This window comes from Pantherophis guttatus, chromosome 1 (assembly GCF_059756535.1).
Source record: "Pantherophis guttatus breed Tessera chromosome 1, ASM5975653v1, whole genome shotgun sequence".
Taxonomy (NCBI): Eukaryota; Metazoa; Chordata; class Lepidosauria; order Squamata; family Colubridae; genus Pantherophis; species Pantherophis guttatus.
The window spans coordinates 170,432,507-170,504,595 of record NC_142063.1 but is presented as its reverse complement, the minus strand read 5'-3'; the positions used below and the strand labels follow the sequence as shown (position 1 = coordinate 170,504,595).

General features: G+C 38.2%; 2 protein-coding genes across 3 annotated transcripts in view; both read right to left on the bottom strand.

The window, feature by feature from the left end:
• CTLA4 (cytotoxic T-lymphocyte associated protein 4) overlaps positions 1 to 626 on the bottom strand; it is a 5,154-nt gene extending 4,528 nt beyond the window's left edge. Inside the window, exons 1-2 of one of the 2 annotated variants that reach the window (XM_034431382.3) lie at positions 356 to 626; positions 29 to 121 (exon numbers count right to left, since the gene is read on the bottom strand). In XM_034431382.3, the coding sequence (XP_034287273.1) occupies positions 29 to 86 (58 nt within the window). In that variant the 5' untranslated portion in view covers positions 87 to 121; positions 356 to 626. Of the gene's footprint in view, positions 1 to 28; positions 305 to 355 lie in introns of those variants that run through there. The other variant, XM_034431375.3, reaches the window with a different exon arrangement.
• A 30,737-nt stretch (positions 627 to 31,363) lies between these two features.
• CD28 (CD28 molecule) lies at positions 31,364 to 41,849 on the bottom strand. Its single transcript, XM_034433297.3, has 4 exons — positions 41,664 to 41,849; positions 34,421 to 34,777; positions 33,865 to 33,977; positions 31,364 to 32,626 (listed from the first exon to the last, which is right to left on the bottom strand). Exons 1-4 carry the CDS (start codon positions 41,743 to 41,745, stop codon positions 32,486 to 32,488), a joined length of 693 nt encoding a protein of 230 aa, XP_034289188.2. The 5' UTR covers positions 41,746 to 41,849; the 3' UTR covers positions 31,364 to 32,485.
• Between the last annotated feature and the right edge of the window lie 30,240 nt (positions 41,850 to 72,089).

The window sequence follows — 72,089 nt, the reverse complement described above, 5'->3', positions numbered from 1 at the left end:
CAAGATTTGACCATTTTCATCTACCCACCTTTCGTGAAGCCAGAAGCTATGTTGTAAACCACAAGGGTGAGCAGAAGTGAAATCATCTCTCAGTCAGATGTTCAATCCAAGTCAATTCAAGCTGGAACAATTCAAGTCTTTATCTAGAATGCCAGGTTACTAGGAAGATACTTTCTCAGAATACAAGATTTTGGTTTAAGAAAAATTTGAGAATTCACACTGTTTATGTATGAAGAAATAAGAAATAGATGCACACACAAGAAAAGAAAGAAAAATACCTGAAAAGATAATCAAAGTTATGTTATGGCTTATTGAAAAGGAAGTTGTGGGTTGGCTCAAGGCGTGCACAACTAACCTCAAACAGCAATGAGCAAAACAAGAATTCATCAAAGAGCAAAATCAGTTAATTTGAAACACGTCATGACCTGAGGCATTGAAAATGTGTGATTATCCAGTAATTCTAGTGTTAATTCATTTCCTTCAATTCCCTATGTAGTTTTCTCCAAGAAAACACAATGTATTTTATATATCAGTTATTACAATCAAATAATGTCTATGATACACATTGCTTGAATTCATTTATAGCTTCAGTCCTTATCATCATCCTTTCCTGAGTGATGGATTCTGGTAATATGAAGCTTGCTCCAGTGAGCCTTATAGACCAAGACTATATTGTTAGGTATTTACATTCTAAATGATGTCAGAATGTTGATCACTCAATAATATAGAGTTGCTATGTGAGAGCAGCTATATAAATGTAATAAATACTACAGATATTTTTCATGTTGTCTATTAACATATTGACACAAAATGCATGTGAATTTGAAAAAGTTATAGTAATTATAGTATGTGTCAAATGGAATATATTTTAGCACACCTTTGAGTTTCAATACTGGGGTTCTTCAAAAGCTTGTAATTAACTTCTTAGCAGTCATTTGGATTTTGAACATTTTGTTACAAGGGCTCCTGAGTTTTCTATTAGAAGGAATGATGGACTTACCCTACTTAAAGAATTTATCATAGTAATCATGGTAAACAGAGTTCAGCCAACATTCTTTTTGTTTTATTTGAAAATCTACTCAAAGAAATCAAATATGTTGCACTTCTCCTGAAATACATAATAAAGGAATGATACTTCAGAGATTACCATCAATGTACTGTGAAAAGTGTGCACATTAACTAAACATATCAATGAAAGTAAAAGACAAACTCTTCTCTTAAATCAGGAGAATGTGTGCCTCTCATCTGCAAGGAAGAAAATGCCACATGGCTTTCTACAACAGAAAGGAAGAGCAGTTTGCAATGAACAGAACTATTTAACCGTTTCATTCTACATTACTGATGAATATTCTAATTAGTAAGTGTCCTTTCAGCTATCAATGCTAGGGATTGATCTTGGAATCTAGTTGGAATACCAACTCTGACCTCTGTCACTGAGGTGGCTCCATCCCATCTCATCCCAATACATCTTGGAAAATCCTTCTTAGGAACATGCCAAGTCAACTTAAGTCTAGACTAATTAAAATTCATTATTACAAATATCTAACCCAACACTGCTTCTTATTGCACACCTACTGTGAAAGTAAGCCAAGGGCTCCTAGCGATGGGATATCGTGCAGCAGAACATTTTTCTAATAGTAAATTTTAATGCTTCACTGTTGTTTTACTTCTAATTTAAACTGTAATTACATGTTCTATACAGATGAAGATCTAACTTTTTTGCCCCATATGTTAAATACAGAATCCGTGTTATTTTTAACATTACTTCCACTTTCATTTTGATTTCCATAATTGATAATCAATGTCTTGTCATTTACTTCAGAAACATCCAGTCATAAATTTAGTAGCCATATTTTGTTTTCATGTCATAATGAAACTCTTAAATGTATTCACATCCCGTGAGTTACTGCCATTGCCACCACATCTTACCTTTCAATTGTTTCAGCACAAAAAAGTGTTAAACAAGCAACTTTTCTTCGTTATGTGCAGAATACTGAGTTCAAGTCGCAAAGGAATCCCAAGGTAAATAGATTACGTTGGTCAGTTAAAATGGAGAAATAAATAGATTTCTCCATTTTAATTGACCAGAATTTACAGATGTTTACAAAATATTTTGGAAAGAACCTTGAAGGTGTGGGGGGGAAATGTAGCAGTACTGCAATGCAGATGGAAGACTCTGAGAACAGTGAAATGCTGTTGGGCAGGAAAGAAAAGAGGAAAGAGAGAGAGAGAAAAAATGTGGCCTGTAAATGGGCATAGGAGCCTGGTCAGGAGGACACTCATATTTTTATTGTGGCTCTTAATTGTTTCCTTTGGAGTCAACTGGGGATTCTCTGATTAGAATGACATCACTGTGGGTTTTACATAATCTTCTGGAGATTTTTTTTAAGCTGGAGTCAATTAACACCATTCATTTTTTTCATCTATAATTGCCTGTCAGTGTAGGTGCATATCTAAAATCTTGTTCACAATATGCCAGGAACTGAATAAGAAAGAGAGGTTACTGTTTCCCATGCCTATAAAACTCAGAATAGTTTCCACCTACCTGGATAGAAATTACCACAGTAATTTATCTTTAGTATAGAAGAATAAATTTGCTTCTATATGGAAAATCCTGTTTCTGCAAGTGAATGAGCGACTACATCCAGATCAAGGACACTCGCATCTAGCAGTTGTCTGAATTTCTGAAACCCTGAGATCTTTATAGTATCAGGTAATCATTCTTCCCCCCAGACGTGACATTTTTGTGGAAAGTGTGATTTTTCAGGATCCTACGACCCCTTGACCAACTGCAGTACAGGTAGTCCTCGATTTACGACCACAATTAAGCCCCAAATTTATGCTGCTAAGTAAGACAGTTGTTAGGTGAATTTTGCCTCATTTTACTACCATTCTTGCCACAGTTGTTAAGTGAATCCCTGAAGTTGTTAAATTAGTAACATGGCTGTTAAGTGAATCTGGCTTCCCCATTGACTTTGCTTGTCAAAAGCTCACAAAAGGTGATCACATGACCCTGGGACTGTAACAGTCATAAATATTGCCAAGGGTCTGAATTTTGACCACATGACCATGGGGATGCTGCAAAGGTTGTAACTGTGAAAAACAGTCATAAGTCACTTTTTTCAGTGCCATTGTAACTTCGAATGGTCATTAAATGAACTGTTGTATCGGCAGTTAGAATTACTCTGCCTCCCCTCTTTGCCTTTGCCTTGCTCTTTTCTAGGACACCGTTAATGCAGAGAAATTACTGGGGAGAACCAGGCAATCCCTATATTCATATCAGAGCAGACGCACATAGCACTCAGCTCAGCTCAGCCAGCAAAATATATATACCTTGATGTTTCTATCTTAAATTTTAGCAAAACATCAGCACAACAGCTCACTGGCAAAACACAGGAAAAAGCAGGAGGAGGGAAACGCAACCAACAGGCAAACTGACATTATCCTGTCTGTGCCAAAAAGCACAAAAGGATTCAGAGCCCCTGGAAAGCATTGTGGGTAATTGGCCTAGACAGTTATTGCTTATTTCAGCCCTAACTCTTTTATGTATATAAAAAGATGGCGATGGAAATTTGGGTGCCAAGCAATCCCTCCTCCATTCTGCATCTTTAAGAAAACACTTTGGTTGGTGTGAATGATGTATTCCACCAATCAGTCTCAGACTCTTCTGCCTTTTGTCCCAAGACTCTCAGAGATTAGGATGTAGCTAGCTAGATCAGTGTTTCTCAACCTTGGCCGCTGGACGATGTGTGGACGATGTGAAGTCCACACATCGTCCAGCGGCCAAGATTGAGAAACACTGAGTTAGATGCTATGCTTTAGCTATCCCTTTAAGGTACAGATAGTCCTCGACTTGCAACAGTTCATTTAGTGACTGTTCAAAGTTACAACCACACTGAAAAAGTGACTTATGGCCATTTTTCACACTTACGACCATTGCACCATTCTCATGCTCACATTACCAAAATTGGGACACTTGGCAACTGATTCATATTTATGACGGTTGCAATGTCCTGGGATCATGTGCTCACCTTTTGTGACTTTCTGACAAGCAAAGTCAATGGGGAAGCTAGATTCATTTAACAACCATGTGACTAACTTAAGACCTGTAGTGATTCACTTAACAACTATGGCAAGAAGAGTCATAAAATGGGGTAAATTCACTTAACAACTGTCTCGCTTAGCAACAAAAACGAGAGAGAGTCCAGTTCGTTAGTTATGTAATCTAGTCCTTCATTTTTGAATAGATGATCTTGCTTAATGAATTTGGATGTATGCAGAGGCAGACTAAAATAATTAATAACTGTAATTAACATTCATTTTTAATGATAATATTTGATAATTAATTTCAGTAGAAAACCTCAGTGCAAAGAATACTTAAGTTGCATTAGCAGGTGGTTTGGATTCTCCTCCAAGGCCAAATAAAGATGCTATTTAGCTGTAAATCAGTAAGTTTTACATACAGTAGCAACAAATTAGTATGTGTGTGTGTGTGTTGAAATTCCATTAAAATATCTAGCATGCTAAGTAGTTTAAAACCCATCAGATATGTATGATAACCCATCAAAGGCATAATAAACTGTCTCTGTTAATGCCTACTTAGGACTAGGAATAGATAATGGCTATTAAGGTAGGTCACAATATATGACTGAGGGGAGCATGTTAACTTTAGAATCCCAGGTTGAGTGATCAGAGTTATAGAAACCACCAGGAAACTTAATTACAGTGCATGCTTTGGGGAGGGTGACGCTTAAGGCATTATGAATTACAAACTGAGAATAACTGTAAAATGGAAATTTGATTTCAATCTCTTCTCTCAAGCTATGTAATGAAGTATTTCTTGTCATTACGGTAAATTAATGTTTTTAAAGCCACCAAGGCCACATAGCCATAGACTACGCTGCTATTGTTACATTTGAGCAGCAAATATTGGTTATAGTTATGGAAATGAAAGCTTCTCTGCCTGTCTTGTTCTTGACTTTAATCCTTATGGAAGCCCGGAAATTCTGAATGCACCAGTAAATTCACTATGTGAAGATGAGAACTGTATTTTAGCCCTTGTTGCTGATTGCCACTTTATAAAATGGACTGTATTCCTCTTCCTTTTTGCTGAGAATGCTTATCATAATATCTGTCTAAACTAATGCACAGGAAAGTATCAATAAGAGTGTGAGAAGCAAAGGTACATTATAGCACAGAAGAGTTTAAGGATGTCTAAGGATGTGAAGAAAGCAGAAGGAGCAGAAGGGAAAGGCAAGCCGTCCTTCTACTAAAAAGCAGCCTATTCCAAACTGATACCCTCCAGATGTGATGGACAAAGGGCGCTAGGTTGAGGAAGGCTCAGTGGACCCTGGGGAGATATTAATGAGGAAATAATTGAGACAGATAAGCAAGAAAATCTGAATTAATTCAATCAGTGGCAACTGCTGCCATGTATTGAGATGATGAATGTCTAGCTGAAACATAAACAAATTGCTGCCTGTTTGTCTGGCAAGGTGAATTTGTGTCAACCTGTCAGCCCAGGGAATAGAAGAAAAGAAGCAGTCATGAAAGCTGTTCCTCAGCTTTGAATGAGCCCTGGTATTTCTCCTTAAAGTCATCTTTCCACACAAGTTGAGTTTTCAAATCGTTAGCTGTTGATTTCTGTCTGCTTTAAATCCAAAATACATCCAGAGGAGTGCTGCTCCTCTGATTCAGTGTGGTTATAACACTTTCTTATTAGTCTCAGTTCTTCACCTCTCATAATTCCATTTCTAAGAATTAAGACTACACTATGAGGAGGCATCCATTGGTCTTATTTTGTGGTTTCCCATGGAATTGAAAAGGAAAGATGAGGGCAACCGCTCAGGCTGTTCTCCCACCGAAGTACAGGTAGAGCTGTGTTATATAGCCACTGCTTTGCCCCCAAATAATATTGCAAGAGCTGTTAACGAGAAGTCATGAGAAAGGGGCCACAATCCACTGAAATTTGACATTTCAAAGCCGTTCTTCTTATTTTTAAAGAAAAGTTATAATTAAGAGTGTGTGGCCTGGCTCAATGTATTATTTAATTTTTAAAATATATTGACTTTTCCATTGTGATGTGCTAAATATTTGCTGGCAGCACCAGCAAATCAATTGCATTCTTTTAGTCAAGAAGGCGCCATGTTTTAAATTAGATGAATGCATGAATACATGTATTGAATTAGTCAGTAAACCAGATGGAACTGATACCAAAAGACAAAACTCCAGATATTCATTTTTAAAATTGGGCTGCTCTTTAACATATTAGGAATGTAACATATTAGGAATGTGAAAGCAATTGTAAAGCATGGGCTGAAGTTAGGAGCTGCATTATTGGGTGGGGGGAGGGAAAGTTATATGTTTCCGAAGTTTTTTTTAATTTTAGATTGCTGTGCAAATAACATTTTACAAATACAGATCAATATATCATTATATCAGAAAGCATAAATATTGTTGATATTGTTGGTATAGATTCAAATTACAGATGTAGGTGATTTGCTAAAGTTTTCATTTTTAGAATGCTTATAAAATTATATAATGCAGAATAACAAATAATTATTAGATAACCTATGACCTACTGGTTCATTATTTTGGAGATATTTCTTTATCAGATTCCATAATGCCTGAAACAATTATGGAACTTTTAATGTACTGCCTATATTGAAAAATTTCTTTAAAATTTAGGGAGATGTTCAAAGATGTATTCATTTGAAAATAACCCAGTCTGAACCGAATAGCACAGTCAAATATCAGCAAATAACCACAGGAAATGTTTTATGACATTTTATATTATGTCACAAAATGTTTTAATATAATTTTAAAGTCATAAAATGTTTTATGATATTTAGCAATGTTCAATTCTACAGGTATCATGGGTTCTGTTTTTGGACATATTTTGTAAGTTACCCTGCGATGCACTATTTCACCCAGTCAAAGATTAAAAACACAAGAGTTTTAGTAGAATAATAGAATATAGATGAGACATTCTTTATTTTTTTCAACTGATTCTAACCTATTTGATTGTTTTTCCCCATTGGCCATACTTATGCTAATCTTTCTTAGGTACCCCTTCTAGCAAAAAATATTATCTAGCAGCCATTAATTAAATATGCCTTACTTTTCAAATGTGTATTCCTACCAGAAAATAGTGACAAAGGCCTAAGTAGTGTCATAAGAAAATACCAATAGGAAACAAAAACAATAACAATAATAATTCTTACTTTAAGACCAGAGGTTTGTTGTTTCTAATAATTTGGAGATAAGAAATGAATAAAAGATATAAAAGACATAATACATAAAACAAGACATTGCAATGGGGTCCAATATCCTAAGAGGATAGCTAAAGCCAAAGGGCCCAGAGCTGATCTCGAACCCTATCTTTCATACTTTTCTTCTAATTGCATAACCCACTCCCTTATTTCTTTTCTTACTGGCCCTCTGTTTCCACATACACCTGTGTACAACTGAAACTTTCAGCCATCCGTTACTTTTAGTTCCTCAATTCTCACGGTTTCATCCTTCTCATGTAACTAGCTCTTTTGCAAAAACATTTCACACAAGTTGCAACCATTTAGGAAAATAACAGATACTTCTATTACTGGATGAGAATATTGGTTCATGCCCGTTTCTTAAGGCCTGTTATATTTATATAGGCCTCATCTACTCTAATAGATCAATCAGCTATATTTTCTTTTTTCACAGTAGAATGTTTTCTCTGCTCTTTTATTAATAATTAATGCAACTTTCTGAAATACTGAACCCCAAATGTTACTAAAGTGTCCTTTGTTCTTGCAATCCTTTCAGGTGATGTTTCTTGTTTTTATTATAATTGGGGGAATATATCAACGATGGAAAGTCTTTAAATATGCATCCTGCAGAATTGTTGATGAGGCATGGAGGAATATTTCTAGGTGAATCTAGTAATCCAACTGGGCGTTTCCGTGAGGTCATTATGACCAAAGCGTGAAAGTATCAAGCTCCATCACCAGCTCCATAGCTTATTTCCCATGTTAACTCTGTTATTAACTTCTAAGCCACCAAGACTCCTAATTGTGCAAAGTTCCCCAATCACATGGGAAATTTTACATTGCATTCAGTAATCAACTCTTTTCATGCTTTCATACTGAATGCATGAAAATCAAGAGTTGAACAAGGCAAGTACTTAGTCCCTGCACACTTACAATCTAGACTATGCACACAGGACCTACATCTTTGAAGACACCATACTATGCAGATGCTCATAAAGTTCATTTGAGAACTAAAGTCCGGAAGGGGACAGAAGGGGGACAGCTCTGGCTTGTGCTCAAGCCTGGAAGCCTCCTTCAAACTGTCTTCTGCCAATCCCATTGGAAGGAAAATTGTAGACCAAACAGACAGGAAATTGGGGGTATTCATTATTTATTTTATTTTATTGAATTTCTATACCGCCCTACTCCCGAAGGACTCAGGGCGGTGCACAGCCATGAAATAAAACACATAGATATACAAAATTTAAAATCGAATAAAATGAATTAAATAAATTTGGCTGAATTTGTACCCATAATTTAAGATACCCATATTTTAAAATACATTAAAAATTTAAAATTTACACTTAAAAGGGAGAAGATTTAGGCGAGGCCAGCTTGATGAAATAAAAGCGTCTTCAACTCGCGGCGGAAGGTGCACAGATCCAGAATCCTCCGTATCTCTGGGGGGAGCTCATTCCAGATCGTCGGTGCCCCCACAGAGAAGGGTCTCCCCCTAGGGGCCGACAGCCAACATTGTTTGGCCGACGGCACCTGGAGGAGCCCCTCTCTGTGGGAGCGTACTGGTCGGTGGGAGGCTGTTGATGGTAGTAGGCGGTCCCGTAAGTAACCAGGTCCTAAGCCATGGAGCGCTTTAAAGGTGGTAACCAGAACCTTGAAGTGCACCCGGAAGACCACCGGGAGCCAGTGCAGCTCGCGCAGGAGAGGTGTTACATGGGAGCTCCATGTTGCTCCCATAACCACCCGCGCGGCTGCACTCTGCGCCAGTTGGAGCCTCCGGGTGCACCTCAAGGGGAGCCCCATGTAGAGAGCATTACAATAGTCCAGACGAGAGGTGACGAGGGCATGATTGACTGTGCATAACCAGTCCCGATCTAGAAAGGGACGCAACTGGCGAATCAGGTGAACCTGATGAAAAATCCTCCCGGTCACGGCTGTCAAGTGCTCTTCTAAAGACAGCCGTGAGTCCAGGAGGATGCCCAAGTTATGAGCCCTTTCTGTGGGGGCCAATGATTCGCCCCCAATAGCCAGCGATGGCGCCAGCTGACTATATCGGGACGTCGGAAACCACAGCCACTCGGTCTTGGATGGGTTGAGCCTGAGCCCGTTTCTCCCCATCCAGATCCGTACGGCCTCCAGGCACTGGGACATCACTTCAAGGGCATCGTTGGGGTGGTCCGGGGTGGAGATGTACAGCTGGGTGTCGTCAGCGTACAGATGGTACTTCACCCCGAAACCACGGATGATCTCGCCCAGCGGCTTTACATAAATGTTGAACAGAAGGGGCGAGAGAACCGATCCCTGCGGCACCCCACATATAAGGGGCCTCAGGGTCGATCTCTGCCCCCCTGTCAACACAGACTGCGACCGGTCAGAGAGAAAGGAGGAGAACCACCGTAGAACGGTGCCTCCCACTCCCAACCCTTCCAGCCGGTGCAGCATGATACCATGGTCGATGGTATCAAAAGCCGCTGAGAGGTCTAACAGGACCAGGACAGAGGAACAGCCCCTGTCCCGAGCCCTCCAGAGATCATCAACCAACGCGACCAATGCCGTTTCCGTGCTGTACCCAGGCCTGAAGCCCGACTGGAACGGATCTAGATACGACGCTTCATCCAGGTACTGGGGTAGTTGTCGCGCAACCACACTCTCAACAACCTTCGCAACGAAGCAAAGGTTGGAGACTGGACGATAATTAGCCAATACTGCCGGGTCCAGGGAAGGCTTCTTGAGGAGAGGCCTTACCACCGCCTCTTTCAAGGCGGCGGGAAAGACACCCTCACCCAACGAAGCATTTATAATCCCCTGGAGCCAGCCTCGCGTCACCTCCCGGGAAGCCAGCACTAACCAGGAGGGACACGGGTCCAACAAACATGTGGTCATGTTCAATCTACCCAGAATCCTGTCCACGTCATCTGGGGTCACAGGATCAAACTCATTCCAGATAACAGTCTCAAGACCTGTCTCCGTCACCCTCGCTGGATCTATCCCATCAGAGTCCAGACCTGCCCGAATCTGAGTGATTTTGTCATACAGATACTGAACAAAATCCTCGGCTCTTCCCTCCAAGGGGTCCTCCCGTGCTTCCTGGTGGAGCAGGGAGCGGGTCACCCTAAACAGGGTGGCCGGGCGATTATCTGATGACGCAATAAGAGCAGTAAAATGAGTACACTTTGCTGCTTTTATCGCCACTAGGTAACTCCTAATATGAGATCTTACCAGTGTTCGGTCAGATTCAGTATATTCTTGTCTTCTCCTTGATACTACCTGTCATTTTAAGTTAGGGTACAAGGATTGGATCAAGATTAATGCTGCAAGAGAAGGAATTGGAAATTGATTTATTGTTTCCTGTGAAATAGTTAATATTTCAGTTTCTTTGAAGGGAATGGACCCTCTAGCAACCAGATACTCTGCTCCAGTATCTATGCTTAGATTACCCATCTTGAAGCCATCATATTGGTATAGAGTGCATGAACAATGTAATGTTGTTATAACTTTTTATCTAAATGACTTGTTTTGAAACATTCTTACCAAACTAAAATTGAACTTTTTCTGACTCCATGAGAGAGAGATTTATGATGCACTCCAAATAACAAAACAAAATTACAGATTTGTTATTTTAAAGCAGAGGTCTTCAAACTTGGCAGCTTTAAGACTTGTGGACTTCAACTCCCAGAATTCTCCAGCCAGCATAGCATAACTGGCTGAAGAATTCTGGGAGTTGAAGTCCACAATTCTTAAAGCTGCCAAGTTTGGAGACCTCTGTCTTAAAGGTTAATGTATCTTGATAGGATCATGGTGATTCTTGCTTGTTGTTGACATAACAGATGAACACCTCCTTTTTCTGATGTGGTAAAGAAAATCATTTTTTTTCAGAGTCAGATTATAGTACCAGGTTAGTTAAAAATTATTTTATTTAAAAAGCCTGATGAAATCTTTCTTAATCTGAATTCTACCTGTTAGATCGGCGCAGGGAAAGAATACGCGAGCAGCGAGTGGTCCGTCCAGCACTTTTATTAGCGAGAATCAGAACAGCCGACTGTGCTGCTGGGCTCGCCTTATAAAGGGAGCCGGCAGGCAAGCTGGCCAATGACAGCTCTTCAAATCTCCCGCCGGTGGACTAGCCAATCCGGCGGGGATGCCCATATATGGACATAACACTACCCTAGCTCCATATTCTGGGAGCTTGAATCTCAAAAGATGTAGAGATCATCCTGTTGAGAACAACTATCCAAAAGACTCATTAGACAATGCCCTTTCCCCCCCTGTGTTTAGGTTTACTGCAGTTAAATTATTCAGAGCTTTGATGAGGTATTTTGTGTGGTTTTCCACAGGCATGTAACCTGAGAATAGACATTTGAAGAGAAAAATATTTATTTGGACAAACTGTATTAGCATCATAATTAAACCAATGGAATCATCTGACTTTTTTTCCTGTAGATTTATAAGACTGGACAGTTGAATATTAATAAGCCTTGACCTCCAGAGCATTAGACCTAAGAAAGAGGAGCATATTAATTTCATAGGGGAGAGATTAGACAAGGCCAGTTTGTGAAGTAATAGAGTAAATATTCAGTCTTTTCCTTTGAATCTGGAAACAATTTCCTTAGGCTGGTCAGTGACTCAAATAAAATATGGGATATTTCTCTGAATGGGTATTCTGGTGTGATTGATTTTACAGACACTGCATTCCTTGAACCTAGGAAATTTATCGATAGACATACATTTATTAATTTTAAGAATTATTAGCATCAAAATATATATTTATAGTTGCATTTAGAGCATATATTTTAATTGTACTCTTTTAAATCTAATCATTTATTATTTAAATAATCATTTATTATTTGATTAATGAGGTTACTTATTCATAGTTTTTTTTCTTAAACATTTCTTCTGGTTTGCTTATCATAAGCATTGACTTGGTTTATAACGAGCAATTCAGATCTCTAGATTTCATTTAGGAATTTAAAAACAGGAAATGTGAAATGTTAACACAATAGTATGCCATTGAAGTTGTAACACACAGTCCTACTTCTGAGTTTCTAAGGAGTAGGTCCTTTAAGAGGAGTGATATTATCACATAAGTGTTCTGGAGAACTGGTAGCAGAAATTTTGAGTAGTTCGGAGAACCGGCAAATACCACCTCTGACTGGCTCCGCCCCATCTATTCTCTGCCTCCCAAGTCCCAGCTGATCAGGAGGAAATGGGGATTTTGCAGTATCCTTCCCCTGCCACACCCACCAAGCCACGCCCACCAAGCCACGCCCACAGAACTGGTAGTAAAAAAAATTTGAATCCTACCACTGGTGTAGAGGGGAATATTCCTAGAATTAATTGCCTGTAAGAAGCTGCTCAATCTGGTTGATTATTGGCTGTCAGAGATGTCTAATTGAGAGTAAGAGTGGCAATTCTTGCTCTCCAGTTCCGGCTAAGAACTTCAGATTTTCTAAGTAAAGTTCTGTGCAGCATATTTCTTCACCTGTGTGATATCTTTCTCACTCCAGAGCATGATGGTTGCTTTTTAATTGTCTTTTTTAGTTATATATCAGTGATCCTGGTCAGTGACAGTAAACATCATTATACGCTGCACACAAAGCTTTAATTCAATAACTTGGACTTGAAGAAAGATCAGGAGGTGAATGTAACTCTAAGATGAGCTTTTGCTGAACATGTGAAAAATTGAATTTGGGTATAATAATAATTGAATTTCATCCAGCCTTCCTTTTTATTGCTACAGCAACTCTGGGATATTACATTCACCTGAGAAAAGAGAAGGTAATTGGTTCAAAATAGTTTCCCCTGATTTCATGCCTAAAATGGAATTCAGAACTGCACCTCTTTAGATAAAGTCCAGTTCCATACTTTCTACTTTCAACATTTCCAATGTAGCTCAATATTATTTTCTGTATTCAGGAATCATTGATATTCATTCCCAGTTACTGAAAGTTCAATAACAATATTCAAACTCTGCATTATCCATTAGAACAAAAAATGAATGGAGCAACATGGCATGAAATAAAAAAAGTAAAAACTTGGTTCCTCAGAAAGATCGCAAAGAATTGAATCAGAAACTTAAAAGACAGTGCATTTGATGGGAAGAAGCATTGTAATCAAAAGGGCGTAACAAAAATTGATTGACTAAAGAACGCAGCCCTTCTATAGTTGCACATGGCTCTCTATTTCACAAAACAATGTCATTTACATCAAGCATTGCCAGTCTTTACCCAAGTATAGAAACACTTGACTGTCCCTCTCTTTCGGACTATAGGCTCTTTCCCATATCATGTCATAGCACATCTACTTTCAAAGACCCGCTCACTTTGCCTTTGATGCTAATGGAGAATATCCCTTGTCCTCTGCCACCCCTTGCCAACTCTTCGGACAGCAAAGAGTTTTGCCCCTCAATTGCTTCCCAGAGAATGAGGAAACTAACAATATGCCAGTGGCACTCTTGGTGTTTCTACTGAATCCCTGAATTTGGTTTAACCCCCTTCTTCAGAGGCTGGCTTGCTGCTCTCATGCATCACAGAGAATGCTATTCCACTACCAACATTTAATTTCCAGTGGTATAGACTCCATGTGAAAAAATAACATAACAGTAAAAAAAAATATTCATCATTTATGACTACAATATCTTTCTACTACTAAGGAAAGAGACATTGAAGGGTGCAATAAAATGTGTGAATAAAAGCAGTGAAAAAATATTTGTGTGACCAGTTGAAACATAAATCCATTAGTTGAGGGTCAAGGAAAGTAACATTCTCACGAAGATGAGTAATGGTAAGAAATGTTTTTCAAAGCACATGTCTTTAAATTTTAAGTATCATAAACCAGTGGATGCCTGATAAATCCAGAATAAAACTTAAACCTGTTTTGATAAGCTCCAGTGGAAAAAGTGCCAGAGATAGGGAGAAATGTCAAGAATGTTTGAAATGCAAGGCACACTTGTTACCAGTAGATGGCAAAGACTGTCTGCATAATACATGTACTCCTTGGTAGTGAGATAATAGCAATACAGTACAGAAGAGTGTAATGAATCCAAATTATCGTATTTGTCAAAGTACTAAATAGAAAACATCCTTTGCTTCAGAGGTTAGGAATTTGCTACATTTCATGAATTCTTCCAGATAGACAGCTCCAATGATCCAAATCCAAAGTTGTTATACAACTATCATTTCCCCTTTCCTAACTGATTCTTTAGTAGTACAAGAAAAGATAGAGAACACCATGGCAAAACAGTGAACCTTCCCATCTGCACCTGTCCTAGCTGCCCCATTTTCTGCCATGTCCCATTGTTTCATCTCATCTTCAACTCATAAATAATACAGGCCGAAGCCATCCTTAACTGCTGGTTAAAGTTACATTTTTCCCCTTACTTGGATGCTGTTCTGGAAGTTTAACGATCGAGGAGTGTAAAACTGATTAGGCTTTGTTACTCATTAACTTGGAGGGAAGGCAGGTGACTGGCAGTGGCTACAAAGGCTATAGGAACAGGATAGGGATTGGCAGAGATAAAAGCAGGTGTCAAGGTTTTCTGCAGGAAAGAGTTCAGCTCAGCAACAGGGAAAGGCTCACAAGAGGATCTTGCAGACATCTTGCAGACATTGAAGTGTTACAGTCAAAAACCACCTCTGAAAGCAACCTTGGAAGCAGGACCCAGGAAATAGTTGGGGCTTTAATATGCATGGAATCTGGTTGTGAGCAATATCTAAGAACTAGTTAATAGATGTGTAAGACAGTGATCTCCACAATATGTAGAAGAGGAAAAGCTGCAGCTGGTGGGAGGGGGCGTTGTCTGAAAAATTCAAGTCTTTTTAATGAGAGCTAGTTTGATGTAGTGATGAAGGCACCAGGCTAGAAACTGGGAGAAGGTGAGTTCTAGTACTGCTTTAGGCACAAGGCCAGATGGATGAGAGAGAGAGAGAGAGAGAGTGGCTAGTCTAGCCATCAAGCTAGCTTTCATTCCTAACATTGCACTAGAACTCCTGATCTCCCAGTTTCTAGAACAACACCTTCACTGCTACACTAAACTGGTTCAACTTTCCAATTTGACCAGTTTTGCTGGAAATTGTGATTATATTTAATGCTATAATCTTTACTGACGTCTTTTTTCAATGATGGAATAAAGATTAGCTGTTTCTCTATTGCTGGATGGACATTTTTAACAGAGTTGTTAAGAAATGTAACATAATCCTATTTTGGAATTTGTATTGGTGACAACTGCAACAAGTTTATGCTACTAACTCTTAATAACTTCAGTGCTACCAAGGAATGTTGTCATTTTAAGGTATCCTGGAATTCTGATTGCATTTCTACCAGGGCTCGGGATAGTTCAACTTTTTCAATGCAATAAAAGATATGAATCAATAGAGTGCCTTCTAAGATGGCCCCAGATATGCTAAAGGCTATAGCAATCTGGACTTCCAGAACCCTTAGAATTTCTTGGCTCTGTTCAGTGGGTTAGTATGCCATTACTTTTAATTCTTAATTAGAATAGACTTTATTGTTGGCAAATAAAACAAATATAGCTTGTATGTCATCCACAAGGTTCCACATGGAGAGTGCTTTCCAAAAACTAAAATTAAAAATGTGTCAAGAGGCAGAGAAAATGTTGAAGAGCAAGTGAAGTGCATAGTGTCAGGGTTCCAACCAAAGCTTGCAAAGGATATTGCCAAGAAGGCCAAAACTTTCAACCCAGGTGAAAAAAATTTTTTTGTTGTATTTTTAACTGTAATGTATTTTTAATCATAAGCTACCTAGACTCATTGACTGAGATGGCTGGCTATAAGAAGGGAGGGAGGAAGAATCACCATGATTCTAGAATATAGTTTTTATTTCCTTCCTTATTTCTATCTGATAGTTACATCCAATATGTTTTAAAACAGTACCAAATGTATACAAATTGCTTTTAAGAGTTTTAAAGATTATAAAATCCATGGAATACCATTATGAGAAAACTGTATTGTCCCCAAAGCATCCATATATTGTTTAAAGCATTGCTAGGTGATTGTTCTTCTCCAAATGAAAGACTTATTGGATAGGACAGAGTTCATTTTATTACTTTTAAGTCTTGTTAATTCTCATTTTCCATTCATGATACAACCATGTAGGTGTAACGTCTCAATGTTTTGGACACAGGTAAACCCAGTTAACTCCTCCCACTAAGATAAAGCTGGCCCCAAATACTCTGAACCAAAGCTAGCTTCCCTCCAAAGACCTTGGCCAACTAGCATAACAGAGAAAGACCCTTAAGAAATGGAAGGTTGCTCTTGGATTAAGTACATATCATGGCAACCATAATTGATTTCTCCACACACATATCTTTTTGCTGTACAGCTTAAACTGTACTCAGTGTTTTACCATTCACCATTAAAATTACATTTGCTGTTTAGTGTAATAACATTCTTTGACAATTTTTTTTAACTTTTTCCAAGTGTCTCTGGATTGATCCAGATGCAAGAAGAAGAAAATCAATATCAGATACTGTGGTCTTATTGGTTGGTTGGTTGGCTTGCTGCCCATCTCACCGCATGGTGACTCTGGGTGGCTTCCAACATTATTGTATATTTTTCCAAAATATGGCAACAACTTTATTACTTTTCAAGATCCCAAACCTTCACTCCAAACTTTTGCATTGATGCCACCAGTGATTTCATCTTTACTGTTTTTTTGGAGATACTTTTTCTTGTGTCACATCTCAGTTAGGATTAGGGTTATATATTCAAGGCAAAAAAAGGCAACAAATGCTCTCATAGTGACAATTTTTTAAAAAAATTTGATTTATATGCCGCCCTTCTCCGGAGACTCAGGGCAGCTTACAATGCGTTAAGCAATAGCCTTCATACTTTTGTATATTTTTACAAAGTCAGCTTATTGCCCCCACAAACTGGGTCCTCAATTTATCTACCTTAGAAAGGATGGAAGGCTGAGTCAACCTTGAGCCTGGCAAGATTCGAACTTACTAATTGCAGACAGCTGGAGTTAAATTACAATGCATTAGTCTGCTGAGCTATCCAGGCTCCAGGCTCAGTACTTGACCTTCTATTTAGAAATTAATATTTCTAAGGTCTTCTAAAATTGAGATCACATCTGAATTAAGCATAATTATAGTTTTCCCAAAGGCATATAAATAAAACTGTTTCAGAGGAAAAAGAGGAGGAGAAGGAGAAGTTATTATTTTTTTTTACTTGAACTGAAAAAAAAAAGGTCACGGAGATGACTTGGTAGATAATGTTTTTTTTTCCAAAACCCATGCAGGAACAAAGTAAGAAGTATTATGCCAAAGTCTTTTTTTTATGCTCAATAAGAACTTAAGTATTGAAACCAATTTATAAGCAATTTTGAAGCCATGCAGGAAAGCACAATTCTGTGCCAGCGGGGCTGCTGTAGGACTCAGGGGAAGCCCTTTATACAGACAGAAGACCAGCTTTTTCACTGCCAAGACAGCGAGAATAAACAACAAAGAACCATCATCTGCTAGCTGATAAATGTCAGCGGAACAATTGAAATAGAATGGCAACAGGGACAGCACAGTGGAATTGCGGACTTATTGTTCTAAACCTCTTCAGTCCATGGTTGCAGCCCATCAGCTGTGCAACCTGACCATGGTTTCAAACTGGGTATAAAGTGCCACTTTGGGGCAAGAGGAAAAGAAAAATAAGAGCTCTGCTCCCTTGTAATTACCTCTCCTATCCTTTTGTCATGACAAAACAGAAGTTATAATATAGCATGGCACTTAGTTCTACAATGCTACCAGTTTACGTGCTGTATAAAAGAAAATCATCATTAATGACAAGGCATGATTGAAGGAGCCATATCTCCTTGCCTCCATTTAATGATAGGAAACCATAGCTGGGCTCAAGTATCATCCTTTCCAGTTTTCTAAGAATGTTTGCCTCATACTAAATCCTCAGGATGTTTGGTGATTATTCTATGAGAGTTTTCATCCCATCTTTTAAGTTGCTTGAAGGAACTTCTTTTTTAAAAAAATTAAAAACAAACATAACCAACTTGGCCCTGTGTCTAGGCCCTGTGTCAATGTGAATTATTTTCATGGCATATTTTATCCAAGGATATGATTTGAAGCTCATGGTGAAAACCTAGGGAAACTCTTTGGAGAACAAACCCATTGTAACGCTTCAAGGAGGTGGGCAGTGAAAGTTGTGTGAACAAGCATTTGATTGGTGGATGGTTCCAAAAACTAATGTTTGTCTGTATAAATCTGGTACTTTGAAAATGTCTTTTCCTATTCTAGAGTTTATAGAGAAGAAAAAATAAACATAGTTGCTTTTTTCAGATACAGTATCATCCTTCTGAAGCGCTTTGAAATTGTGAATCAGCATTTTAATATGTTGTAAACAGAGGTGGGTTTCAGCAGGTTCTGACCAGTTCTGGAGAACCGGTAGTGGAAATTTTGAATAGTCCAGAGAACCGGTAGTAAAAATTCTGACTGGCCCCAACCCCATCTATTCTCTGCCTCCCAAGTCCCAACTGATTGAGAGGAAATGGGGATTTTGCAGTAACCTTCCCCTGGATTGGGGACGGAATGGAGATTTTGCAGTATCCTTCCTCTGCCATGCCCACTAAGCCACACCCACCAAGACATGCCCACAGAACCGGTAGTAAAAAAAATTTGAAACCCACCACTGGTTGTAATGATTTTTGCCTCTCTTCCTGGGCTCAGATATGATCATCACTACACAGGGGCAGCAACACAGAACATTTGGGGTCTAGTCTGACAGGAGTGTCAGATTCTATTGTTAAACTCTTGAGGACAACAAATTTTCAGAATTAGACCCATGTGTTAATGTCTTATGTTCAATGTATCATTTTTGTTCCATCTCCAAGAATATGCAGACCCTCATATATTGCGAAGTTTGACTGGCACTGACACATTCAGATTCTTTGACCCTCCCATAAACATGTCTGGCAAATAGAAAAGAAAATTGTTCCAGTAAACAATTCCGGCGGGCAGGGTCCAGGAGGAGGGCCTTCCCTGCTGTTGCTCCTGCCCTCTGAAAGTTCTTTCCCCCCCCGCCCCCTGATGTGACGTTGGCCCCAAACGAAAGAACCCACCTATTCTTCGTAAGGGCCTAAACACATGGCTTTGCTAGATGGCTTGGGGCCCCAGTGAAGGAACAGCTCAGTGGAGATGTTTGATTGAATAATAACAGATCCCATCTCCATCCTGACTCCGCCCCTGCCCTTCCCATGTGTCTGGTTTTAAGGTTTGATTTTAACTTTTTATGTTTTAACTTAGATGTAAGTATAAACCACCCAGAGTTACAGTAAGCTATGGTAGGATGGACAGCCAATAAATTTTATACATACATACATACATACATACATACATACATACATACATACATGCATACATACTGGTTTGGGAGATTCATTCTGAATATTCTGAGAATACTGAGAATAAATCAGAGAATAAACCAAAATCAACTAAAATAAAAAAAGGTAGAATATGTTTAGTAGCCATCAAATGCTGAGCAAATGAAAGTTTTATACAGATATGTCACTAATAACATGTACAAGATCCAGTTTATGGATGATAGAGGAAATAGTTGTGATGAGTATCAATAGAAATCCAGAACTAATGCTAAATAATATTGAATCTGCAAGAATGACTACATATAAATGATCAATCACGGTTAGTAAATGTCAGAACCAGACAATTTGGAATACAATTTTGCCAAAAAAAACCATATAGAGAACATTTATGAGACAAGGTCCCATTGACTTCAACTTAGTCTTCAAATAAATACTAACAGTCTGACATATTTTATTTGTCTGAGAGAAAAGAAAGAACAATAATATACCATGAAAACTAAACCATTAATTATTTAATTAAGTTGAAACAATACATTCCAAAATGCTTTGGGGAAAAGAATCCTCTTTTAAAACAAAACAAATCACTATATTAGCTCTTCAATCTGCAACATAATTTCTTCCATATTAAACATTAAAAAATAGCCCTGAACAAAACAGGGCTATTGCTTAGTCTCAGAAAGCAGCTTGGAGCAAAATAATGATAAACCATTCCAGCACTGTTGCTGAAAAACAACATGGATATATCACCAGGATCTCTCCTTTCCTCAGCAATTTAACAAGATTACAAATCTTCTTGTCCATTCTAAATGAGGTATTATTTCCCCATCTTCCAGCAAGCTAAATACAGAGTTCTAATATTCATTTGTTGCAGAGATACCCAGTGGTGAAATCCAAATTTTTTTACTACTGGTTCTGTGGGCGTGGCTTGGTGGGCATGGCAAGGGAAGGATACTGCAAAATCTCCATTCCCACCTTACTCCAGGGGAAGGATACTGCAAAATCCCCATTCCCACCTCACTCTGGGGCCAGCCAGAGGTGGTATTTGCCGGTTCTCTGAACTACTCAAACTTTCTGCTACCAGTTCTCCAGAACCTGTTAGAACCTGCTGGATTTTACCCCTGGAGATACCTATTCCTTACTCTGTTTAACAGTAATTACAAACTTCAGTATTTTGTTTCTCAAAAGTGTTTTAATACTGATATTGTGGCCGTTTGTGTTGCTACAATCTTGTTGATGTTGTTGGCATTATTAGATGATGCTCATGTGATTGTGCTTCCTTCCCATGAGTTCATTATTTCAAAAACTATTTCTATTTTAAAATAAAGTAAAAGAAATCCAAGTAATGAAAGGGAAGAATGCCTCAGTGCAATATAGACACTATTCAGATGTTCATATAACATTTAATATATATAAAATATGTATGTATCTATGTATGTATGTATGTGTATATGTGTACATCTATGTCTAAACCTATATCTGTCTGTCTGTCTATTCTTTAGAAACTAGGTTTGTACATAATGAGTCTCCCCTATATCCATACTTCTTGTCTTCTGTGCCTCTAGCTGTTCTAAAATGCATTTACATTTTTAGAGAAAATATATTTAGAGAGATTTGTGCAGATTTGTAGTTATATGTAAGAATTTTTTTAAAAAAATAAGCAAGAATGCAAGTAGTTGTATGGAATGGGCTTGTGCAACTAACACAAAATGGCAATAGACTGACTGATGTATTCTTAACAATGATTTATTAAGTTTATATGCCACCCTACATCCAGCAACTCTGGATGGTACATAATTCTTAATTCATATATTGGTGCTTTCTTCCATGGTTTTATGATAAGGTGCCTACCAGCTTTCCTCAGTTTTCTGTCTATCATTTCTAGGATCATCTGTCAAGAATGTCAATATCCATGCTGGGATGATATGCATTCAAATGCAAACCATTTGAGGAAGACCAATTTACCAATTTTTTATTGAAATCAAAATTTGGCCAACAGACCTTTCAAGTTTGAAACTTGTAAGTTGTTTCACCAAACTTCACTAATATCAACACTGTTCATTTAAACATAATAGTCTCTGTAAACTAGTGATTCTGCTAGGTTAAATTACATTCTGGGGCTAAAAAAGCGTAACCAAAAAAAACAGTTTTACATCCCTTCAGCTACCTTAAACTCATTTTTAGAGAAGGAGAAACAGCAACTTCCTTCAGCAGAGTATAAAAAACTGATAAATGTTGTAAACAGGAGTAGCAGGAAAATGTCGGTTAGCTATAAACAGAACAAGTTCTATTGTTTTCCTACTGTTGTGGCTTTACGTAGTGCTGATGATTTCTGCAGATTATAGGAAGCAACATAAACCTCCGAAGAGATCACTCCTGATACCAACTTCAGTAGTGAAAGGAAATGTGGGTGTTATTTTCAAAAATGTAATAATGTCGAGGTAAGATAAACCAACCCTAAAGCACCATCTTATGTAGGATGGAAAAAAGCAGTTTTATTGATAGGAGCTGATAAGCCTTGAGTCTCCTAAACTGTGCTGGATTCTGCAGCCCCTTAAGAATCACAGAAAATAGTCAGAATAATGAAAGGAAAACATGGCACTTTTGTTTCCTAGCAAAGGAACATAATTCTTATTTTACTTTTTTTTTTTTTTACTGTTTTATTTTATAGCCACCCATATTATAACCAACTCTGGGAAGCTCCCAACCCTTCCTGTGTAGCCACACCTTGAGGAATGACTATTGTCCACTAGCTCTTGACCTTAAATTATTTGACCTCACATGCAGCACTTTACCCTTGCCAGTTCCTAATGCCATGGATGCCACTTGTTACTTCACAAGGCAGATGTTCAAATGTTTAAAAATATTGACCAAGTTCTAGTAACAGTATAACAGAGTTGGAAGATACCTTGCAGGTTTTCTAGTCCAACCCCCTGTTCAAGCAAGAAACCCTATATCATTTCAGACAAACAGTTATCCAATCTCTTCTTAAAACCTCCAGTGTTGGAGCATTTGGCAAGCTGGTCTTTGAAAGCCCATTGATCACTAAGTGATAGCAGAGTACCAGTGTTGAGTCATTAGAATGACAGAATATCTGTGCAAATTTAAACAAAAAAATATAATAAGTGTGTGTGTGTGTGTGTGATAGTTAAAAGCGGGGAGTCGTGTGCATGCATACAAATAAATGTCATTTATTTATTTATTTATTTATTTATTTATTTATGAAGATATTGAATTGGCACCAGAAACATTTCTCCTGGGAATACTAAAAAGGGCCTACGGGAAAAAAAAGAAGTATCTAATAATACATATTACAACAGCTGCCAGACTGATATATGCACAATACTGGAAAGAAAAGGGATTACCACCAGAAGAGCATATAATTAGGAAAGTATTTGAATGCGTGGAGATGAGTAAATTAACTCATGAGATAAACGAGGATGAAAATTCTGACTACTATACTGTATGGGAAGGGTGGTATAAATGGATGGATGATAAAATAAAGGAAGGAGTAAAGGATGGTGTGATTAATAAAAGGAATAAGCAAGTTAAGAGACACCATGTATATATCCTGTATATATGTATAAACACTGCTTATCCGATGCTAGTAATATTAATAGAATTGTAATATTACGTATTTCCATAAAATCAATAAAATTTTGTAACCAAAAAAACCCCAAAAACAAATAAATGTCCCTCAGTTACAATCCTGAATTTTGTGTGGTCCCTATGATGTCCATCTGTGTATTAGAATATTATGTGCCTTTACTTGATTGGACACAAAATGTTGAGATGACAGTTATTTGGCAAAGGCTTTTAAACAAGTAAGCAAAAAACAAAAATGCAAGTGTGCCTTTCAGTGAGATATTGTGATCGCCTGGGTATAAGTCTCACTACACTCAATAGGATTGCTGTAAATTCATTATCCACGTGGGGGAAAAAGACAAAGCAAAGATGGGTCAAAGTTTCAACCCATCATTTAGAAATAGCAAGAGTTTTAAATTATCTATGTCCTGTTTCCTAGTTGATGGTCTTTTCCTTTCCCACTTGAAAGCTTCTGTTCATAGCTGCTGAAACCTCAGTGTGCCTCCCCACCACCATCACTTTGCCTTCATTTCTGAAAATTGCTTAAATCAATGTGTATTGTGGAAGAGTGCACAAGCTAGCAGCTACTGGCATGGTTCACCCCAGAAACCACATGCAAATTGTTCAGAAATCCATTGGTACCCGAGTGAGATTTTAAGAGTTTTTGAACCTCTCCAGGAGGCAGATGGCATTTGGGCTGGACTCTTGAGCATCATTGACACGTTGCAGCATCATTTCAGGAAGGAAAGGATCAATTTAACTGCAATGATGCCCTTAGGGTAATATTAACTAGGTTTCTTGGAAATGAATCTTCTTCACTTTAAAACCATTTTCTGGTTCTCTTGTGAGAGATATGCACACCCACCGAATTCAAGCTCATGCCGAGTCACAATCACCACCTCTCTGGGTTTAATGTGGGAAATCTGTATTTAAGCCCCCTCTATCAGGACTCCAAGGTGAAACTAGTACAATACGTGTTGATGGCATGTCTGATTCAGTTTATCATTTTAAGATGATAAACTGGCTAACATGGCTAACAACAGCCACACAACCTAGGCAAAGGTATAGGTGAATCCCCATTTTTGTCTCTTCAGCAAACCAAAACCAGAGGAAGGATCGCACTGGGTAAAACACAAACTGCAAAACAAAGACGACACCCTCTCTCCAACCTGGTGAGCTTTACCATTTTCTTTCCCCTCTTCTGCATCCATTTCTTTTGCTCTTCTTGCTTCACTTTCTGGCTACCTCTGTCGATATGGAGTAGTCAACCATGTGTATAATATGTGTATAAAAGTAATCGTATAAAACTCCCATTGCCTCTATATATTGAAAAATATGGAGCTTTCCAGAGGGGGTGGGAGACAATGCAGTGTGGGCACATTTGGCCAGTCTGCCACAAGATCAACCAATGTCAGCCCAAACACACTCATGTTATTCTCTACAAGCTGGAATCTCTAACCTTGAGACTGCTTTATAAGCCAACATCTTGTTGCCACATCCCATCAGTTAGGAGATATAGGCAATGTATTGATATACACTTAGGTTGCATATAGCAATAGCACTTAGACTTATATACCACTTTACAGTGCTTTATAGCCCACTCTAAGTAGTTTACAGAGTCAGCATATTGCCCCCAACAATTTGGGTCCTCATTTTACCCACCTCAGAAGGATGGAAGGCTGAGTCGACCTTGAGCCTGGTGAGATTTGAACTGCCAAATTGCAAGTAGCCTGCAGCACTGCACTCTAACCACTGCACCACCTCAGCTTTATAAAGAAATAATTGGAACTATGACCTTTATTTTATACAATTGTTAGCGTGGGGCAGAAACAAACTACTTTCTGTTTAATCATGTTCTTTGATATGAACTTTAGAGTAGTTACCAGTAATTCTTGGGAAAAACAGCTTTACTGTATTAAAGTGCAGTAACACCATATGCTTAACAATAGGTTGCTGTTTTGTGCAAACCTCAGGACAGGTTTCTATATCCAGCCTCACCCTACCATTGAATGGAATGAAGCTGCCACTTTGGAAATGGGCTGGAACTGAAGAATGAGGAGAAGTCACAATAGAAGTCTATTGCTTGCTTTCCTGTTCTTCTCCCTGGAGTAGACTCTACATTTGACTGGTCTCTGGAGTAGCTGCTTCGGAGGAGAGCAGTGGGGTGGCTGCCACAATATGTCACTCTGAGAGTGTCCTGAAACAATGTATTTGGGGCAGGCATGAAACTGACCAGTGAGCTGTATGGTTCCTACCAGGGGAAGAGTCATGAAAGAGAGTACATGGATAGAAGAGTAGATCTACCTCCTATGTTACCATATAGCAGATATCCTAATTCAAAGGTTATATGTCTAAGGCCATTTTTTCCAGACCATTTCCTTCCTTTTCAAGAAGAAGAGACTCAGGATTGCATTTATGTACGTACAATCTGAGTAGAGTCAGGCATAAAGAGCAAATATTGGAGCCTGCGTTGCAAGGAGCAACATGCCAAGGAGAAAATTATTCAAAATCTCCCATAAGTAAAATTCTTGGACAGGGTAAGGCATCTTTATTTCAGAACTCAGTAGGGAGGCAATGGCGTAGAGGCTTAATGACTCTGGATCTGTTGGCCAGAAATGATCAATAATCTGGCTGTTCGAACCCAGCACCATGGGATGGAGTGAGGTCCTGTCACTCATCCCTAGCTCCTACCCACCTAGCAATTCGAAAGCATACCATCTGTGAGTAGATAAACAGGTACTACCAACTTGGTGGTGGGAAATGCTAGCTGTGTTCTGCACCAGGAGCAAAGGTGCTGATCTGGATCTGCTAGATCTGCCTGGCCGTGATCAGCGCAAGACTAGCAGAGGAAAATCTGGATAATCCGACTTCCTCTAGAGTGCTGTTGGCCAGCTGGTGAGGAGCTCGTTTCTTTGCCCCCCCCCCGCCCCCATGGAGCACCAGTATAAGAAAGGACCAGTGATTGACAGTACTTCTACTGTGTGTAAAGATTGTAGACTCACTGGCCTTATATGTCATACTCAGTAGAGGACATAGGGTTTATGTAGATGTCATCTTCAGCCACAACTTTAATTAAAAGAGCCAATACAAACTAGAGAGGATCTGTTGCCACACTCTGGAGGAAAACTAAGAAATTTGTTCCCATAATGATTTATACAAATAAATCAGTTTGAGATATCCCAAATAAACTTGCTTTTCACATGCATGCAAATACGTATTTTTAGAAAAATAACCACAACATGTGTACATTAAGGTAAGATGTTATTCAATTTTGTTAGCAATGCTCAAAGGTTCAGGGTTTAATGTGGGAAAAAAACTTTGCTAAATGTGCAGAAAATTATACTTAAGTGGAGTGTACAATGGGGGAAAATATACATGGACATATTGTACTTATTTTATTATTTCCACAGAATACAGTTGAATAAATTGGTAATTTATACCTGCCAATTCATATAAAATTGTCCATAGGAAACTGTTATATGTGTTTAAAGTTTTTGTATTGCATGCTTTTAACTTTCTTATAACATTGTAGTTATATTATTTTCTACAATTCCTGGCCTTTTTAAGAGAAAAAGAAATAAATGAATAATAAATTAAGTATTAGTAGTAATCTATAGTCTCTGCTTTGTGGTATCAAACAATCAGGTAAATAGGCCAACTGTCAAATTTTGTATAAGGGTATGTTTATATATATGTATGTATGTATTAAAAACATGAAAGACTTCTGTTAGTTTTCAGAAAAAGAGATTTGCCAAGGCAGCAAGTTTTTTTTAAAAAAAAATCTGTGGAGTAATGTTTTGTATGCAGTTTTCTGTTTAGTATATTTTAGTATAATAGTTGTTAATATATTTTAGTATAATGATTGTTAATACCTTCTAGTTTAAAATGTGTGTAGTATATAACTATCTCAGGTTTTTCACTGTTTCCTAAACTGGCAATTAGTTTAGACTGAAGAATTTACCTAGAGTTAACTTTCCTTATTTAATCTCAACCGTTTCTGTAATTTATGTTTTTATAACCAGTTAAACTAAGTACATGTATATGTATGTATATGTGTATTTAATTCGTGTGACTCCTAGTGACTTGCTGGACAAGTCCCTGCAGTTTTCTTCACAAGTTTTTTTGGATTTTCCATTGTTTTCTTCCTTGGCTGAGAGAAAATAACTGATCCAAGGTCACCCAGGTGGTTTTTTGTTTAAGATGGGACTAGAACTCAGAGTCTCCAAATTTCTAGACTTCTACACCAAACTGGCTCTCTGGTAAGTAAAACAACAATATTCTGTAACAGTCTGTAGTTTGCTATCCGTCAAATGTATGTCATAGTTACATTATTCATACAGCAATGATCACTCACCACATACACAAACGAAGGGGGGAAATCCACTAAGGTACCAATGCAACATATATAACGATAGCAACATTTTGAAGTGTATAAAGTAAAGGGCTTGTTTTACCCTACAACTTTTCTCTTTATATCAAAGAGAAAAGAAAAACATTTAATTTTTTTAGTGAAGAAACAATACACTCGTACACTGCAGTAAAACTTTCCTTCAAGCTTAGCTCATCTCATGATAGATAACGTCTTCTTGGCAACAATACGGAAGAAACATGTTATTGTCTTTTTCCAGGATATTTTTTGACTTTCCAGTCCAGTTTTAAAGATCATCCAAGTCTGAACAGAGGCTGCCACTTAGTTGAGCAAATGCAATAACCTTTCTCTACTTTAATGACACTGGCATTGGCATCCTTCAGTCTCAAAAGACTATGGTATCGTTCTCTGGAAAGAGGTTCTAAAACAGCATCTAGTGTGACTAAAAAGGCCAATTCGAGAGTGGCAATCCCTTCCACACTGAGGGCAGACACATTCTGTCCCCTGCCCAGCCCCCAGATTTCGCTGGTTCTGGGACTGCCTCTTTGCCTCAGCCTGCCAAACAAATGACACTACCAAAAGCACATAACAGAACTGCAGGCAGGTCAGAAAAGGAACTGCTACCCATGATATCCACATTCATACCATCATTGTCTAATGTGAACACATTTGGCCAGTACTTGTAGTTTCAAAGTTCTATTTAATCAGAGGCAACATGGATTAGAAACAGAAGTGTGTCAACATGGGAACAATGCCTCCTCAAGCCCGTTCTTTACCTTTCAAATTCAGTTGCCTCTGCTAAATCAGAGATGTTTGATAAAGAGCATGATTGAGTAAGTGTTTAAAGTAAAAAAAAAAAAAAGAAGAATTTGGCTCTCTTGTAAGGCTGATCTCTGAATGAAACCACATGGTTCCCACAGCATCCATGTGGCTTCTATGAAGCATCTTGAGAAAACCTGGAACGAAAGCAGCACTGAAGGAGCTGTGAGATCTTGCTCCTTATAGAGCAAAAGAGGGGATTGCAATGAATGTGCCATTCGTTTTATTAAAAATATTCATAACCTACTTGTCCTCCAGAGTTGTAGATCATTCACATTAGTGCCAGTCCAGAAATATAATACAAGAAAGCAGCAAAGAAACACCTCAATATCAACAGAACATTTGAAACATTACTGTTAAACAACAGCACATAAATATGGCCACAAGATTATTCATTGAAAACAGTCTTAAAAAGCGGTATCTTGATCAACTTCTAGAGAGCTCTTAACAAAGAATGGAGTAGGATGTTTTTAGATGTGAGTTCCGAAATCAAGGTGCAGCCACCTAAAGGTCTTGTCTCAAGAAATTCTTTCAAGAGCTATTAGGACACCAAAGAAGCAGCCAAAAATGATCTCAGGAGACAGCAGGTTCATAGCGGACAAAAGCTGTTCTGAGAAACAAACTTTACATTATGAAAACACAGATACACATGAGAAGCATATGAGAATGTAAATGAGGCAACTATCTGAGACAGTACGTTGTGCAAGTGAGAAGTATGAAAAAAAGATCATGTAAAGTGAAAATTGGGAAATGCAATCTAAAAATGAATTAGATTGTGGGAACACAATTGCCATTAAAAGCTGCTGCTTTCCCCAAAGTGAAAATATTGCATTCTCTCACTTTTCTTTTGCTGTGTAGAAGAAATTACCTTGCAGTGCACACCCTAATGTGCACTTGGGGCGGGTGGCAGGGAGGCAGTGGTGGCAGAGAGGCGGCAGCGACTGGGGCCTTCCCATTTTCATATCCCCCACTACTGCTGTCACCACCCCAGACTCCAAGCCTGGCACAGTTCAGCATCCAAATCAGGGCATTGGTGCAGCTCCGGCACAGATCAGCATCCACGCTGGGCTTGGAGCCTTCATTATCAATGCCGCTGCACCCAGCTAAGAGCATGGCATGGTGGCAGAGGCGGGGATTTGAAAATGTGTAGTCCCTAGCAGTTGCTGCTTCTACTGAGGTGCTCTATGCTCTACCCACCTGCTCACTTGCCCACCATCCCAGCTCTCCCTCTGGCCATCCACAGTGAGTTGATCCTGTGGTGAGTTGGCCGTATGGAGTTGGCCTGCGGCGACCTGATGGCTCTGAGTTGGCAGAGGTGACTTGGCAGTGGTGAGCCGCCTGTGGCTAGTTGTCCTAGGCCCATTCCTCTATGCACTATACAGTACAGGAATGTACAGTTTATGGTCAGGGCCATTAGATTAGGAATGAATTGTCTTATTAAGTACAGAAAGTGCTACTGGCAGTAGGTTTGAAATATAGGACAAGGCAAGCCCATTATGGAAAGATTGCCTAGAGGACACAGATGTGTCTTATTTTTAGCTAACCATTCACTAAGATTCATCCAATTCAAAACAAGCTGATTCAAATTTAGGATGAGACTAGACTTTCTCACTTCACTATTGGTGTCAGCAAGACAGTATTATAATCCAACTCTTTTGCCACATACTTTTAATTGTAGAAAATTTGGAAATGTTACTTCAACAATATCTCATATGCTTTCTATAGCTTTTCTCCTAATTCATATAACTAACTTAGTGAAAAATGTACTTTTTATTGTAGAACTCTACTTTTATTTCCTGATTAATACATGTCCTTGATGTCCTTGTTTTAAATGCAGTGTCACTAATTTGATTTTCTCTTATAAACATAACTTCCAGTGCACAGCCTCCACAACACCATACTTTTTTTCCCCAGACATGAGATTTTGACAGAGATAAATCATGGAGGAGGAAAGCTAGATACCCTTTTTTGATTTTAGCATTCACATTGATACATAAAACAGAGGAGAAGCAAAATCTATTGGCTAAAAAATAGCTCTAGTCTTAACAGAAAGTAGGACAAGGACCTATATTGGGGTTGGGATAAAGCTCTGAAGAGTAGCAGCTCTTACATTGTAGAGGTAGACTCTTCATTGTTGAAGACTATGGATTATTAGAGATTGTTCAGTTTAAACATCTTCAATCAGTTTAGGCCATTTCCAGGTGACCTAATGCCTAATGCCACTTTGGAGTTAGAAACATGATTAGTAACAATGGAGGCCAGAGCAAGGTTATGCTATTTTAATCTTTGGCTAAGCCTGTTTTTTCTTTTGGGCTAATTCCACTAGTTCTAGAAGATTGCTTGAAAGATAGTTTGAAAGAAGCCCTGTAGGGGATAAAAACCCTCTATCATTGTGGTTTTTCGTCAGACGTTGTGTCTATTTTAGATCTAAAGAAGTCCAAGGAAGTGATTAAAGAACAACTTCAAGATTTTGATCTATAAACAGACTCATGTGTCACTGCCCCCAAATATTGCCTCTGTTTAATATTAAGAGCAATTTCGTAGTTTATCATACAGTATATTATCATTTCACAATGACAAAAAAAGTTTATTTGGGGCCAAATTTAATGCTGTTTCAAAAGCAACTTTGGCAAGACAAGTTTTGAAAATCCTGTATGAGTGGAATTTTTGACATTATGTTTGGAAGAGACTGAGTCAGCAAAGCATATACTGGAGCACTGTTCCTTTCATAGAAAAAATATCATCTATTTATATCAAGTCCATTATGAATGTGCTAAGCTGGGATAGAGAATGCATTATATACCTCCTAAGTGACCTTTTGATTGATGTTGCTTAAAGAATAGCCAAACTTAATGCATCAGCCATTTTTCTGAAGGTAACAACAAATCAACTCCTCAGAGGTTTATTTCTGATCTACTAAGTAATTTGTATAACTTAGTAATAAAAATTTGTTATAATTTGTAAAGACAGAATTAAAATAAGCTAAGTATGACAGAAAGATGTTAGGATGTAAGTCATGTTATGTATTTTATTGCTGGCTTATAACAGAAAGGAGGATTTACACATCCATAGGTCTGTAATATATTAAATGTTTACCATGTGCCATTTCTGCTTGAATGACCAAAATATGGTTGCTGATGATGACCCCATCTCCTCAGCCTCAGAGGAAGCAAAAAGTGTGACTTCTAGACACATGTTTTTCACACCTTTCCTACAACAACTTTGTAAGATAGGTTGGGCTGAAACTCACATAAAGCTATCCAGGCATTGAGTATGGGTTTGAACCTATGTTGAGCCCATTTAATTAACATAGGAAATGGAATCCAACAAAGCAATAACACTTTTAATCTTAGCTATAATCATAGAACCCTGTGCATACCAGAATTTTGGTATTCAATTCGTATCTGATATCAAGAAAGAAAAGTACTCCCTTCTTACAATGGGAACTAGAACTATTTGGATAAGTAATATATTACTTAGGCTTTCCCTTCATTATTGTTTGTCCAATTCTTTGTCAGTATCTTGTTGATGTATCAGTGCATAACTGTATATCACTGCAAATATTGGCAGTATTTTCCACTATTCCTTCAAGTCTTCCAGACATGATTTTCAGGTTAATTGTTTTAGCAGAAAGTGTCATCTGTACATTGGGACTGTTCTGCAGAGTATTGCAAACCTTTCCAGCTAATCCATTCATTTTATAACAGAAAAATGTTCTTTACTGCCCCAGTCCCATCAAGCTGGGTGCTTCTTATTTCTTAAGCATATGTTTAATCCCTACATTCAGCATTTTCTCTTTGATATGAACTTTTTTTTCATTCACTCTTTGATTTTTACTTTCACTCTTTGCCAGAATTTGGATATAATCCTTCTAAACCTTCTGTTAAGGCCAAAGTAGAAAGTTCACAAGAGCAGTTGGAATCATCATTTGCTTAAAACTGGGGGAGGGGGGATCTAACATCCCGCTGTTTCTAAGTCTACTATTGCTAATATCCTCTTGCCTATCCAGCTTGAAACATAACTTACAGAGGGCTTTTGTCCTTTGTAGATCTATGAACAACATGATATAACTCAGTCTCATTCTGCTATGGCTAAGCTGTTCTTATTTCTATTGTAGAGAAGACATTATTCATCAGGGTTCCCAATAACGGTATGCAGTATAGTTCCGTGTTGGAACACCATGCTGAGGGGGCCTTTTCCTGGGTCCATTTGATTGCCAGGGTGTCATGTTGAAATAGTCATTCTGAAGGGCCCTATTCTTCTTGCTTTTCATCTGCATGGGGAAAAAAACAGTAAGGAAGAAAGGAGAAAAATTTGGCAGTCAAAGAATGAAAATTTCAGTGAACATCAGTAAAGGCCAAAGGAACATTGATTTGGATGACCTTCTTCTGAATATTCTATGTAAGAGGAAGTAAAATCCCACTTGATGTATCTTCCCACAAGTATGATAAGTCAGGTTTCTCCTTCATGTCATTTCAAATAAATGGAAAGCTAATGTGCATCTCTTCTTCATGCCTGAAGTCTTTTATGAAGGAGAACCTTGTGTAGCTCCTTCTGGGAGCAAGGTTGAATGAAAAGCAAGGATTGTGTTACTGGTTATCAGGCAGTTGAATAAGTAACTCACAGTTTTTCCAGTCTGGCTTCTTTACAGTATATATATAACAGAAGTCAGGAGAGATTGCATGTGTCTTTAAAGATGGGCATACATGAATTTCAGAAAAGTATGCTTTAATATATCAATAATATACTTTTGGTTCCAGCAGAAGGTAGAACCCCCAAAGGACCCTCTGCATCTTCTTAACAAATTAAATGACACTTTCTTGAACTCTCCAAAAGTTGAAACTACTATAATTTTTAATGGGGCTGAGAGGTGACAGTAAAAAGTCAGTAAAAAGACTTTTTTTAAGGAAGCGCATGAGATTACAGGAGGGCAAATGCTGACATAGGAAGAGGAAGGTGTTGGATATGTTTGTCCCTCTTGCCAGGTAAGTATCTCTTGCTTGTTCCTGGTCCCAGCTTATTTTTGGAGGTGGCTCCCAATGCTCAAAAGTCAAGCACAACTCAATCAGCCTCCCAGGAATCTGCAGCCTGCTTTACCAAGGACACTTCATGGGCATCCTTGTTCAATTCCAGTAATAGGATGCCCACAAATGCAGATACATTTGTTACACAATGCTGATTGCCCCGGCTTCAGTTAGAGCCAATTTCCAAACAAGAGAAGAGAAATATGACCATATAAAAGGCAGAGAATGTTTTTTTTTAATTATTTTCTTGCTTATCTATCTATATGTTGAGGGGATTCGATGTAATAGTAATACTTCAAGCATTCAAGCCCATGAAGATAGTCTCCATAAATATAGTTCCAAGGGAAATCCAAAATGTTGGCAGGTGCATTGCTCCATATATAACATGTGTACAGATGTAGAAAAGTTCTACATTCTTTCTGGTGATATTTTTCTCACTGACTACATCTGATTAGTACTAAGGGAAAATAAAAGAATGATTTCTTACCCAACAGTACAAAATGGCTGCTGTGATTACCAGACTGTAGAAAAGAGAAATTCCAAGTGGAATAGCCATTGGCATGTTCACATAATTAAGCTTTTCTTGGTGCGGAGGAAGCTCTGAGGATTGACAGGAACACAATGGAGCTCAGACACCTCAAAACAAAGTATACTTTCATGTTCATTGAAGTATGCCCTCTCCCATGAATGCTAGAAGATAAATTAACTGAATGCACAACTAACTGAAGCTCAAACTACCTGCTTTATTATTAAACTGCTTTCAAACAGTTTGCTCAAAAATGTCAATTAGGTTTTGAAGGAAAAGAGTTTTTGAACTCCTGTCTAGGACCTGCTTCTTACCACCAGTTTCTGGCAAATAATGTTGCAGTGGGGTGGTTGTGGCAGAAAATGGTTCATTGGAGGGGCGTCGATCTAAATCAAGGATCTTTGGCTGTGAAACCAAAGAAACCAGCTTAAGCACACAATTTAAATATGGGCATCCCTATAGTTAATAAAGATTATATGCCTCTCTGACCCATTAGAAACAAATTTCACAATTTTACCTTTCACGTAAATTAAATTGCTCCTGCTTTCGGTTTCATATGGTGGCGGGTCAATCACCTCAATCTTGCACATGTAACTGTCTGTGTGGTTGACCTGCAAGTTCCTCAGGTGAAACACAGCGTGTTTTTCTTCTTTTGTAATATTTATGTCCAGGCTTAATTCAGAACTGTTTTTCTTGATTAAAATTGTGGAATTGTTCCAATTTGCTTCAAAAAGTTGTACTTTTCCGATTCCTTTCAACAAGTAGATATTTAACTTTGTAATGGTTTCTCTGTGAGCTGGAAAGTCACAGGCCAGCTGGGTATTTTGGTGCACTGTTTTGTGTAGGAATCTCTGTTGCTTTGAAATGTTTTCAGCTGTTGGAAGAGAGAAACATTTTAATAAATAGGCTGGCACAGGGAGCAGAAGAACACCTTAATAATTTGGGGAAACAGGCTCCCTTTTACTGTAATTTCACTGTGAAGAGTGTCACCCAGAATCGCCTTATAGGGCAGATGGACAGCAGAAAAAATTATTAAAAATAAAGAAATAAAAATAAATTTTGTCAAAGAAATACACTGCTATATTTCACAAAACAAATTGCTTGTAAACATGATAGAAATTCAGCCTTAATTAATATGATTAGGTCTCTGTTTGACTACAGTGCAGCTTTTGTTTTTCATTGAAGAACTAAAAATGAGAACCACCTCAACTGCAAAATAAAAGCAGGGTGAGTGGAAAAGTTTGTCTGAAATCCTACTTGGCTGTGTTGCAGGTGTGTTTTATACGTATTATGAAAATGCACAATCCATGACAGACAATAGACAATAGCCATATCTGTTATCAGAGTAGCTCTGAAACACTAGTTCACATGAATAAGTCCCTCAGCAAGCTGCCCCCATTCCTGCTCTCATCCCAGGAGACAGAACTGAGTAGATTTCTCCCAACTGTTTCATACCTATAGAGGGCAGAGGGATGACCTTGAAGGATAGGAGGAAAACTCTCTACCATGGCAACCATAAGACAAGTCCAACAGAGCCCATTCCAAGAAAATAATTGAATACATATCTCAAATAGGACCAGGGGTGCTATTCAGCAGGTTCTGACAGGTTCTGGAGAACCAGTAGTGGAAATTTTGAGTAATTCGGAGAACCAGCAAATACCACCTCTGGCTGGTCCCAGAGTGGAGTGGGAATGAAGATTTTTGCAGTATCCTTCCCCTGCCATGCCCACCAAGCCACGCCCACCAAGCCACACCATGCCCACCAAGCCATGCCCACAGAACCAGTAGTAAAAAAATTTGAATTCCACCACTGGATAGGACCCTCCCTAACTCACATGAAGATAAAGTCAGGAAGAGTAGAAGGGCATTCAGGCACGCAAGATTATAGTACTATAACTGGCCCAATAAAAGTAGTACTAGATCTCCATGGCATTGGTTTCTTAGTCTGGACTACTAAATAGGGCTGACAATACCTCTTGAAGGGGAAAGAGAAAGGGTTTGCTTTTCCTGATATCTGGATGCATTTGCCAGGCTAGGTAATGAAGTATCTGCAAAGAGACAACCCAGCTCAAAAAACACCAAGAACACAAGTGTTCAATCCCGAGTTTCATATGTTCTTACTATTGAAGTACTTGCCAGTTTCTGAGATTTCAGTATCTCCAAGGGTTAGGGTTAAGGTTAGGGTTTCAATATTGCTTGTGCTCCTAAAAATCCAGCATATACCCAAAGCAAAGTTGCCCAAATGAAAAAGCCTCCTCTTCATGCATATAAGGATTAACTTTCTATTCACTCTCAGTAAAACATCTATAGCATCTCAAAAGTCTTGACACCAAAATTGGGTGGAGAAAAGTGCTGGAGTTGTGATGTTCAAAATCTTTGCATTAGCAAAGCCCTTAACGGTCATCAAGGTATCTCCAGGAAATCCCCCAATAAGGGCACCAAGGCTTTAGTCGCTTGCTTTCATTCTCTCCCTCCCTCCCCTCTCAACTAGTATTCAGAGATAAATTACCCAGAAGTAGGGTTTTAATTTTTAGTTTAATTTGCAGCCAATGATAGAACCTTCCCATACAAAACTCAGCTAAGTTAAATCCCATTATTACATTGTCCTACAGAAGGATGGCTAGATGCAGCAGACCCTGCAAACAGCCCCAAACAGTTTGGGATCATAGGTTAAAAATTCTTTCATTTACTTAGCCAAATTGGTTGGGTTCCATCATTGCCCTGAAAGAACTGAGGGAAAAACAGTTCATCCCCATCTACAGAACCAAAAGGGGACAAGATTGGGAAACTATATGATTAGGATCTGAAATAATACAAGTCACAGTTTTGGGCAATAGCATTTTTACTAAAAGCGAAAAGCATGTTATAGCTTTCTCCAGTTTTTAGAGTTGTCATATTTTATTTTTATTAGGAGAGCTCGTAAAAAATGGAGTTGCCTGAGCTGTATGAGAAGGCCTATTCATATACAATGTGCAGGTGCTGCGGTGTGTACCATTTCTGTCACAGCAAAAGAAGCAAGAGAATGGGGTGAGAGGCACCATCAACCCAAAGTCCTTGAATGCTTCTTTGTCCTCTGTCTTGGCATAGAAAATGAGGAACAGGGAAGCCAGCCCTTAGAGAAGGAAAGATTAGGGTTACCCACACAACTTCAAGGCACAGTTGCAGCAGCAGAAATTAAAAAGTCAGAAATCAGGAACCTTAGTTCTTAATGACTTGAAACCCTTTTAGGTGAAGTTTGTAGTAAAATGCAGATAAACAGGCATTGGATATAGAACACCATTTATTTATTTATTTATTTATTTAGTTAGTTAGTTAGTTAGTTAGTTAGTTAGTTAGTTAGTTAGTTTCATCATGTTCATATAGGTATCCAACACAGTAAATGTGTCTCTGAATGGCATGTAATAAAAATCACTGCTGCAACATCAAAATAAGAGATCCTTGCAACAGGGAAGAGTTATGTCTTTTCTGCACTTTCTCCCTGCAGTTCAGTGGCACATTTCTGCACTGAGCGCATTGGGTGACAACTTTATGGTGAGAAAGCTCTAGTAGTTGCACAAAAGACTTGGGGGTCATCTACTTTATTACTTACTTACTTACTTACTTACTTACTTACTTACTTACTTACTTACTTACTTGATTATGTGACCGCCCAATTCACACACAGTAAATATTTGATCAGAAGCAAGATAAACATTGCCATACTACAAATTTCAGGCGTATTGTCACTCCATGTCACAACAATAGTCAATTATATTTGAGCCTGTCAGCAATCATTTGGGATATATGCCAAATCATGGAATTTTTGTGGGCCAGCCAGTGATGCCAGGTGATGAGATAGTGACATTACAAACCAGTAATAAAATTATAAAATGCTATGAAGTTATTCATTCTGACTGTTTATAACTGTTTTCAAGAATGTAAACCCATTTGAATCCATTGAGAATTAAATCCTTAAATATTATAAGATGTGAGTTTTATTTAATGATGCACATAATATAAACTCAATTTTTGTGCACTGATTGCACATTAAAATAAGCTCATTTTATGAATAAGCATTAATTAAACATTGCTTCATTACTTTCTTATGTAAGCAAATCTGCAGCAATCATCTTATTCATATATAAAATTATGTTCAAATCAAAATCAGGCTCACAAATATGTTAGTTTTTATTTGTTTTAGGTAGCACTTCTTTTTTAAAAGCGCCATTTTGATCTTTCTTTAATTAAGTTATCAGAGTTCATTCTTTGTGAAAATGTAATACTTTTTCCAATATTAGCGCTGCAGCTTCAGCTAAATAAGCAGTCACTGACATCTAGCTTTTTATTGATAATCTATTAAAGGTTTTTCATAATTTAAGTACTTCAGAGGGAAATAATGCAACTCATATTGTTCTCTAAACCAGGCATAACCAATCTGTAGCCCACCGGCCACATGCGGTCCTGGACAGCTAGTAATGTGGCCCCACAAGTTATAATAAAAATATTTTTAAAAAGAAGTTTATTATTTATTATACATTTATATACTATATGACTATATTATATACTTTGTATGTGGCTGAAGACAGTTCCTCTTGATTCAGTGTGGCCCAGTCGAACCAAAAGATTGGACATGCATGCTCTAAACTAAAAAGTAAGCATAGCCTTTCATATAGTCCTTCTTGCTTAAAGGTCCTAACCTCTGCAGGAACCTCTACTGCACAAGATATATCTGGATAAAGAGGAATGGGGCAACGATTCTGGTTTTGTTCCCCATCAAACCTCTTCCACTAGTTCCATCTCTCAGACATCTGCACATTGAACCAAGGGTCTTGATTTACTTAATCCAAGGAGTTGTCTCTTTGCAGGCATCACCACTGCAATACATTCTATCTAGTGGTTGGGGGCTATTGTGGACCCAGCATCAAGGATGGGATTCACTGATACTGGCAGATAATCTATGAACTGGGAATAGATTAAGCAGTTCTTACTATACCTCTCGCCAGGTTCTTCATGGAGGCATGAAATTTTGGATTGGTTTCCATTTCTTATCATTTCTTGTTCTATTTGATACAGCTTAATTGCAGTGTTTTCTGACCATGACTTGCTGGTTATTCACCTTAGATTCTAGTTAAAAGTTTGAGAGCTGGGCCAGAGGAAATCCTACTTGTCTAAAGTCACATCTTTCACTTGAAGTACATTTTTTTCTTCGCTTTCCAAATATCTTACTAAAGAACAAAAAACAACTCCTCTTCCTCCCTCTCTTTTTTGTGCTTAATTATGTTTACATCGATAATATTTCCACAAATAGTGTGGGAACTAAGCTCTGAAGAAGCTTTGTTTTCTTTTCTCATTTTTTCACTATATTCTACTTTCCACAATAGAGTAGTCATAAGAGGAAAATGGAAGGGAAGCAGCCTAAAGGTAAATGAAGAAATTATATTAGTGTGGGTTAAAATCCTGTTATTGAAGACAGACAGCAATGTTGGTTTATTATACCTGGAATAGGGTATAGTAGAAATGCATTTAATTTGGATTTTTAAAACTATTTATTTCATATACATTTTTGCACATTTTAAAACTTTATTACAAAAGACTAAAACCAGTATGTTTTTAAAAATCATATTAAAAACCATTAGCCAAAAAAAAAAAGAAAAGCCATTAGCCCAACTATTAAAAGCCTAATAAAATAAATGTGTTTTCAATTTCTTGAATAGGCTCCTATACAACTCCAAAGGAAATTAGTTTCATCATCGGGGAACAACAGAGGAGAAGGCTCTCTCCTGCAGGCCAGAAAAGAGGACCTCTAATACAGTGTGCCATCCCTGCTTGGCTTCATTTCTGGATAAGTTCTTAATGGAAACACCAGCCATTAGACCTTTAAGGAAACGGCAATAAAGAAAACCCCTCAAACCTAGTTTAGTTTTTTTGTGACTATGTGACTCATCACTGCAGGGTTTGGAACCACAATGCCATACTTTTTCTTCTTCTTCTTCTTCTTCTTCTTCTTCTTCTTCTTCTTCTTCTTCTTCTTCTTCTTCTTCTTCTTCTTCTTCTTCTTCTTCTTCTTCTTCTTCTTCTTTTTGTATCTAGTGTATAGTAGACAACCAGCACCTACCTTTCAATAGGAACATGGAATCTCAGACCCTCTTACTGGTTAGCAGCCAAATGCCTTCAAATATAAATTTACCTAATTTCACAATTTCAGAAGCCTATACAACCCAAAGTTCATGATCCTTCCAAATGTTCAGTATATGTCCCCAAATACTGTGGTGCCGTTTACAATCATAGTCATCTATATTAAGAAAAATGTACTGTATCTATTAAGAGAGCCAATGTGATATAATGGCTAAGCCATCGAGATAGAAATCAGGACTGTATAAAAAATATTCTTAAAGTAATATGAAATGTAATAAACTGAACTTAAGCATTTATGGGAAACTGAGAGAAACTGAACAGATAACAAATGTTACCCACCCAAATTCGATCTCACATCATTATCCTAGGACACACGAATATTTGCTTTCATTCATGAAATAACAAATTTCCCCATTCCAGCTAAAGCCTAAATTATTTTTAATTGCTATCCAGACAATGAAGTCTTTATCTGACCTGTGCTGTTAATGATCTGCCACATATTTAAGTAAGTGAAAATAGCAGAGGAGTTTCAAAAGTTGATGTCTCCAACTTTATTGTAACAATTCACAACATCATTTATTGTCCAATAAAAAAATTCTCAAAGAGTCATTCCTGGTTTAAAAGCAAGCAAATAACCCTGAGACAGTCAATTGGGTCCTAGAGAGAAGAGGGGAGCTGCAGCAGGTTACTCATAGAGAACTGATGTTCCAAGGAAGATCATGACTTGTAAGTGCTGATAAGGTCTCAATTGAACTATTATTAATTATTGATTATCATTACAACTGACTACTGAATGGGGATGTGGTAGGTAATTTTTGAAACCAAGTCATTTCCCTACTTGAAATTGTTCTTCAAATTTTCCATTTGCCCAGTTAAGAAAAAGATTACAGCACCATAGGAAGCTTGCTTGTTTTCTCCAGCAAGACAAATGCCAGCTTGGTGGAGGGCAATTCAGATTTAACAGATGGTATAGTAGGGGTGTCTAACTGCCCTTTCCCTGAACTACACTGAGCAACTGGTGCTGGGGACATACCACAATTCATTTCTCTTGCCAAATGCTGGTTGCATCCTACCCCCAATCAATTTTGAAAGTACGTCAGCCAAGTAGATAGACCTTGATTTGACCCATAAAGAAAAATATTCTTCATGAGATTTACCTTCCACCTAACTTTCTTTTTTGTAAAAGAGATATCCAAAGATTAATGAAAGGTCAGTTCAGTTTTGCAATCAGAAAAAGTAAAAACATGGCTAGCTACTAATATTTACTGACATGCATTATGTTACAGTGGATCTGGTTCGGTCAGCATCATCAGTAAAAGCCGTCACTCTTGTTTTTTATAGCCTTCTCCAGTCTGGTAGTTTTCCAGAGTACTTATTACATGAGAGCCACATTGGTGCATCCAACAGACTAGAGAAGGCTAATTTACCATTATGAACATCATTTTGTGATAAGCAAGCTGGTTAATGTTAATGTTAATGTTAATGTTAATGTTCTTTAATGTTATTGTTAAATTTTACGTTCAAATAGTACTGTGTTTGCTCCAAGCTTCCTTTAACAATTGCCTGACAGATTTTCCACACAAGAATCTAAAAGATGGAGCGAGGGGTGAGAGGAAAAAGAGGCAGAAAGAGAGAGAGATTATTACCTGCTGAACTGGTGTCCTGAATAATATGAAACACAGTAAGAACAATCCAGGCGATTATGCTGGTAAAAGGTATAATGGACATCTTGACCTCATACAGAATAGAATTGCAGTTGTATCGGTTTAACTCCGCACTTCAGGTCGAACAGGTATCTCAGAGATTTTATTCTCATCTTTTCCTCTCAGAAGCATATAAAATGCAGAAATATCAAACCACTCTGCTGCAAACAGGAAATGGCTCTTTGATGACTTTGCCATTTTATCTGTGTTTATTCATGCTTTTTTCTATACTTTGCTCTACTCTCAGAAACACTGCACTATTATCCCCCTGACGTTCACCGGAAAGAAATGCCAACCCTCGCCCACTGAAAATGAGAATGGGAACCTGGATCAATACCCAGTCTGAAACTTTCATTGCTGCCAGGTGAGAATAAAATGCCACTGAGATTCAGCCAGTCATTTATGCACCAGGCTTTTTTCCTCATCTGCCTTCCTCTGAAGAATCTGCATCATGGAAACAGAGCTGCTGTTACCGCCATAAAAACAGGCAAAGCAGCAGCTCTACTACCTCAATTCCTTTAAAAAAGTCCCACGTTAGAAATGAACTTATCCAGAAATGTCTGTGGAGATTCTCAGTCATTCCAGGTCTTAGTTTGCTCAAAGGTGCTTTTTTTCAAAAGGCAACCAGGCTGGTTCTCCCCACCCCCCACCCCACTTTATGGAAGAAGAAAATGTTTCACTTCTCATCCAGTTCTGGCAGGATGGTGGGGGTAATGGAAGGATTAGTTCTGGCAGGACAGAGGGTGGGGGTGGGGAGAGGATCATCCAGAAATGGTTCCATGTCTGTCTTACCATGGCACATTTCCAAAGTTTGATAAAAGTTATGAAGGGTCTAGAGGCCATTCATAAAAATGTAGGTATTATCAAGGCAAAAATGTGTATGATCTTCAATATTAATTATTATGGAATAAATACAAATATAAGCCAATAGGTTCAAATATTTGACACCGGCTGGAACTAAATTCTCCCAAGCGGTCGAAATAATGGCATGAAAGCCTTGGCTGCTAGACCAACAGACTTTCATATATTCTGTGGCCATCACCACTCTTTTTTTCTCCTCCTTAAAACTGATTTCTTTTTTCTCAAATGAGCTATATGGTTCAAAATAAAGGGAGAGAATCTGGCTTGCCACTGTGAAGCTTTGGGGAAGATGAAAAGGCATTTAATTAAACACCTACTCCAAACTATTTATAAAGTTTATCATAAATAGTCAATGTCTGGTTTCTAATGAAACAGGAAAAATGTTTCTAGATAGCTTTAAATCTGGGAGGAAACTGCATATCGATCAATAATGTTTAGATATAAATGACAAATACTTTAAGGGCCCACACATAAGCCTGGGCTTCAGGGAGCTCTATGAATTTCCCATCCATTATTTAAATCAGGAGTAAGCAGTGCCTGAGATTAGCGTTCCAATTACCCCCACACTTCTGGCCATTCTGGTTCATCAGAGGAGAATATTAATCCTAAACATCAAAAAAGGATAGGATTGCTTGGCCCTGGTTTAAACTAAAAAAAAAAGCCTAAATCATTAGTTCCAGGAATTCTATGCCACTGCTGTTCCCAGAAGATCTTCAGGTTCTAGTCAAGTATTTGGAGAAATCTGCAGAAATGCTGACTTCATTTTAGTAGGCCTTTAGTAGGCCTTTCTATCAATAGTAGGATAATCAGCCTAAATCCAAGCCTAAAGGACTTATCCAGGATACAATCTTTAAAGATTCAGGAATGAGTCTTTTTATCTAAATTGTAATTCAGTGCCAAGTTCTTGTCTCCTGAATCCGTTTTCTTCAGCAGCCCAAAGGCATTACCTGCTTCCTCAATTAGCCTACGATTCTCTCTAGGAGACTTCAGGAATTCCATTTTTCCTCAGTAGTGCATGCTAGTAATTTTTCATATATTACATAATTTGTGATTACACATTCATGAATCCGGAGTATCATCTTTAGTTTCTAATGTAACTCCATGAGGTTCATTAACAGTTATACCACCAATTATAGAAGTTATAGAATCCACAAGGACTTTTTCAGATCCCTCCTATTTTTAGTAAGTCTAGTAAGTGTCTGTGAACCCAAGCATCTCCACAGAAGCGATGATCTTACAAAAAACAAACAAAAACAGAGCTATGCAGTTATTCAGAATTCAGGACTGCATCTTTCAAAATAATAATGCCAGACAACTATCTCGGTATATTAAAAAAAAGAGGGGGAAATGGTGGAGAAAAATCAATCTGCAAATGCTTTTATCCCATTCAGATCAAATGTGCAAATAGATGACCTGATTCTACAGTTTCATTGTTCAACGATATATTTAAACATTGGGTTGAGAAACTTTCTCTCAATTGTTTTTAAGTTTCTGCCTCCCTTTTATATTTGGGAGGAGGAAAGCTTACTTTTCTGTACATTTAGTGCAATAAAAGAATGATGGGGAAAAGTGTTTGGGGAAGGCAGATTGCATTTCTGCTTCTTGGATAAGATTACATAATTCCTTCATTTCCTGATTGTTGCTGCTTCTTTATGTCATTTGTAGCTTACCTACAGTTTCTTAAATCTCTAATTTTCATCTCATTTTTCCCCCTAATACTTCCATTAGTTTCTCCTCACTGTTAGGTAACCCATTTCATGGCCTTTACTTCCACTTTACGTTCTTCCCTATCCTCAGCACCTCACCTCCCTTTCATGCTAGTTCTTTCTGTGCTGATTATCTGAATCACTAGCGCACAGTTCTGCCATAGCATCCTCCTTTATGATCAGAAAGGGAGACCTGCCTTCACAGTTACTGACTGATCCAGATCATTACAATTGAAAATTCTTTTTCAGAGAAAAAATCCATCACTTGGTAGCCATCAGAAAATTCAAGGTAGGAGCTTCCTTGTTTAGTTTTGGGCTGGAGAGTTCAAAAACATTGGAGATGGTATGCAAAAATTAATTAGAATGGTAAGGGCATCTGAAAACAAAGCAAGATCTTCAGAGACACCTATGCAATTTTAGCCCACCAAACTGAATGTACAGTAGATGTTCTTCAAGCTGTTTGACAAACTCTCTCGTTTTAGGATCCCAAAATGCAGCAACCCCAGGAGACTTTATTGCCCACTAAAGGAATGCCAAGCTATCTTTGGTGGGGAAGCAAATGAACATGATGTTAGAAGTGCATATTTTAAGATGGGGGTTGATACTGCATAATCAGACGTCTTCTATTATTTGTCCACTTATTTGCATTATCTATCTATAACATTTGTCTGGGGTTTTTTTTTTTTTTTTGGCTAAATTGTGTTATGTATTTCCTGAAGAAACTCTTGACACTGTCTGCTCAGTAAGGAGACAGTGCAGAGAGATGTCTAGCTCTTTAGCTAGTAAGGAGCTAAATTCACTGCGGAGAAAGAGATAAATGGCAAAAAAAATATATCATTGTTTCAGTCTGACGCTATTCTATTACAACTACAGATTTAGTTGCAATGGTACAGAGGTCACCAGTCTGCTGACAATTGAAGTGTTCTTACTGTCCTGCAACTACTTTATAGGATCATTTGGGTAATTTGAACTATACTAGATCATTTTCTGCAATCTCCATTTGTTTTTACAGCCTCTTTGATTGGACCTTACATTATGTTTTTATTTTGTTTGTTTGTTTGTTTGTTTACTACTACCCCCACTGTTTCCCAGGTCTTTGACTGTAAATAAAATAGCTAAACTATAAATAAAAAAAACCTAAATAAATACATAAATAAATCTATATTACGGACCCACTCCTGCTCATAGCATCTTTACATCTAACAATAATGCAATTTTGCAACTCCTTGTCATTACAATAGACTTGTCCACAATAAATTTTGAGTGGACTACTGGAGTAAGCCTTTCCCATAGGCTACAATTTTTAAGGTTTTTGCTTAAAGGAAAAGATACCTGAATCTTTGTTTAAGTTAAATTTAAAATGAATAACCAACAATATCATAGTTGTATCCTTTTGTTTATGTTATATAGAAAACTAAGCAAAGCAGGGCTTTTTGGTTCCCTTTTTTTCAGCTTGATAAATTTTGACTTGAAGAATTTCTCAATTCGTTGAAATCATGCCACAAACAAAAACAAAATAAAATTCTCAATCAGGAGAGGTAGAACTTCTCTACTTTAAGTTTTGTTTTCGTTTTACAACTGAAGTCCAATTAATAAACTGTGGTTAATGTATTTAAAAGTAAAGCTATTTCTGTTATATTAGCAGTGTGTTCATAATCCAGCAAAGACAATGAATATCTACATTGCTATTATCAAAAAAGCTGTATAATGAAATGCTTCTTCCATATTGTATTACCTAAAACCAAAATCCAAAACAAATAATAAAAAACTACCAAGTCAATTGGGAAAGTGAGGACATGGGCATTTTCAAACTTTATTTAATCAGTTTTATAATTCTGCCTGTGTCAAGGGAGGTGGTATAATTCAGAAGAGTTATTACAGGACAATTCTAGAAATACGGTACTTCACTGACTCCAGCACAAGAATCTGGAGTTGGCAGAGTGAAATTCCTTGATTAGTACACTTTGGACATATTGTATACATCCTGGAATTCACTAACTCTGTGGTTGTCAGAAGGAATGCAGCCAGAGCCACTGAAATAGCTATAAGTTCCCTGAGAGGCAGTTCGTATCAAAATGATGAAAGGTTAAATTTGCCTAAGATTTTTTATTTATTTATTTATTTATTTACATTATTTCTATGGATGTCCATCTCACAAACGTATGACTCTGATCTATACATCATGAAATGTTTCAGGTTGAAGAAGTTTGTCAACCAGCTGAATGTAGTTTGTTGTTCTGTAGTTGCCAAGAAAATTCTCAACTACATCCTTGAATGTTTTCCAGACAATTTTCTCTAGCCCCACTAACAGACCTTTGAACTGCTTGTCATTGATGTCATATCTGATCTGTGGACCGACAAAAATGCCTTCTTCAATCTTAGCATCAGTTTTTCTTTGAAACATGTCTCAAATAATGAAAACTTTCACCTTCCTTGTTTATTGCTTTCACAAAATTTTTCATCCACCTGAGTTTTATGTGAAGCGGAGGCAAAAATATCTTTGTCAGGTGGCCCGTGTGCCATGCTTTTCTGTCCTGGAACCAAATTCTTTCGGAGTAACCATTTCTTTTTAATGTAATGCAATTCTCTTGCATCACTGTCCTATTTACATATGTAACAATAGTACTTGATATATCGAAGCTGCCTTACAAACAGCGGAACCAGTACTTTTAGATTTCCACAAATATTCCACTTGTACTTGGTATACTGAATGTGCTTCAACAACAATTCCATGCTTTTATATGTGATAGGTTAAATTACAGGTTATTTTTGTGATTAGCAGCCAAAAATCTATAAAATAGACCCAAAACTGTTCAGTAAAATGTTTATTATCCAGTGTAATCAGGAATTCAGTGCACCGAAAGGAATTTTGCTCAGCTTGCTGCCTCTCTGCCTCTCTCCTGTTGCAGATCTCTGTGGTATAGCAGCCTGTCTCTCTTCCAAACTCTATGTGGATTCTCTACACAGAGCTTGCTTGTCCCTTTTCTCTAGCTGCTGATGCAAGGAAGCAGCTGCTATGAAACTCTGCTCCTTCATGGCAGGTTCCTATGCTAATAGCACCCCCTAGAGTTTGTCCAATGCATAGCAAGATAAAAAGGCCAGTGTACCAGACAAAGTATTACCCTTATTGTATCCTTCATCTCCTTATTAACACAAAACAATAATTCAAACCTCTTCACTCTATCATATTCTTTCTCTAAATTAATTTAGAATATTTTCTTTCTCACAGGCATCAGTTTTTAATGACCTGCTGAGAAGCACAACTTTGGTCTGCACTTTCTCTGCGTGGCATAAAGGTGCTGCATTTTTCAACATTTGCTCACCGACATCTTTGTTCCTTTCTATTAGAAATCTGCCAAACACCCTTGTAGTTATGCTTGACTAACTACATTTCACACACCAATTTTTTCATTTGCTTATTAGCTTTCTCTTTGTATAAAGGAACAGTGATAGCATTCTTCCACAAATGTTAACAAGTTGCCGAGGCATTCCCTTAGCAAAATATATCCATAATTTAACACTCTAATTATACAATCTACAACTGCAACTGCATCAATTTTCAACATTTTCAATGTTTTTATGGCTTCCTTTTTCTTTTCTTTTTTTGACACTAACATTTATTGCATTCATTTCATTTTACTTTCTGAGTTAGTCACACACAAATCTAAAATCTAAAATACTTCTTCTATTGCACATCACGTCACGCCTGGACTACTGCAACGCTCTCTACATGGGGCTCCCCTTGAGGAGCACCCGGAGGCTCCAGCTGGTACAGAATGCGGCCGCGCAGGTGATTATGGGAGCGAAGTGGCGCTACCATGTAACACCTCTCCTGCGCGAGCTGCATTGGCTCCCGGTGGTCTTCCGGGTGCGCTTTAAGGTGTTGGTTCTCATCTTTAAAGCGCTCCATGGCTTAGGGCCAGGATATTTGTGAGACCGCCTGCTGCTACCGATAACCTCCCACCGGCCAATACCCTCTCACAGAGAGGGCCTCCTCAGGGTGCCGTCGGTCAGGCAATGTCGGCTGGCAGCCCCCAGGGGGAGAGCCTTCTCTGTGGGGGCACCCGCCCTGTGGAACGAGCTGCCTACTGGAATACGATTGATCCCGGACCTCCGGACCTTCCGTAAAGCCCTGAAGACTTATTTATTCCACCAAGCCAGCCTAGCCTAAATGGTTCTTAATTGGGATTTTAAATTTTATGGTTGGGGGTTTTAAATTGGGAAGCTAATGATTTAATTCTTTTTAATAATCTTAACTTTTGTATTTTTATTTTTGGCTGTTCACTGCCCTGAGTCCCTTCTGGGAGAAGGGCGGTATACAAATTAAATAAATAAATAAATATTGCCATTTCATCTTCTGGAAGCTCCTTGTTTTGCCTTTTTCACCACTTCCAAAACATTGATTTATTTCTCTCAAAACTGCTCTACATTATCTCTTTTAATCTTAAACAATATTTAATTACATTATTGTCAACTGTGTTTTTCCTCTATAACCGTATTATATAATATCCTTCTCTTGATTTCATTTTCTATAGCAATAATTCTCTTATATGCACTCCCCCCGCCTTATTTATAGTCTCTTTCACTTCATTATTCAAACAAACTTCATTTCTCATATTTCTTTTTATCACCCACTTTTGTGGCACTGTGTAATATAATTGTTTTCATTATTCAGTGCAGATTCCAGGACCTAATTTTTCCTTATGTTCTCTTTTCATTCGTTCTGTGGGAGAGTCACTGTTTCATATAGGACATACCTTCTCTTCCTGCTGTTATTCTTCTTTCCCTTTCATTGCTTTCCCTTCTTTCTTTTCCCTTCATTTTTTCTTATGATCTGCTCTTGATATTAACCCAAAATGGTCAACAATTTGATTTAGAACCTCTCATCAGCCATCTATCTTTTGCTAATTCTTTCAATCTTTCATCATAAATAATCAAATTCATCAAGCTTTTTCATTTTATATATTATGTTATCATGTTTGTATATTCAATGGACTTATATATAAACTACGCATTTGAAACCAACAGATTGTTTTTCAGAGCAGAAATTCATCAAAGAGTCACTTCAATCACAGAGGCATTCATTCTTCAGATTGTTGACTGGCCCTAGTGTTACCCAATTTTTCCTTAAACTAATTCCTGGTTTCTTCATTATCATAATTCATTGATGCATAGTACCAAGTATCACCACACAATGAAATCATTCTTTTATATGTACCTACCTCAACTAGATGACACCAACACCAATTCATACTTTCTAAATGAATTTTAGTGCATTCATTAGAAACTAAACATCTTATTCTATATTTTCACTTTCCTGCATGAACTTAACTCAATTCCAAAAGTTTAGATTATATTTATTCAGAACTATTACATCTTTTTCTTTGTTTCCTAAACTTATAAGTTATTTATTCCTCCTCCTTTCCTTTCCTTTCGTTTCCTTTCGTTTCCTTTCCTTTCTTTCCTTTCCTTTCCTTTTCTTTCCTTTCCTTTCCCCTCTTTTCTCTTCTCTTCCCTTCATTAATTCATATTGTTTACATTTTAATCACAATTTTCTACATACCCACTAATATTTGCTTCCACTGCCAACATGGCTTTAGTTTCACATAAAATAATAGTATAATAACAACAAAATAAGTTGTAAATAATAACATAACAACTTTAGTTGTACTTGTACTACATGCAGCATTCCCTGCTGAGGGTATGGACACAGGACCAATCTGTTTTGGTTCATTTTGGTCAGTATTCTACAAGAACTATCAAAGCCCAGTTATTCTTCAGGGCAGGTTTTTTTTCCCTTCTCCACCACTATGTACATTGCAACAGAATTCTTGGAACAAGTTCTTCACATCCTTTTCCATCCACAAAACACCTATTGAATACCTGGATGCTATTTCTAAATCAAGCATGAATTCTAAACATGCTTGCTTGAGTCTTGTAATTGTTAAGAACCTGCCCAACCAAAAGATAATGCTTAAGCATCAAACAAGTTAATGAGACAGATTCATCTCTGTCATACATTCATGATATATTTTGGACTCAGGTTCTTCTTGCTACCATCACTTCACAAGTTGCAATTGTAGAAACCTGCTCTAGGGTTTATTCCAACTATGATTGTAGTAACTCACTGTAGTTCAATAGCTGTAAAGTATTATTGAATTTGTACTATTTTTTTCTCTTATAGAGATACAGGTGGATGGATCGAGATTTGAAACCTTTGCTTCTGTAAAATACAATAGCTTATAAGAAATAAACTTTCCTAATAGTTGCTTTTTGGCATTACAGGAGTAATACAAGTAAATTGGCTCAAAGGAGAAAACTCTTTCCATTCAGTAATGAGCTTTAGAAGTGCCTATGTCAACGAGGAATGAGTTCCAGCTGTCCTCCTTCTAAGACCTACCACATAAGGATTTTTCTCTTCATCTGCTACTGGAAATGCTATCATCAATCACACAACAATAGTTCCAAACCGCAAAAGGTGCATTAAAAAGCAACAGAACATACTGTTGCTGTGCAACAGAAAATCAGCCTTTTTCCCTCTCCCCTGCACTTCTGACCAAGTTAGGGATGGACTGTCGCAGATAAAATTTACTTATGTCATTGCTAAGAGTTGACACTAATTTGATGGTGCATCACCCATGATTTAATCTATACTTCTGCACAGGATAGAACACAGATTCCAGTATGTGCCTCACATTCTGTGATTTTTCATTGGTGAGGTTGACTGCCTGTCTTGCTCTCTGCCTTATCAGCTCCCATGTCATGTTCATTTAGCATGTAGGCTGTATCAATCTCCTGAAAACATTTGTGATCTGCAGTTAGTGCAAAGTGGGAAAAAAATGGGTTTGAAAGGGCTGCGAGGCTGAAGGGATACGGTATGGCAGGATTCTCAGTTTAATACCTACTAAATGATGTGTATTTCCCTGTGAATAAATATCCAACTTTGCTGTTCAAGCCACATTTTGTTTTTCCAGAAACAGCCTGGCAGAAAAATGTGAACTGAAGATTATTAGCAGCAAGAGAAAACCAATCACTGACAGTCAGAAGGTTTTTTTTTCCTCAGCAAGAGGGAAGTGATGGTAGTGGGGGGAAAGGTTTAGTTTGCAGTGGGAAAAGTGTTCATTTGGGGAGAGAACAGCTATTGAGAAAAAGAGCTAAAGAAAGGGAGGCAATTGGTACAATTCTATCCTAAAAGCAAAACCTTTTTTTTTTTTAATTTGATTTATATGCCGCCCTTCTCCGGAGACTCAGGGCGGCTTACAATGCGTTAAGCAATAGCCTTCATACTTTTGTATAAGTATACAACGTCAGCTTATTGCCCACACAAACTACCTTACCTACCTTAGAAAGGATGGAAGGCTGAGTCAACCTTGAGCCTGGTGAGATTCGAACTTACAGTAATTGCAGACAGCTGGTGTTAATCACAATGCTTTTAGTCTGCTGAGCCACCAGGCCCTTTTTCCTAATTGATTGGAAGAATTGCTCCCATCCAAGAATAAGATTTGTGTTAAGACCAACTTGTAAGTTCTCTGCCTGTGCTACATTGTCTGTCTCATCAAATATTTCCAGAGCTTAGTTTGCTCCCGCAATCACCATTTTCCAGCCATTGCAGCAGGGGCATAAATACAAAATTTGCTGTAATCTCTAGAATTGATTACAGTTTCTCAGGACAGAATTTCTCCAAAGTTTAGCAAATTAAGATGGTCACTTCTCTTCAGAGGTTTTTTTTGTTTGGTTAGGTTTTTAATAGCCACAATGCTATTCCACAATTGGTATGAGATCTGGAATGGGCTGTTTAGATTACTGGACTTGTTTGTTTATTTCTTTTATCTTTTTAGAGTCTAACTCCCAAATACTAAAGAGGGATATTTGGCTGAGGCCTGCGGGCCATTCTCTTCTGGTTTGTGTATGATGTCTCTCCCTCTACATCCCAACTTCCTGAAGGTTAGATTTACATGGCAGTCTAGATCCCCCACATCTCCTCCTAATGATTTTCCCTAAGCAATCTTGGCATCTCCTCATTTGCAGATTGGCATCTGGTTTCATGCTGCCTTTATCTGTGAATTTACACTTGAGAGGCTTTCAAACTAAGGGCCTCAGTAACCTAATTTGCTCTGATACTACAAATTGTTTTTCTCAAATCTGGGAGGATGCCCTGCCTGGCAGATTTAAACATAAACTTTAGCAGATGACACCAGACTTTGCCTTGAAACTTTAGATTGTCCTACAACTATCTCTTCTCTCTACTCCTCACTCCTTGAATCTGATTGCAGCCTAAAGAATTCAATATGGCTATGGATCATATTGGATTTTTTAGGCAGCTGTTGTGGGATAGTTCAAGACACATGGCTCTGGACTGTATTAGAAAGCTGTTTCTCTGATTCTTGATCTGTTTCTTGTTTTTTCTCAGTTGAAGCCAAACTGCTTCTCTTCCAGGGTGATTTAGAATAGGGATGTGCAAAACTCACCAATTCACTAGTGAAACGTTCAAATAATTTAGGATCATTTAACTCTGTATTAGAGGCAACTTGAACCTGCTGCATTCTGCAAGGCAGCTGGTGATTTGGGGCCTGTAAACTTCCCAGACTGGAAATGGCTCAAAGTGGCCAACCCAGCCCCAAACAGGCTTGTTATACATGAAATGTTGTGTTTGGAAGACCTCAAAGGACTTTGTGTCCAGAGGATTTATTTTACCAAACTGTCCCCAAGAATAGCATGATCCAAAGGAAGGATAGTATTAACTGAAGTGGGAATGGAACATTTGGGAATTCTCTAGAATATTCTATTCCAATCATTGAATTTTGTATTTCTCTCATTTATTTATTATTTTAGATAATATGTAGAAACAGTGACATTAATATATCACTAGAAGCAAGCTCTTTCTTAAAGCTAGTAAAATGTGTCTGTAAAATAGAAAACTAATAATATGGGAATTAAATAACTTAAAATTAGAATCTTCTAATCACCATAGAACTAATTATAATTAAATTAGAGATTCCAACAAGTATTTACTACAATAAAAGTGGTAAAATACTACAGATTATGGTATAATAAAATAATAGACACTGGTGTCTAAAACTGTGTAGCAAAATACCTTATGAAAAACAATACTGATTATTACAAATTATAGATAATTGTCAGTGCAGTCATAATGTATATTAAATTATTAACTCTTCCCAGCAATCGGATCCCATCAAATATTAAAACTACCTTGCAGAACTTAGTAACTTTGTAAATTATTTTAAAAATGCAGTAAAGAAGTCTGGCCTGTGTGACCATGTATCCTAATAAGAAAAGGAGGAAAAATCAAGATCCTATAGATAAAGCTAAAGAATAACAATGGCACTCAATAGTTTCCACTTAACCAGTATTGCATTGCATAACTACCCTGACTCTAAACTAGAACAGTTCTACACTCCGACTTCCTTTTGCTTCCTCTCAGGAGCATCAGAGTAAGAACCAGGAAACTGAAAATACAAAACAATGGAGCTCCTTTTCTTTGGAGAACAGGTATAGTCCATCTGACCAGTGAAACAATTGCTGTAGACATGCCTCTGTGGAAGGCACAATTGGAACAGCAAGCTTCCCAGTTTGCAAACAAGGATGGTTACCTTTGAGAAATGTTTCTCCTAGGGTGATGTTTAATACATATTAAGGCTTTATTGCTCACATAGGTTTTGTCCTTATGAGCAGTATGGAGACACATATTCCTATCCTACATAATAGAAGCCCCATACATACTGTTTGCAGGCCTAACTTTTAAAAAAATCATCTAGATTATCATCACCAACATCATTTCATAGACAACTGAAATTAGTACTGATTGTTCACATCCTGAACAGTTTCAGGCCAAAATATTTCAAGAATATTGAATTAATTTGTTTGCATCACTATTTTTTATTGTAAATATCTGCATTATACTGAAATGAATGTGTGTTTGTTTGTGTATGTCTATAAATAGTTTAGATAAGATTGATGATGATGACAATAAAGACGGATGATAGGTAGACTGAGAGAGAGAGAGAGAGAGAAAGAGGGAGGGAGGGAGGAAGGGAGGGAGGGAGGTCTATTTGTTTCCTATACTATAAATTAATGTATTCTACAGTTAATATCTTTTTTTTTACATTTTTGATATGTTTTAGATTTGATATTGTTGAAAGAAATATCCAAGTCCAGGTCCAAGCTGGGAGAAAGGCACTGGAGATAAAATGGAGGCTGGAGGCTGATTGGAAAGAAAGGTTTCATTTATTGATCAAGCACAACCACTAATCACATGTGATTCTGGGCAGCTGACAAAATGGAGTTTAAAGTGGGTGGATTTTTATACCTTCTGGATTCCTATGGGGTCATGTAGGGCAGGGGTGCTATTCAGCAGGTTCTGACAAGTTCTGGAGAACCGGTAGCGGAAATTTTGAGTAGTTTGGAGAACCAGCAAATACCACCTCTGGCTGGCCCCAGAGTGGGAATGAAGTGGGAATGGATATTTTGCAATATCCTTCCCCCAGGAGTGGGGAGGGAATGGAGATTCTGCAGTATCTTTCACCTGGAATGGGGTGGGAATGGATTTTGCAGTATCCTTCCCCTGCCACGCCCACCAAACCACGCCCACCAAACCACATCACACCCACCAAACCATGCCCCCAGAACCGATAGTAAAAAAATTTGAATTCCACCACTGATGTAGGGGTCATTCTGGCTCTATAAGCAAAAGGGGAAATGCAAATCCTAGGTGTTTGTCTGAGCTAATTTTGTCAACCTTTTATTTGTTGCTTATCTGAGTTTCTGTCTTTACCCAGTATTTCTGAATGGAGTACCAAATCTGCATTTCTAAAAACTGGCCTCCTCATTTTCTGCTTGGGGCAGGGAAACTGGGACTGGTTTCTGCCTCCCTTAAGTTTTTTCATTTCTCCTTTTGGGGAAATATAATATTCTGCCTTTTTAAATATTTCCCAAAATATTTCATTTTTCGGGGGGGGGGCTTCCCACAATATTTTCATGTTTCAGATCACCCTGTTACTTGCCTGGGAAATTCTCATCACTATGAACATGGGCTAGAAAAGGGAAAGAGAGAAAATACTCCAAACAATGAGATATAAAAGAGTTAATTATTCAAAGAAATCAAAACTAACTTGCCAATCTAGATGGTGGACAGTGTTCAGCTCAAGACTCTGGGAAACTCATCCTCTGAGCAGCCAATCAGGAGCAGGAAAATTTCCCTCTTTTTCAGGTGAGCTTTAAAAGGAGAAGGGCCAGCTCTGTTTTGCCTTTTTTTTTTTTTTTTTTCCTTTTTCCTTCCATCACAAATAAAGATTGGATATCTCAGCCAGGCTGCCACTAGTTGAGAGATGTACTGAAACCTGGAGAAAGACTAGAGAGTCAGTCAGAAAGTGGCCATCTAGAAGAAATGTGCTGGGTTGTTTATTTACATGATGGATTGACCTGAGCTTTTCCTTGATACGGAGTCCCATTAGTTCTCTGTGTATTCATGAGTATTCTTGAGTATATATGCCTGGCAGTTTAGTTGGGAGTTAATTGTACAATTAACCCAAATATTAATTTGGAATTACAGTAGTAATGAATGCACCACAGGAAGACCCGAAATACCAAATTAAGGACAGGTTATTATGGACAAAATCTATCTATGCGGACACGATTGAGTCAACAGTCATGTGATTATAATTCTAAAGCAGGCTATCAAACTCGCGGCCCACGGGCCGGATGCGTTATGCACTAACCACACCCATGTCCAGTTCAGCGAAGGGGGGGGAGTCACGATATGTCACGTGATGCTGCAGTGATGATGCGAGTTTGATACCCCTGTTCTAAAGTGACAATACTTTTCCTAATATTGGGTGGGGTGACAGTCACCTCTCTGGTATACAGAATATGACTGTTCAGTGATGGAATTGAAAGCAACTTTTATTCTGAGATAAAAGGAAATTTATGAGGACATATGAGGAATGTGAACTGTCAGTGTTGTGAGATGGGCAGCCATGTAGATAATTTTGACGATGATGACGATGGTTTTTCCCCCCCCTCAGATGGTAGACGAGAAGAGGTTGTAGTTCACTGATCCAGATTGCCATCCAACATTCATCAACTACTGTCTGATGCTCCCTGTGCCTTGAGGCTACAAGTGAGGCATTTGGCAAGCAGCAAAAGTTTCAGAAGCCATTTTCTGTGTGGTTAACTATCTTGAGCCACCTGCTTGCTCTGCCAATTGCTTGCTTTCTTTAGTAACTATTTCCACAAGTAACATTTGCTTCATCTTTCAGTCCAGCAAAGGACTCCTCCAAAGTTTTCCATCTCAGAAACTTGAGAGTGTTGCTATGGGGTTTTTCACCCACAGAACAGCTGATATGATCATTGTGCCCATCTGAAAGGTCCAAATTCCCAAATAGCAAGCTACTGATAAAATAAAAACAGCATCAGGAGATGACTTCTGGTGAGGTGAGGTGAACCAACACCCACATTTTTGTGGGGACATTTCAGTCAAATTTGGCAGCTGGATGTGAGATCCAGATTGCTGAAATTCTCTGTGGAAGAAGGGGAGGATTGGAGATTGCCCATGTGTACTTTGGATAGCTGACATTTTTGTGAGTAGAGAAACTCATTTTTGCAGCTACTTGTCACCAGCTGGACATCACAGGTTCCCTCATGCTCTAAGCCATAAATGCAACCTTTGACCAAGCCTCATCTTTTTTCCTTGCTTTTGTCCCCCTTTTCTGGAGGAGGCTGGTCCTACAATTTCTAAATATTTTTTTAATGTATTTTTGTACTAGGTTTTTGAATATCTTTTGTTTAATATAAAACCTTTATAAAAAATTATGCAACCAATAAAAACTGCAGGCAGTAGGGCTCTGATGCCCCAGTGCTTTGCAGCATGCTTAAAGCTTTCCACACAGCAGACTTAGCTGCTTGTTTTCCATGCTGCTCCTGGCTGTTTCTTGACCCAACTTCAAAAATTCCAGACTCAGTTACCATGGTCTAGAGGGGGTTGGCCACTGAAAGAGCTGGTTGGATGTTCTCCTGCTTCTTGCCCTCCTGTCCCTGCAGGGAAGGCAAGCCCCATTGGCTGGCTCTTGGGTAGGCCAATGTACCAGCGCCTGGCTTTTCTTTCAAAAGATAGGTCCCCATCACCCATCCCCATGCCTTTCCTGTGTTCTCCCAGATGTGTGCATGCAGGAATGCCTTCACACAGACATCCTTCACACATTATCTTCAGTGGCTCTAACACAGATTCTCCTTTTTTTTTTTATTCTTTTCCCCTCCCACTACTTTGAAGCCTCACTAATCAAAGCAATAGGCAGTTTGACATCAGGACCCCAAACATGAACAAAGTAATACCAGAGTATTTCAGCCTCACAGGATACTGTATGGAAGACCTCAAAGTTACAGTTTTTGGAAAAAGAAGATTTTAACAGTGTTATTAAGTGAAAACTCAGAAGGTCTCAGCAAGCACAATGATTTTGGATGCCTTACAATTGTTGATTGATAAGGAGCCTGTAGTCTGTCCCACATATAACCTACATCTACAGAACCAGCCGGTCTTCTCCTCCTTTCTCCCCTCTGTCTCACTCAGTTAAAATTCTACGTAGGATGATGTGAGCTGCTGCTCATTAAAAGCTTATGCCTACTTACAAAATTTATTAGTTGAAAAGGTGCTACTACATTCCTGATTTTTGTCACCATAAATTAACGTGGCTTTCCTCCTACAATCTCTTTGTAGAAACAGAATAGCAAGGTTCCTATTTACCAATGAAGAATGTGAGAAAAACATTAAAGGCGAGAAAACTTGAAGGTCTGTGGTCAGAGGTCAGAGGGTGGGTAAGCAAGGGGAGCATGCTCCATCCATGGACAAAAACCAAAAGGTTGCCCACTAGATGTAAAAGTTGAGAAGAGCATAAGTTTCTAGGACTGAAGAGACTTCATTGACTTAATAGACCATATCTGGATCAATTGCAGGAGTATTTTTTAAAAAAGAAAGAACCAAAGAAAGAACCCAACAATTGCCAACCACAAGAAATGTAACAACTTAGTAGCCCAGGAAAAATGCCCAGGGCAATGACCAGCTGCTGGATGGAAGGGGCATGCCAGGCACTACCCTGCAGCTGCTACTAGAATGGAATGAAGTGCTGGGGACCATCTGCTCTGAAAGGCTTAAGATGGCATGGGTCAACACAGCAATTTTAATCAAAAGCAAGAAAGCATGGCCATGGGGTGCATTTCCATTGGGTTGGAATGATGAACAGCCCAGGATGATGAGCTTAGCAGTAAGTATAGGCCTACCGTTAGCCTCCCAAAGCAGATTGCAAGCTTACCATGCTTGGAGAAATATGTATGTTTGTTTAAGTGACTCACACAGTCACTTCTGCCCAAACCAAAGCAAAATGTAGACACATATCACATTCAAAGATAAAGGACACACCACACCAAAGCAATTCAGCAAGCACATACTCACATTCTTTCCTCTAAATGGAAGAAATATAGAGACAGGGGATGGTTTGGATGAAGTCACTTTGGTGAAGTCTTGGCCACAGGAAAGGAAACCAGCAATTACAATGTTTTGGAGCATTCATCAAGCCGCATGTTTTTTTCTGAGTGAATTTTCCTGAAAGGAAGTCTTTACAGGAAAAATTAGCCCCAGGTCCAGACCTTCCTTTAGGGTCCTAAGTGTTATGTATTTTTATCCCCTTTTATTGTTAGTTTTTCCTTCCTGTGAAAGATTGTTGTTCTCTGACTAACAGCAGAATTTTGCTGCCATCTAATGGTCAACCAACCCAGATGTGGTGATGGATTGCACCAAATGACAGCCATTTTGTGAATGGCTAAACAAGCGGTAGGTGTTTTATGGAGAGATCTGCAATACTTCCTTGGAATTCCAAATGTGCCCACATCACCTTTAGAGATTTGGGAAGCCTTGAGGACATTTGGAATTGTCTTTATTCAACACAACTTTTTTTCTTCAGAGATACAGTTATCATGAATTAACGTGTTACCTCTTGGTTATTACCCTGTTTCCCCCAAAATAAGACATCCCCTGATAATAAGCCTAATCAGGCTTTTGAGCGCATGGCAATAAGGCCAAGCGCTTATTTCAGGGTTCAAAAAAATATAAGACAGGGTCTTATTTTCAGGGAAACACGGTATTTAGTAAAATTGGACTGATTGTTGACAAAGGTACCATTCAACCTTGTTCCTGCAGGGTATTAAAACAGTGCCCTGCTTCTGCATGCTCCTCTACAAATATACATGCCCTTAAGACAGTGTTCATATACAGCTCATTATAAGGATTAGGATGTTTGCACATGACTCCCACTTCTCCTCTCTACCTCTCAGCACCACACAAGGTGCTTCTTCATAAATAATTGAGGAAAAAGCAATCTATTTGAGTCTTAGGTCTTTGTACAGAAGATCTATATTATCTGCAGAATTCAAGTAGATTGTGTCTCACATTTCTTGCAATCTTTTTGTATTCTAAACTTGTAAAGTTTTCTTGTAGAATACTCTTCTAACTGTCCAAATAGTCTGCTTGAAAGTTTCAGAAGTTAGCCAGAAACATGTTAAATCCCCTTCGGATCAAGCTCACTTCCTGGTGACTATTAACCTAATTTTCAAGGCAATTATATAGTTTGCTACTGCCTTTTTCAGAAATGTTTCTTCAAGTTCCTACTCTGATCTAAACATATAAAGCTAAGTTGGACAACTGTTAAGATGCTTCTGAGAAGAAAACCTTGGATACTTAGGAAACGCTACTTTATACAGACTGAAACTTTGAAGCTATTATCCAATAATTCAACAGCATTGTGTTTTTCTGGTGCTTTGTTTTGGAAGTATACAGAAGAAAATCAAAAGGGACGGAAATTTATACAAAATAAAAAAAGGGCTGGCTGCAGAGTGGCATACCAACTTCCTGTCCACCAGTTGCTCTCTACAAATGCTTCTAATGTATTCGTCATAGCGAATACATTGTTTTAAATATATGATGAATTCCATTTTGGTTTTGGAAAGAGTAGCAAGGAACTATTTTAGGATATCACTTTACCTAATTTGGATTGCAGAAGAAATATTAAATTGCTCTGTCCTGCAGGTTTAATCCACATATCTGGCTAGCATTAGCAAATACATTCCAAAAACAACATCTGGACTATTCAGTATCAGTAACTCCAGACCAAAGTGATCCAACTAAAGGTGAACTTCTCAAAGTTGATGAAGTTGTTCGGAAAGAAATCTATTTCCAAAAATATTATTGTAATATATATATATATATATATATATATATATATATATATATATATATACTCACCCAATCTTGACATCGAGGATATTTGTTTTTTTGTTTTTTATTAAATCCATGAATAATGTTATTTCAAGATTTATTTTGACCACTGTTTTGTCATAGAAGAAGGGGAACCAGGAACAATAGAAAGGTGAAAGCTTTTATAATAGAATTGTAGAGCAGGAAATTCTAGGACTATGATCTGCTGTTAAGATCTTGGGTCCATAAAAGGAAATGCCAGTTAAGTTTGACTGTGTAAGGACAGCTGTTAAGGAAAACCATGCCTTTTAGAGACAGTTGGAAATAACCATTGTCTCTTGTTGATGAGTGAAGGAATGTTGATATAATTAGGTACATACCCTTAACTGACTATAGAACACCTGCAGTTTGGCCCAATTATATTGATGCCTCTTCCTTACAAGGTTTGCCTTAGACAGTGATATGGGGCTTTCCAATCTGCCTTTCTTAAGATGAGCAATAATTCTTTCTTTCCGGCAAGGAAAGGTGGGGGCAGTAAGCTGTTGTCTGAGAAGAGAATACATTCCTTAGTTATTATGCAGACAGAGAAGTTGAACCTTCTTTTTGCCATGTCCATAGGGACAGAAAGAGATATGCTAAAAATAAATTATCTTTTTATTTCAGCCATAGCATTTTATTATGACATGACTGCTGTCATCACACATCAGAATTTGGGGAATTAATCCTGAACCATTGTTGCTAAGGATCCTGGGCAGCTATTGATTATCTGAAAATAGTTCAAAGATCTGTTGTTGATCTGAAACTTTGGAGCTGGAGATCCTTTTGAGAGAGAATTCAGCTGATAAAGGGGAAAAATTGCCTCAGAACCAGAACCTAGGAAGAGGATTTTCCCAGAAAGCAGGCTACTGCATACTAATTTTACCACTTTGGTTGGAAATGAAAATCTTTTAGGTCTCTTATGTAAAATAAACAGAAAGTTTAAGAACCAGGAAGATTCTTGATGGAAAATTGTGAGCAAAGAGTTGTGTCAGACACTAATTTACTTGTCAATTAACAGGGGAAGAGCAAGAATAAACAAGTCTGTTTGCAGTATTCAGCCTTGGTTGGTTCACCCAAATTGCTCCCTGAATTTGATCCACAAAAAAGCTACTTTGAACCTAATGAGGGATAGAAGGGATAGAAGGAATTTTTGAATTACTAGCAATAAGGTGACCTTTTTCCCCACTTGGGAGCCTCCAAACATTCCTTGAGTGCTTATATAATTCTTTTTCATTTATATAATATATTTCACTTATTCTCAATAAGTGAAGTCCAGACAGTAGCACAATATCACTTTTAACTATTGAATCATTAAATGTATTTAGATAACTTAACTGAATTTAATTTAATTTAATTATGCCAAGTGTGGTTTTAGGTTGGACACATATTTGGAGATGTAGCCCTCAACAAGCCACTCAAAAGCCATCCTGAAATGTTTCCATAACATGATTAAGACTAGGATATCTCAAAGACTACCTCTTCCTATATGGTTTCCCAAAATCTGATTCAAAACAACAAAAGAGAATTCAATTTGTAAAAGAAAATTTCTATAAACAATGGCAAATTGCCAGTCGGTGACATTTTACTATCTTTAACTAAGGCTTAATGATATGTTCTTTCATTAAGAGAAACAAAAATGGTAAAGAATAGCAATAGCAATAGCATTTAAACTTATATACCGCTTCACAGTGGTCTACAGCCCTCTCTAAGCAGTTTACGGAGTCAGCATATTGCCCTCAACAATCTGGGTCCTCATTTTACCCACCTCAGAAAAATGGACAGCTGAGTCAACCTTGAGCCTGGTGAGATTTGAACTGTCAAATTGCAGGCAGCCGGCAGGCAGCAGAAGTAGCCTGCAGTACTGCACTCTAACCACTGTGACACCGTAGTTCAGAATATTCTCTTAGGCAGGCTTGAATCAATTTACAATAGTTTAAATGGCAGTTTATAGCATCTTTCCTGACTTTATCTTCCCTGGCAATATAAAATATTGCATGGATGTCTGAGAGAATACGAATACTGACTTTAGCAAGGTGGGCCCAATCAACTGAGCCATTGCACACAGGACCTGAGCCTAGGACTGAAGAGGACAATAGTTGGGATCCATTTCTAGATTGTTCGGTGATTTGTTATTGATCGACAAACCTTCCATGTCCCCTTTGGTTAACAGCTGTAACAAGGAGAAGGATGTGTGAACACAAATGCAGTACATTGGAATTGATTTTGCATTGGACTCTGGTTTGCAGATTTTGGCTTTATATAAAAAATAAAGTTGAGCACCCAAGCCAGTTTGTCTGCACCATGGGAATGGGAATCCTTTGGGCAAGCATCAGTTCTTCACTGAGTGAAGTTCCATGGAGGAGAAAAATCTTGGAAACCGGGGACTACACATATACACAAACACACCTACTTTAACATAAACCCAGAATGCTCTTCCCTTACATCATTTTGAATCAGGATTCAGAGAGCATATTAAAAATTTCCAAGTTGTAGTTGTTCTAAAACAGTCGTAGATGTATTTCTATTTTGTTTGGGGTTTTTTTAAGTGAATTTGTAGCAATTTAAGAAACAGGCAGCCTGTTTGCCTGCCTGATGCATATTTTGCCCTCACATCTAACTTTTTGTATGAACAAAGAATCAAAAGAAACAGTGGTGGGTTGCCCCCGATTCAGACTGGTTCGCAAGAACCAGTAGTAAAACAGGTGGGAGGCTCCGCCCACCGACCCCAACATCATCAGGAAACTTCTGCGCATGCACAGAAGCATGCGCGCGGTCCCGTTGCAAACCGATAGTAAAGGTAAGTAGAACCCACCCCTGAAAAGAAGTGCCACACAGCCTAGAACAAGAAGTGCATCATTCCAGATGTTGTGATGCTCTATTAGACAAGTTAAGGACCACCTTTTTGTATAGAAGCCTATTGAGGATCCTAACAACTCATCGTGAGAATACTCAAGAAACAGCTGCTGTATCCATATCCATGTCCCTTAATAACAAAATGACTGATCAGACAGAAAACATTTATCTACAGGGGAATAGCCCCTCCCCTGAAATCCTGAAAAGATTCATTCCTTCTTGGGGGTCTTAAAAAACTGAACAAAACAATCAAATCTGGCAAACAACAGGAATCCAAATGAGTCCTTCTTTTTGTATAATGTATGTGATATAGTCTGCTGGGTATATAAGCCTGCCTTCCAGAGGATTTTATTTTAATACTATTTGCTCTGAAACCATTGAGCCTGACTTCTACAGCACTTTAATTCTATCAAATTTTTAAGTCACCAGGTTGCATCTGCTTGATCCTTTGCTAAGAGGTTAGGGACCTAAATCACTGCCACTCTAGCCAGTGCCTGGAAGAAGTAGGAAAAGACAGATGGCTCAGAAAGAAAAAATACCTGAGAGAAATGCCAAATAGTTCAGACTTAGCTCCAGAGGTAGCCAAAATATACAGAGCAGATTCAAGGTGAAGGCTCTCTTCTTCAAAGATAATCTCTGAGATGTTCTCAGCATAGCAAGAAACTAAGAAATGTGAGGCAAAAAAAAAACACCAGGCAAGCTAAAGCTGTGGATCAGTTTTCATGTCGAAGGGGATCAGCTGCTCATCCGCTTCAAGAGGGAGACAAAGCCAGAAGAATCATGCAATGGAGCGACTGCATGAGCGTGCAACTTTAACCAGTTCACTGTTCCTGTTATGCAAACTCTGTGGCAGGAGGATGCAGAAAGGACAGAAAATGCAAGAGTGTGTACTTTTCATGATGGAAATTGCAGAGCAGCAACAATGGAATAAGAAGGAAATAAAAGACAAGCATGCTTTTACTGATTCGTCTCCTTGAATCATACTGTGTCCTGTGTCGACTGTAATTTGTCAAAGTCACATTAGTTGGATCTCTGCTACAGCCATAAAAAGAAAAGCAAGCAAGTAGATTGAAAGGCCAGACCAGCAAGTAAAGCTTCCAAGGGAAACGACAGAAGCCAGAGTGTGCTGTTGCTGCAAAAAAGGGGAAAAAAAAGAAAGATAGAAGTCAAAAGAAAGATGACTCAGCCAAGAAAGCTTAGCAACTTATGTGGGTGACCGGTAGCCTGAGGGGAAATGGAAAGCCACACACACACGTCCACCAAGAGTGGTTCAAAGACTGCCAAGTTTTCCAGAGAAGCTAGTTGGTGACATAACCTGTAGCACTGAGTTTCTAACAGAAATGGACTTTAGTATAATTCCTTCCCTGCTGTAGAGATCAGTTTCAAGGAATGAGCACAAAAGCCTTGCGAAGGATGTCTTGTAGGAGTCCATTCTTCAGGAAGGCCTACAGGCATGAATACCACAGTAAGAGAAATTCAGCACAGTATACTGCTACTGATTGCATTATTCAGTCACTGCTAATTCATCCTTCACCTCTTGAACTCTGTTTTCCACTAAGTAGAAGAAGGCTGTTTGAGGGACAAAGATTGCAGCAACAGTACAGCAGAAAATAACTGGCCTTTTGCATAGGCAGAATACAAGTCTTCCTTTCTATATTGCTTTGTCTATGGTTCTGTTTCTATGCATTTGGCCACAGTATAATTAAAATACATTCAGTAATGCTTTACTGGACAGTGGGTTTTTTTTAATGAGTTCTTGATTTCAAAAACTGATTGCATATGCAATATAGGACTTAGATCTTGAGGAACAGACCAGCAACTCTTTAAAGCACCATCTTAAAATTATTAAGCAAAGATAATGGACTCCATACAAACTAAGCAAAATATATCATGATGATCTGGATTACAGTAAAATCTCTAAAGTGAATTAAGATTAGGGAGGGGTAAAGAAACTGTTCTCTGAATGCTTCTAGGAAGCAGATATCAAGATTTATCCATATCCTCCCCCCCTCTCTAATGTACACACATACAGAGAGAGAGAGAGAGAGAGAGAGAGAGACAGGCAAAGTGGTACATCAACTGTTACACTACTGATTTCGTTCAAATATATGATTATGATTTGTTATATAAATCTTGACCTGAATATAAAATATTTATACATTTGTTGAACTTGTGAATAAATGCAGAAGTCCATGACAGCTATAAATGCCCCTCTCCTTCCATTTTTTCCTCACAACAACAATCCTGGGAGGTAGGTTGGACTGAAAGGGGAAGGTGACTAACCCAAGCCTACCCAATCATATATATGTTACTATACAGTAATATATATAAAGCATATATACTGTATAGCACTTCTGGGCTGTTCCTGGGAATAGGATAGGAAGCTTTACTGATGCTATATAAGCATGCAATAGATTGTATAATGTAGGTCAGCAAAGGTTCTTTGCAAGGACCAGTCAGCTGCTGACTACTGACTCAAACATCTTCTGTTTTACCTCCCATTAGAACTTCTAAGAGAATCTAAGAAACATGGAGAGACAATTTGGTCTAGTGGTTAAGTCCCCAAGCAGAAACCAGGAGACTTGTTAGTTCTAATCTTGTTTTAGGCATGACCAATGGATCAATACTTGATTGATCCAAAAAAAGCAGACTCTGCACTTGCAGGAAAATGCTAGGAAAATTTAAAAAGCATCTCTAAAAAGCTTATGACCATGCTTTATATGGAAGGTCTCTTTCTAAAATTCCAGCATATACTTTTGATCCATATGTGTGATATGTTTGACACATCATTTATGTGCATTATGTGCATGTTATAAGTATGTAAGGATATATTGCATGTAGCACAAAATCAGCAAGTGAAGCTCAATATACGTATGTGCAATATTTCTTGCATTCAATGAACCAAACCCAGTAGAGCAGCATCATGGCCCAGTGATGAAGACACTCACATCCCACTCAGAAGGTTGAGAGTTCAATCCTAGGTAGTGGCAGATGTTTCTCTCCTAGGGTACAAAGAAAAAAATATCTCTGTAGCACCAGGAATGGCATCTGGCCAGTAAACTCTCAGCTCCATAAAGTCACCCAACTCGACCCTGAATTAAGGGATTAGAGGGTTGTAAAAAGGGAGATTTTTTAATGAACCATACTCAATCTAAGAGTAGATTAAATAAAATATAAAAGCATAGATTGACCTCAACCCACTCACCTTTTTACATTATATCAGCAATAACAGATAAAATAAACATGTGTAAGATCTGAGATAATAGGAGCAATGGAAAAATAAAGACATATTACTGTGAATAAATAATCCAATTACTCTACATGTGCAGTTACTAATATGACATTGAATATTTTCAGTAAAAAAATAGTAATTGCAATAATTGATAGAATGTTAATTATCATGTCAACTATTGTTACCAGAATATAAATTAGTAGTATAACATTGTTCTCCCCCAACTGTATCTTAGAGTTTATCTCCTGAACATCAAACAATTCTTTCTTTAATTCTGGCATGCCAGATTATTATTTCAAATCATAAATAAAGAACATTTTGTGGAAATACATAAGAAACACTGATTGCAATTAAACAACTATAAAAACTGCCATGCCTTTTTATAGAATGTGCTATGAATATAGCTAATAAATTATTTGACAATAGAGTGTATGACTAGTAAAGTTTATCTATCACAGATACAGTTTGCTGAATCATTACCTACACATGCTGTTCCATGACCGTCATAAAAAACAACTAACTGATTAATATTTCAGTATCTATATCTATTGATATTTTGATTTTAAGATTTATCTGTTATCGTATAGCCATAATAAAGACGTTCTGGAATATTAGTCCCTAATGTATTTTTTGCAACATGATGATGGTGATGATGATGTTATCCATTCAATCATGTCTGATTCTTGGTGATTCTGTGGATCAGGTCTCTCCACATCTTCTAAGCTTGCACTACTTCTTTGAGTTTTTCTATGCTTTGGTTGGTGTCAGCTTTGATGGTGTCCAACAACCATGTTATTTGGCAACCTGGTTTCCTTTTACTACTAACTCTTCCAAACATAATTGTGAATCCCCCCACATGATATGGTCAAAATAAGTGAGATGCAGTTTTGTGATTTTTGCCTTCCAGTGACATGTCTGGTTTTATGTGCTTCAGTACTTGCTTGTCAGTCACTTTGCTCTCCAGCAACCTTCTCCAGCACCACACCTAAAATGAATCAGTTTTTTTCCTGTCTTTCTTTTTTAAGGTCTAACTTTTACAACCATGAATACTGTACATTGTATATTGTACATGAATACAATAAAGCAGACAAACCTACATTTTGTTGCCAGGCTGATCTCCTTGCTTGTTCTGCCCCAGCTACGGATCCCAAAGAACGCAGCACACACAAAGTCCGTTCAAACCTTAGTTTACTAAATAAACCACTTTTTACAACAATGGCTGTTAATTAACTGCATTAACAGCCGCCAAGAATTCAAAGAATAATACTGAAAGCTTACTGTGGTTGGCAGAATGCCCAGAAGCAATTTGCAGGAAGCTGATAAGATAAGCAAGACAAGACACGAAGGCATGTGAACTAAGTTGTTCCCTGCAAATTGCTTTAGTTGGCGTTCCTCCTTAAACAGGCTAAGGGAGTGGCCAATTAGTCCCAAGCCTTACTTTTGAGGAGACCTCCTCCTGAGGAGCCACTCCTGCCTTTTGGCAACTCTGTGTGCCCGTGCATCAAGAGGCTCCTCCTCTTCATCCTCTTCACTTAAGGGAGCTTCTGGAGGTTCTGAAGGCCCTGGCTGAATCCCTGCCTCTGGCACCACATCTTCTCCAGCCTCCTAATTGTCGGACTCGAGTGCCAGCTGCACAGGCTGCTGACGCAGTACCACACCAGCCTCCTCGCTGTCTGAATCAGCTACTAGCTGCACAGGCTGCTGACGGGCCACAACATTGCTTCTCATTCAGCTCACGTTCATCATTGCTGTGCTATTCAGTGCAATCCAATGTTTTATTTCCGGGTTGCATTTTCTACTTTGAGCAATCTACAATCCTACGAAAGTGTTTTTTTCCACACATTCTATGTCTTCACCATCAATTTCTACTTTGATGTTTCCATTCCTTGTAGTGGTCATGCGCTTTGTCTTTTTAATTTTCAGGAAGAGATTAAAATTCTCACTTTCTGCTTTGATTTTCTTGATCACGTGTCAAAGGCCTTCTTTGGTTTCTGAGAGGAGAGTTTTATCATCAGCATACTGAAGAGTGTTGATGTTTCTTCCTCCAATCTTTACTCCAATTTTTTATTCTTCAAAATCTAGCTTCCTCATGATCATTTTAGCATACAGATTGAATAAGAAAGGGGAGAGAATGCAACCTTGTCACACTTTTTTTACCTTAAACGAATTGGTGTCTCCATGCATAGCTCATTCAAAGTATAGTAATCCGCAGAGAAATTCTGCTGGAAAAGTCAACACTTTTCTTTGTAGAAAAGAGTTCTTATAGCCTCTTATTACATTTAGAATGTGAAAAATCTGCACAACAGTTTATCATGCACCGTTACTTTGCACTTTTATATATGCATGGAGTCTTCACACTACTCAAGAATGAGTTCCAGGCTTTTGTGCTGTCACACTGTAAGTCTCAGTAGCTGAGCCAAATCGTTTCTAATTCAGTTGTGGTGCATTTGAAGCTGAATTACTATTCAACTTTTCTTTTAAATTCTATCCTCTGTGGAGCTTAGAGACAGAGTATTTCTCTAGCATTGTAGTGGAAAGTTTGGCTATACACCAGCACCCACTTCCCAGATTTAGCCATTCTCTGCAGTATCGCAACTTTCCCTCACAGAAATCACTCTGATTCCCCAAAAGAGAAAACTTGCAGCAGCAATAGCTATTTTCTGAGCTGTGGGTGGGATGAGGCTGCACATGCTCACTGCCCTCAGATGAGGGGCAGGGGCAGGGGTGAAATCCAGCAGGTTCTGACAGGTTCTGGAGAACTGGTAGTGGAAATTTTGAGCAATTCAGAGAACTGGCAAATACCATCTCTGGCTGGCCCCACGGTGGGGTGGGAATGGAAATTTTGCAGTATCCTTCTCCTGCCATGCCTACCAAGCCACGCCCACCAAGTCACACCACACTGACCAAGCTATACCACGCCCACCAAGCCACACCCACAGAACTGGTAGTAAAAAAATTTGGATTTCACCACTGGGCAGGGGACATAGATTTGGCCTGCCCCATTCACTGTGGGCTAGATTCCCCTGCACCTTGGGTGACAGAGGACAGTTGTGGGGGTGGCTAGGGATTGAGTGGTATGGAGTGGAGTTGTTAATTTGAATGATGTGGGAAAGGGAAGCTGCCCAAATTTAAGCACTACCCAAACGTAGGTTCTGAATGTTTTCTGTTTGTGTTTAATAGGGTGAGTCTCTTTGGTGTGTATAATGAGCTGTGAGGAAAAACTTTGAGGAACAGGAGGAACAATTGCAGCTAAGACAGATAAGAGAAATTTGAGTCTGGAGCAAAAATGTAATTTGAGAAAGTGTCTCACAGTTGATTCTCCCTAGTTCTCTTTCGGATAAAAGCAAGGAGGGGAGAGGCACTTTCAGACTTGCAAGTTTCTGCTACTGTAACCCTATAATAAAAGAATTCATTTTTTGGCATTCATAACTTTAACTTCTTTGTCTGGTCTACCTCAAAGAGCTGGGGAGGATTTAGATGGTGAAAGGAAGAGAATGGAGGAGAGAATATTGCTATGGTGATAGGCATGAAGAGATATGGCAGGAGACACGGAGTGGGCACCTTCAGGAGAAGCAGCCTCTAATTGTCAGGATTCCAAGTAACACCCCCAACAAAATCAAACTCTGAGGCTTGAAGTTCCCCAAAGCTAACTTTTATTAGCGATGTCATATTGGCACATCTGGGAAAACCCGAATCTGAGAGCTTCCAGGTTTTCCACACCCAAAAGAAAGTTCAAGATCTTGCCCCTCTCCCACATGTCCACTACACATCCAATCAGGTGCCGTCCAGAACAGAAGCTACCTCCTCATTCTTCTCAACGCAGCTGCAGGGAACAATGGCCTTGACTTTCTATAAAGAATTTTATTATGACTACTTATCTTCTTCCCTCTATGCAATCCCCACTCCCAATTTCCCACAGTAGGATTTGTGGCAGGCCTGAAGCCTGAAGGCACAAAGATAGAAAGATGGCTTCCAGGTCTGACACTAATACCATGTTGTAGTCTAAGTCCCAAGACCTGGTCTCTGAAGCTTTGATGACTCAACTCTGGCTGCTGCCAAATATTAATAAAATTCATTAAAATATGCAAAAATCAATACAAACATTAAAACATTTGTTATTATAGCAGATAAAGTAATGGAGAAATGTTAGGAACTTTTGATAAAACCATTGCTCTATTTAGCAGAAGCCTGCACACAGCTTGCTAACCTTCATAGTGGTATCTCCTTATCTGCTTTCATTAAATATTCAATTTTAAGTGAATCAGGCCAAAATGATTTCCATATCAAGAGAGGCTCCAAAAAATTTCATGTTCTGAAGTGGAAACAGTACAATAAATAATGTGAAAAATCTTCTATGATTTCCTTGGAACATGGGCAGGAGCAGATCTTAATATGGGATATTTTTAAAAACCATCTCTAGTGGCTTTTACATTCCTTCATAAAAGAAAGTATTAAAAGTGGAAATTTGCCATTTCTGTTCTTCAGCTCTTTAACTTTAAGACAGAGAAAGAGTCCAATGTAACTAGCGATACTAAATATCCAGGATCTCAGACTTAAATAGGAGATTCCTGCTATTATATGGAGCAAGCTTTTTCCATCTAACTCTCCATTCCATTCTCCCCTTAGGGAGCTATACTATGTGCAAAATGGGGCAGAGTTTTTCCTGAGCTAAAGCTTGTTATTTGTCAAGCAGTTTAGTTTTTATTATATTGATTTTTTTGTTGTTGTGGAAGTTATCTATAAAGTGTTTTATATCAAAAGTGTTGTGTATTGTTTAATGCTATATTTTATTGCATTTTATGTCACATTCCTTGGATATTGCCATAGTAATGTGCAAACAAAGAGCAGTTGCAGAGTATCTTAAATGAAAAGTAAGTGAGAGTAAATGAACTGTCTAGAATGCAAGTTTACAATTGGATAGTGTAGTGCAGCTGATCCAGAAAGGTGCTAACTCAACTACCCTGCGCGGATGACATTGGGGGAGGACAGCTGGGCAACTAATATGGAATGAGCACAAATGCTGCATGCCAAGTGAACCTTAGATATAATTCAATTCACCTTAAGCCAGGGCAGAGTTCACATTATGGAATAAATTGTCACTGGAAGTGTAACAAGCTTCATCCTTACCACTACCAGAGTAAGGGAACCACAATGTTTCTTGTCTGCCAATGTGATTAATTTTTATTTTAATTGATATCTGCTATGTTTATTACTTTTACAGAAGCTTCTGCTGTTATTAATGCTTTCTAAACTATTAAGAGTTAAGAAGACTTAGATATTTCTTACATAAATAAAGTTTTCCCTCTTCATCCATCCAGATAATGTGTAAGGAGGAGTTCTTGATGATTGAAAGTTGTTCTTCCTTGTCTATCTTCCTTCTCTTAAATTTCTTCTGAATGTCTTCCTTCCTTACTTCCTCC

Coding starts and splice junctions, on each gene's coding strand:
- CD28 (XM_034433297.3), bottom strand. CDS start 41,745: ATGTCCATTATACCTTTTACCAGCATAATCGCCTGGATTGTTCTTACT. Junction 34,778..41,663: donor TCAGGACACCAGTTCAGCAG/GTAATAATCTCT, acceptor CTCTTCCAACAG/CTGAAAACATTTCAAAGCAA. Junction 32,627..33,864: donor CAGCCATTTTGTACTGTTGG/GTAAGAAATCAT, acceptor TTCCCCATGCAG/ATGAAAAGCAAGAAGAATAG.